The following is a 63665-nucleotide window of genomic DNA, read 5'->3' as shown; positions in this document are numbered from 1 at the left end:
ATATTCGGCACAACGTTTCCCGTAAATTGACAAATTATAAACACATTGTATGGGATCAAGAGCAATGATTCAGCTGGAAGGCAGATGTTGATGGTAATACATGAAGCCAGGCTAGCTGTTTCCAGTCTTTATGCTAAGCTAGGCTAACACTGTTGACTGTAGCCTTGACTCTCATCCGGGAAACAAATGTTTATTTCTCACACTGTCAAACTATTCTGATAAGATAATACCAAACAGTTCATGATAATTAAATCACAACCTTAAAACTAAACTGAAGCTACTGTTTGATATAAAGTCTTCCTGCTCCTTCACATGTTAATCATATGAGGTTTTGCACAGAACACACTGAACTCCAGCTGAGCGTCGATCAGAGCGCAATGTGCTTATGTATTTTTATGTAACAGAAGTAAAGGCAGGAAAGATCAGAATCTGCAATGGAAATGAAAGCCTCGCTTCACTCGCTGCTGGAGATGTTCACCCCTCCAGCCGTGTTTGATTCAAATATGGAACAAAAACAGCTAAATGTCTTAATTCCACATCCTGAATGCTAAGCAACACCTCTGCAGAGACACAAACACTGATCAGGATCTCAGTGATAATTAGGACATTAATGATCATTTATGATTATTAAATGTAATCCTGAACACACACACTCTCATCTAACTTCATACCTGAACGTGTTCCCGTATAGCCCCCAGGTGAGGACCGGGCATAAATTGACTGCTGTGGAAAAAAGGCCCGGAGCCAATATTTCCTATTATCTTTCAAAGGGGTTAGTGTGTATCAGGTTACAGTAAAACTCTCTATAATTCCACACACACACACACACACACACACACACACACACACACACAGTCCACGGACTCTGTGCACCTGGATCATTGCATCACTTACGGGCATTGGGTGTCATGGCAACTGTTTCTACAGCTACCAAGTAAAAGCTGGATTATCATGATGATGATGATGATGATGATGATGATGATGATGTGACAGCGGGAAAAGTTCAAGGCTAAACAGTAATCCACCTCTACTGACCCAACTGTGACCTTTGACCTCCTAACACCCAGATGATGTAATCAGCACCCGTGGTATAGCGTACAGTAACACCTGTATTGTGAATATGGAAGCATGGTGTCTGATCATTAGGTCTTCATCAGGTCCTTTCGACCCCTCAATGCGATGAACTTACTACGAGTCATTCACCCATTCAGACAGAGCAGTACCACTTGCTCTAGGGAAGCTAAGATTCAAGGGTTAAGTATCTTACCCAAGGATTCAACGACAGGTTGACGGCCCGGGCTGGGACCTAAACCCACAACCTGCTGGTTTAAAGACAGACGCACTCCCTCACAGCCACAGTTCCCCCTCTTCTGATTATTTTCTGAATAATTTCATAAACTTTTGGCATACGAAAAGTTCCTAAAATAGTAAAAACACAGCATGTTGCAAAAGTTCAAGTTGAGTGTTACAACAGTACTCAGTGTATTTAGCTCTTGTTATTACACAATACCAAGAACACCAGAAATAAGGATTAGTTAGTTATCAAAACAGCAGCAGATTAATTCTCTCACAATTGTTTCAGCGTCTATTACTATCACCATGCTTCATCTCTATCCATCCAAGAAAGCCCTGATGACCTCACCATGACATCATCTGGACTTTCAACAAGCTCCCATCAGAGGTACAATGTCCAAATCTTCAATATTTGACCGAGTTGTACTCTTCACGACGGGTGAACTGAATATAGTGGTGCAGGAATGAGTCCTACAACCTGAAAATAAGTTTGCGTTCTACATTTTTTGGTTCTGTCGTCTCTAAGTCAATGTTTTTTAATGTGTTTTGGTTTAATCCCTGAAATAAGGGTTGTGCTTAACACAGGCTAACACTGGTGAGTGTCTGAAGCTGTTGTGTCTTAAAAACTGTGTTTTTTGCCAACAAGTGACTAAATGAGACTAATAACCATCATCTCGCCTAACATAAGCCACCTTTAGCTTAGCAGTGATGAAGTCATGTGACTGTAATGTAGTTCCTTTAAAGCCAAACGTTAGATTTTTACTACAGACGGTTGCAGTTACGCTTCAAAAGTCATTTAAGTGGTGTTACTATGTGGAGATTATCCTGATGAACAACAGATGTAAGTATCATAAACATGTGTTCGCCACATGTCTTATTTTCTCCCATTTTCCATTGGCTTTTTGTTTAGGGAGCCCTTGCTATGCTTACTTCCTTGTCAGCCTAAAGTCAGCAAAATGAGTGGACTGGACCCCTTTAAGTTGCTGCTATCATGCACAATATTTGCAAGGTATTTACTGGAAAGTTCTGTTGTGTTATAGTGCACTTCCTATCCTTAAAATGTGTTTTAAAAGGAACTCAGCTTGCACAGTAATCCTGCATGATCTCACTGAGCTGAATGGCTTCACAGCGCAAAAGGGTATCACTTTAAAACTGCAACACGGGATGGAATCAGCGCTTTATATTTCCCGTAAGGAGGAGAGGTTAGAGCAGCAATTCTTCGAAAAATCACATGACCGCTTATCTGCCCGGATACTACGGTGTGGATCTGATCCTGGAGCAGAAACACCCGGCAGCAGGACGTAGATCTCTCCCTCCCACAGGCTCTGACTCACGCATGACTCACCAAACGTGACGGTAAAATCACCGCCGTTTCTCTGGAATAATAACAACAGAGAGGGGGGGGAACAGCAGGGTCATTTACTGCCTCATACCGGGAATACATGCGTTTCCTTTGTGCCTTAACCCTGGAGGGATTACACTTTACATGTGTTACAAAGGCAGGATTTATGGGCAAAAAATTACGAATAATTCTGCAGTATTTGCTGCAAACTCGGTCTGACATGTATGATCAGTGGACATATTTAACAGTTTATGCAACAGACTTATTAACATTCAACATTTGGCTGCAGTTACACCCACACAGTGAGCACGCCTGCAGGAAAACATCCAGGAACATAGTGGAAAGTTTCTGAGGTGTTCGGCTTTATGCTACTTTCCACTGCTACTCCAGTGCCTTCCTTTATATACTGATTTTAAATGCCATTTCATAATGTGTTTCCGTGCCACTGTTTCCGATTGCTCTTAATGGCTCTCATTTTTGGAAAGCACTTTCAGTTTCTTTGTGTCGAAAGGGGCCAGATAAATAAACTTGCCTCGCCATTTTTTACAGCTGAAGTTGTAGATAAAAAAATAACACATAAAAGCAGTTAACAAATAATAAATGTGGAGCCATAAAAAATAATAAATAAGTAAATGATATGACATAAATAAATATATTTATTTGAATAGTTCTTCATTTGCATTTATTCATTATAATTTATTAAAAATATATTGTATTATTATAATTATAGGCATTTTCCTTTATTTTGGGACATATGTTTCTTTATATAATTATTTATAAAATATTACAGATTTGATTGCATATACATTTCTAAATTTTTAACCCTTGTTTTATTGTTGTTTTGCCTTCAAATAGTATTGACATAAAAATAAAATGCTGCAATTTTACTTGTTAAAGTATGTATTCAGTGTGGTACTACTACCAATATTTAAGTAAAGGATTAAGAACTTATTTTACCATGGGAGGGGGGGGGGGGGGGGAGAAGAGAGGGAATATGAACGTGTTTTGCAGAAACTAAACCGCCTTTATCAGTTATGTGTTGTGTTGTGTTTATAATGCACGGTAGCAAAAAACACATTCTGGTTTTGGTTTCATCTCTAAAGTTTAACTGGCTGAAAGTTGAACTCAAAACTAAACCAAAACCAGAGGAACCAAAGAGAAACTAAAACACATCTGTCAGGAAACACAAAAATAACCATGGAAAGATTTTGTATATTTATTAGCATTCATCAATATTAAAATAAAGTATTTGGCGCTCCCGAGAGACTCATTGTATTTACAAAATAAAAAGACATTCTGCAGTTTCTTCCTCCTCGGAGAATCAACAGATGTAAAACAGCTGTAAGAGACGGTAACAATGATCAAAAGTAACCATATGAACATCACCGCTCATTATTAAGAAACTGTGTGCAAATATGTTTTCTTAAAAACACACATTTAATTACTAAAGGCAGCTTCTGTCAGATTCACCTTAACCTCACCAGGACTGTGAATACATTTAAAACAAAAGACCATGAGTTCTTATGAGCCAGATGAACACAAACACAAGTTTGAGAAAACTTCCTCATGTACTCCTCCTCCTCCTCCTTCATCTGGTAAGAGTTCAAACAGAGTTTAACACATGCATCTGGTAAACGCTGCACCTTGCTTTAAGAGTCGTTTTTGGGGGGGAAACCACAGAAGAAGAAGAGCTCCACGTTCATTAAAGAGGTGCTTATTGTTTTTATTTGAAAATCTAACTGCACAAAGTGTCTTAACGCAAGGGTCACCGCTGAGGACAGGTGGTGCGGGTGTGTCCTGGCATGTGGCAGATGCCGCAGGATCGGGGTTTCTTCGCAGCTGGAGGTTTTGTAGCATCTCCAGCTGGGGTCTTTCTCCCTTTCCGACCTCCGTCTCCCCCACCAACACCACCTCCACCTCTGTTAAATCCTCCTCCTCCTCCTCCTCCTCCTCCTCCTCCGAACGACACTGTCAAAGAGGTAAAAAACAACGTCAGTTCCTCTGCTGTGGACGCCTCAAGGTCTCAGTGTTTGTGAGTCGTGACAGCTTTTCTTATTGTTCAATAAAGAAAAATGTGAAGAAGATCTCTCTCTCTCTCTCAGGTGTTTGATCCGAGTAAACATCTTTTATTCGCTCGTGGTAAGATGCTTAAATAAACTTGGTGTGTTTTACAAAGCGTGCATATAGCATGAGCTGTCTCAAGATGTAAGTTATTTGACAGCCAGATCAATACAGTCTGACATTTAACTGAGAAATGAAACCAAATGCACTGAACCAACTGTCTGTAACTTTCATATATGGAACAAAGGGAAAGTAAAAGAGAAAGAGGAGGTAAGCAAAAGTAAAAGAGAAAGAGGAGGTTAAGTGAATTGATTTCAAGAAACTAAAACCAAAAGTAATCCGAAGATGGATTTACTAAAAGTCCTGCCTTCTTTCTACCCCTTTGTTTATTTTGCAGAAGTGTAATGATAAACCAAAAGATAAGAATTATTTTTGATATATTTGTCTCCAACACTAGCATGCTATACCTCTCTCATTTAATGGATAATCATTTCTGGTATTACAGGGGCCCTATAATGCTCATTTCCAGGTTCAGGCTTTGGGATTTTAGCCTTTGCAGACCGTTAACATGCACAAAACCTATATAACACACTTCAGGAAAGAGAAAACCCCAAAAAGCATAATAAAGGGACTCTTTAACTACAAGAAGACATTATCAAAAGCAGTGCTATAGCTTGGTGTGTGTGAGCCTCACCTGGTGGAGGTTCGTTCTCATCCGACCACTGGAAGAAGCCGCACGTCTGCTCTCTGGGTTTCCCGCAGGTGTGGAACATGCGTCCCTTGTTGGGTCCGTCTTTCTGCACCGTGCGCATCACCGCCGCCTCGTTACAGTTACACATCGTCTGTCCCGCCTGTCCTCCTCCTCCTCCTCCTCCTCCTCCTCCTCCTCCTCCTCCTCCTCCTCCTCCTCCTCCCCCGTCTTGCCCTCTGCCTCCCGTTTGGCCGTTCCTGAACCCCAGGGAGGGTCTGGGAGGTGCAGGCTGCAGCGGGGCCCCCTGCTGGCCCGGCTCGTCCGCCCACAGGAAGAAGTTGCAGGTCCCGGCGTTGCACTTGTAGAACTGGCGGCCTTGGTTGGGTCCGTCTTTGCGCACCGTCAGCTGAACTGCGTCCTGACCGCAGTTACACACGATGGCGTCGCTGCTGGTGCCTGATGGAGGTCGGGGCTGCGGGGTCCAGGAGGGGACGGGAGGAAGGGACGGGCGAGGGTTTGACACCAGGGCTCTGGGTGGATCTGGTCTGGGGGGTCTTGGAGCTGGAAGACGGGGATCATCTCTTCTCCCTCCGCCATTCCCTCGTCCTCCTCCTCCTCCTCCACCTCCACCGCCTCTGAGGTACTTCAGGTCCAGCACCTCCCTGAGTGTCTCGTCACACCCACCGATGCAGCCGACGAACTCTAACGGCATCATGGGAGGGAGGCTGCCCCTGCGGAACTTGAACTTCAACCTGCAAAATGTGACAAAACTTCAGAGTGATGGACCTGAGCTAAAAACATCAAAAAATAACAGCTGTTCTGCGCTGGATCCAAATCCAGCAGTTATGAATGTAACGGTTCGTTAATGACGAGACGAAAAACAGGCCTTCGCCAGATTAAATTAGACTACCTGAAACTACTCATACGTAACACTGAGTCTTTATATTACAGATACTTGTAACATGGATTAATATCACACATGAGAAAAAAAGCAACTCCGACCTAAAGTTGCCGTAGCAACAGCAGATGCACGACTTGGCTCAGCGGCTCCTCAAAGAAAAGAGATCACTGTTTTTCTGTAGCAGTTTCATAACTCTAAGTAATGAAAGTGTATAAAGTAAGACAAGATTAAATCACCACAGCATCCTAACTTTTATCACTTTCTGAAAGGCATGCCTCCACACCAGAGGTGGGAAGTAATTAAGTACATTTACTGAAGTACTGCACTTCAGCATTTCTGATACTTGTACTTTAGTATTTTAATTGTGTGCTAGTTTGTACTTTTACTTCACAACAATTCAGATGTTTTACTCCACTACATTTATTTAATCCCTTTAGTTGCTAGGCAGATTTGGATTAATGATGCTAAATATAATCAGCCCTTAAATCAGACTTTAGTTCACCTGCAGTAAATCCAGCAGCTACCCTGCAGTATACAAAGCCATTCAAACTAGCTGCACCTTTACCAGCTCTGAGAACACTTTAATGATCAATCATTATAAAACATATCAGAGATATTATTCTGAAATGGACCAATCAGACAATGACTACTTTTACTGTGACAGAGTATTCCTACACTCTGGTACTTCTACTTTACTCAAGTACAAGACCTGAGTACTTCTACTTTACTCAAGTACAAGACCTGAGTACTTCTACTTTACTCAAGTACAAGACCTGAGTACTTCTACTTTACTCAAGTACAAGACCTGAGTACTTCTACTTTACTCAAGTACAAGATCTGAGTACTTCTACTTTATTCAAGAACAAGATCTGAGTACTTCTACTTTACACAAGAACAAGATCTGAGTACTTCTACTTTTACTCAAGGACAAGATCTGAGTACTTCTACTTTACTCAAGAACAAGATCTGAGTACTTCTACTTTACTCAAGTACAAGACCTGAGTACTTCTACTTTACTTAAGTACAAGACCTGAGTACTTCTACTTTTACTCAAGAACAAGACCTGAGTACTTCTACTTTTACTCAAGTACAAGATCTGAGTACTTCTACTTAACTCAAGTACAAGACCTGAGTACTTCTACCACCTCTATCCCTATCACAAGAACAATATGTGATATGGGACTTGACAGCATTTAGATAAAAGGTGCAAACAACCCTAAAGAAACGTCTACAAACGAGGAGGAGTATTTTTTATTGATTTGTGGTTTGATCATAGTCTCTCCCCTTCAGGTTCAGGCTGATGAAGAGGTCGCCCTTGTTGGATATTAACACTGAGTTTTCACTGTGCCTCAACAAGTGTCTGAAAGCTGCTTCTCATAATGTGTGCAACTAAAGTTTGGATGATACACCGGGTTGCTGTGGCGACCGGCGAAGCAGTTATCTAACACGGATTAAAAAAACAAAAAAACGGCGATATTATTATTTATTTTTATTTAACAGTTAGAGCCGTGGTTCAACTTTGAGCTCTGTACCAGATCGGTTGCCATGGAAACAGATGCTGGTTGTGGAGCACTGCCCTATATTTGGACTGAGCCGAACACGTGCTCGGGGTTACCGCCCACTGGTGTAAACAAGAAACACAAGACATTTAGACAAGTTTCTCTTTTGCACTGCGGAGCCATGGGGGGAGAGTGTGTGTGTGCAGAGCAACAGCGCCCATGCCCACACACACACACACACACACACACACACACACACACACACACACACAAATCTAAGTGTCAAGTGTTGACAGGAAGTTAAACGGAGTGTTTATAACAGAGCAGCACGCATTCTGAATTGTGTCAGAAAATCAGGTTATTGTGACGACCACGGGAAAGAAAAATGCAGATTTGAACTCCTCATAAATAACTTAAAGAGGCCCTATCATAGGCTTTTCATATCGTGTGTTATATGGGATTTTGTGCATGTAAAGGGTCTGCAGAGGCTAAAATCCCAAAGTTCCCACCAGAGGGAGTTTCTCTCAGGAAATGGCACTCCAGTATTAACTCTGCGAAGCTGATTTAAAAAGAAAGGCTGTTTTAAATGGAGTACTTACATGTGAACCGGGTGGGGCTGACAGGTGGGACAGACGCTGTCATCCCTGCTGAGCTCCAGGACTGTGTCGGGGAACCACACCGCCGTCTTACAGTCCGGGTAACCTGTACAGGACAGGTACTTACTGCAGGGGGACAGGAAGAGTTAAAGTGGGGGGATAAAGAGCATCATTACTAAATGTAGTCTTATTATAGAGGGGTGCAGGAATGAGTCCTAAACCGGGAAAATGAGTCAGCATTTTAGCTTGAGGTTTCTTTGTTTCAAAGTCAGTGTTTTGAACATTTTTTCGTTAAATGTGTGAAATGTTTTGTTTAATGACATGAAATATGTCAGTGTCTGTCTTCACCTGTTCCCCTCCCTCTTCTTCTTCAGCACCATGTCCCGACTGCACTGAGGGCACTTCCTGACAGTCAGCGGGATCTCCATGTCCTGCTGCTGTTCTTCAGCGATCACCTGAGCGGCACCCAGATACGGCGCCAGGGCTTCATCTAACCTGAGGCAAAAAGCTTAGGGGTTACTAACCGGATATTATCAAAAGTGACAGGATTCTGCTCATCAGAAAGATCTAATTGTCACTAACTTCTTGGCCTTCCTGACCGACTCGATGAAGACGGTTTTGTATTTCTGGATGTGGTTCTGCAGGACGATCCGTTTGTCTTTCCGTCCCTCTGACACCAGCTTCAGGTCGGCCTCCAGCTCCGCGCGCAGGTTCGGTTTGGACATCTCATAGCCCATGGAGTTGTAACCTTTACACACAGAAAGTCAAAGTTCAGAAGTCAAAAATCTTCAATCCATATTGATCGACGTCACAAAATATAACGAGGACATCCATACATGAGTGTGTGTGTGTGTGTGTTATGTACCCTCCACCAGTCCCATGCCGAGCTCTCCAGGCAGAAACCTCTGGTCAGCAGTCAGACCGACATACATGCGGCTCTTTATCGTCTCGATGTGATCTGCATGAGTTGCATCAGTGCCTGAAATATACAGACGCAGTTACAGAGACCAGGAAGGTGCAGGGTTTGCAGTGAGTTGTGTGCAAAAATGAACACTTTATATTGGATTATTCAATACATCATGAGTGTTTGGATCCACACACATTACAGTCTCATGTCAGAGTGTATGTGTGTGTGTGTGTGTGTGTGTGTGTGTGTGTGTGTGTGTGTGTGTGTGTGTGTGTGTGTGTGTGTGTGTGTGTGTGTGTGTGTGCGCACTGTACCGATGCCGTGTTTCTCCATCAGGGATATGAGGTCTGCCTCAGTGAGCAGCTGTGGAGGACTCGTCTGTCCGTCCACCATCTCGATCGCAGAGGGCTGGAACTGAGAGCCCTGCTCATACACTGGGATCACCTGGCATACATCAAACAGGTTAACAGGATATCAAATCACACACACACTCACAGACACAGACACACACACACACACACACCTTGGCGCTCCACCTCTCGTAGGGGTAAACGTCCAGGTAGTTCCTGGCGATGATCATGAGTCCCGAGGCGGAGAAGATCTCCTGAGCGATGGAGATGTCCACCACAGTCTCATGCCCCAAAGCATCCTGGGATACACAAGCCAGGAAGTGCCGTACGATGAACTCATAGACACGTCCTTCATTGCCCTGGACGAAAGAGAGACAGGAGCAAAGTTTATTTCAGAATATTAAATAAAACAGCTACAGGGTAGAGTTGGACAGGGTGGGAGGAGTGGATGTGTTTGACCAAGAATGCTTATAACAGGAAACATTTTTGTAGTGGAATTATAATAACGTTAAATTGCCTTAAAAAAAAATCAGCTCCAAAGAGGACAACCAATCTGATTACAAAGGGAAAAAAGGTACATTTGCCAGGGATGTCCTGAGCTGTGTAATTCAGTGCCTGGTTTTCCTTGGTTATACATTTGCACGGTGTAAAACGCAAGTATTAAAAAGCATACAATTATTAAATGTAAGCATTAAAGTTATTAAAGTCACTTCAGTGTACACTCTTGCATATCTCTAAATTGCATTGAGAAATAGATTTCCAGAGTCTAAAGGGTTCCTTAATGTCCTTTTTTCTCTGGTGTATTTCGTTGTAATTTCCATCCTTCAGTGCAGCCTTGGCCTCAGTCATCTGGATTAACTGTATCACGTTGAGTTTTATGACCGTCGTTTGTACATATTTTTCAGGACATAAATGATTAAATGACTCTAATTGGATTCTTCGCTCGACCTGGTGAAGGACCATGCAACATAGATGACAAAGAAGTGCAAGGTACTCTCACACTGAGGGAAATAAACGAGGCAAGTAACAAACAGTCACACACTGTCTTTCTGGTGTGTGTTGCTCATGACTGGGGAGAGGGATGTGTAGGTCCAGATGTACCTGCAGTGAACTGGTGAACTTGGTGGGGTGGATGGGGGGATGGGCCTGGTCAGATTTCTTGCCCTGTCGTGGGTTGGGACCCCCGGGCTGCTCCATCACCCTCTGAGCGAACGCCCCCCAGGCCTGGCTTTGAGTCTGCTGCTCCACCAGGGGGCCGAGAGCCAAGTTCTCAGGGAAGATGTTCGTCTCTGTACGAGGGTAGCTGATGTACCTGAATAGAGATGACCACACGGTCATCTTCAGGCAGACTGAGAGGGAACTGCGAATCAGATCCCTCCCTTATCTTTTGCACCATGTATGTTGAGTTGTTGGAGGAGCACGCGACATAAGATTTTCATTGCCAACATATACGCTGTATCTGCTGTGCATATGACAAATAAAAACCTTGAACCTTGAACCTGGGAAACTCAATTAAAGGGAGGTTTTTTGTAATGGGGTTAAATCAGCTTCTTATCCAGTGTGTATAACCTACAGTAGATGGCAAATCCCAGTACAGGCAGCTGTGGACCAGTAAAAGTATTCTAGCCTTTGAAAGAATAACAACATAAATGAAAGTGTGCACCATATTTATAAAAACCTTCGCTTTACCGTGCAGCCCAACAGCCTGCTCTGACTGGGAACTTAAGCAGCTATTAAAGAATTAGAGGTCTGATGGTTTAACCACACAAAAAGGGGTTTCCTTCTTATGTTGATATAAATCTTTGTAATCTATTCTATTTCATTTGATCTGTTTTAGACATGTTCTAATGTTAACATAAATGTCTTCATTTCAGTTTTATATTTATTTTGCACATTTTCACTTAAATGTTTACATTAACATATATATTATTTTTTGGGCCTTTACCAATCATTATGCTTTTTGCAATTGCGAATTTAAAAGAGTCAAAATCCCGCTTTTAATAAATATTCAGTTCATTAGGCAGCTGTAGGAAATACACTGTCTATGGTTAAGTGCTTCATACAGCCCCACTCCAAAAATAGGCACTGTCTCTTTAATTTCCTGAAAGACACGACCTGCCAGATGGTGAGAACTTAAAATAGCTGCGACTTTGAGGAAGTTTACAAACTGGTAAACAAAAAATAAATTTCCACTGACAGAGCCTCTGAAACGGGGGCTGCACGCCGTCTGAAACGAGCTCAGATAAAGAAATCAAGCTGGTAGAATATGGGCGAACAAAGCCAAAAGTTTCAGTATGGATGTAGATTACCCAGCATGCACTCACCCCTGGGTATAAAGCTTTTCTGCAATTTTCATCGTCTCTTTGGCGCTTATTTTTAGCTTTCGAGATGCGAGTTTCTCCATTTCCTGTTGGGCAGATGAAAGAGGAGGGTTGTTGTGCACATGAACACAGAAGCTGATAATTATTACCACACACACACACACACACACACATGTTTTGAAATGCAGAATATATTTGTGTGTCATGTTTGTGACTTAATGTTCTTACCACAGTGTCCAGAGGCAGCGGTCTCCACTTGCTCTTGGGTTTGCTGGTTACTGAGGTGACTGTTGCTATGGGATCCTGAAAACGAGTAAAAAGATGTTCTCGTGTGTACCTTTCAAAACGTGGCATTTAGCCCGTTTCTATTCAGGCAGATTGACAACACATTTAAATTCATTTATGCCGTGTCCTCAAGCTCAGGTGGAGAAGAGGCTACACACACACACACACACACACACACACACACACACACACACACACACACACACACACACACACACACACACACACACACACACACACACACACACACACACACACACACACACACACACACACACACACACAGTGCCTTCTTCGCTGGGCAACAACAGCTCTCATTATATTTCTGCTTTTTGTGTTGAACAGGACATATTGTGTCTCCATGCTTTAATGTTCAGAAAGCTCTTCATGTTTCTCATACTGCCTGTGCTGCAGCACCTCTTTTCACCCTCTGTCTGAAACCAGAGCCCAGTCTGCTCTGTTGTGATTGGTCGACTGCTTATGTCCCGCCTTTTTGAACATTACAAAACTAGGAACATGAACGTGAAAATGTGCGTAATATGGCCCGTATAAGATTTCATTTTGATGCATCTAATATTTTGCCATTGAAAGTTGATATATCTTCTCTTCTTTGATGAGGTTAGTAAGTATGGGTGTTGTTGAATGGTAACTTGTTTCCATACTTTGCATAGGCAGAGATGTTGTAGTAAACCAGCATAAAAGTTACAAAAAAGTAAATGCCAGTGTTGCAGAAGACTAAGCTACATAGCAATTCAAGTCAGCTTATTAATGAGCATGTTACGAGAATAACACTCAGGAACAAAGAGGCAAATATGACCAATCCAAAGAGAAAAGTATCCTTTAGTCGTTCAACGTTACATTCACATCATACACTAGTAACAAAGTATCACTCAATCAATCAATCAGTAACATGGCATAGAATATACTTATAAACAGGCACGTACCTCCATGCAGATCTGGTAGAGCACCAGGCAGGCTGTGTGGTGGAAGAGACGGTTTCTTTTCCAACTGAACTCCACAGAGTCCTCCTCCACGTCGTGCAGCACTGAGACACAGAGAGATGAAGAGGAGTTCAGTTTCAAACATGAATACTGCTGATACTGTGTGTGTGTGTGTGTGTGTGTGTGTGTGTGTGTGTGTGTGTGTGTGTGTGTGTGTGTGTGTGTGTGTGTGTGTGTGTGTGTGTGTGTGAGCAGGCAGGAATTTGTACCTTTGATTTTGTAGAACGTCTCTGGTATGAACGCCTGGATGGCTTTGAAGCGCTCCACCACGAAGCCCAGAGTTGGAAACTGACAGCTGCCGTACGAGATCAGCTGATTGGCCAGAGACTGAGGGAAGATCTTCTGCAGGCGCATGGTCTGGAAGCGAGTGAAGGACGCACCTGCGGAGAGGATGGGATCAAATTAATATGTTGTACTTTTTCAAATAACCACTGGTGTTGAATCATGGCCATCACTTCTGTAGAAAGACTTCAGGTCAATGTGTTCGGGAAATACCGGCTAATTGTGACACTGATCATGGCTGAAGTGACCTTTGACTAAGTCTACCAATTTGGGATCAAGCTGTATGAACGAACATCTGTTTTCACGCGCAGTATGAAAGTCTTTACCTATTCGCAGGTCCAGCTCCTGCCGCAGATCGACAGCATCGCTCACGTTAGCATCCGGCTCGATTAGCGTGTCACAAGCCCTCCGGATGGAGTTGGGGGTGATCTCAGAAAACTTTGCCCGAAACACTTGCATATTGGGCTTCACTAAAAAAGCAAAGACACTATCATTAGGGGCAATTTGTGGAAAAAATGTAACTTGAGATATACAGAGCCAGGCTAAGCTAAGCTAAGCTAAGAATATTCTAGATCCAGATTCATATTTACAGTACAAACTTTAGCGGTATCAATCATTTCACTCTCAGCAATAAACTTATAATCCAAAATGCTAATTTATTCTCTATAAGGGAGATCAGATGCACAAAACAACAACAACAACAACAACCCACACATGCTGCCATACCTGCTTTGCAGACATCTATGACTTCAAAGCCAATGTTTTCTCCCTCTCTGTCACAATCGGTCCAGATGACTAAAGCCTGGCACTGCCTCGCCTCTTTCTCTAGTGTCCGCTAGAGAGAGAGAGAGGGAAGGAAGGAGAAAGACGATGAGGGAAGTCCTTCAGGTGCATTTCCATTATCGTTCATTTCCTCTAAATGAAAACGGTGGCCTCTTATTGCAGAAAGTACATTATCTTCTGCCAATGGTACAGAAGTTTATCCTGGTTTCATAATTACAGAGTAAAAACACTATCGGAATGATCATGATTAATCCTATATTACAGTAACACACCTACAGAAAGAGGGACAGAGTTTTAGATTTCTTTCTGTACATTTCTGTGACTCCTGTGAGGGCAGTATCCAAACATACCTTGATTTGTATCATGTTATCTGGACAGTGCTTCTCTACCTCAGCATCAAACAACAGCACAGGACTGCAACTGTACCTATTAGGAGGACAGGAACAAATACAACCAGTTGTTATGATACAGTGTGATGTAGGAAACACCAAGACAATAAAAGAAATAATCCAGTTTTCCTCACCACTTCTGAAACTGTGCTTTAAACTCCATACCCAGTAAATGTCCGGAGACTGAGGTCATGGTTACCGTCACATTCTGGAGTTGGATGGAGATATAAAGAACGGTTTAAAGCACAAAAGAACAGACGTATAGGTGCTTGTGCGTGAAGGTCTTATAACGTTCTTACAACACTCACCTGGCCAAAGAGATGATATTCATACTCATAGATTTTATTGAACTTTGACATCCCCTCTCTCTAGAATGGAAAAGACAATCAGTACTGAAGCAAACACACATATAAATATAGAAATCTTAGAAATAGAGGTTCCCATTTATCATGTCCATTTCTCTGCTCTTATTTCTGGGGGTATACAGTCAGGAAACACAGTCAGGATATAGAAGACGTTACCCCATAACGGCTGGTAACACGTAAGATCACTATTTCAATGGAATGATCAGATTGATCCTATTCCACTTTATTTAGTATTTGTATTTTAATGTCTGAACATACTGCTGGTTCTGTAACAAAACAATTTCACAAACATATATCTATCTATCATTCACTGCATTCAAATTAAAAACATTATATAGACTTGGCAACCGTTCCTTGATATGTTGAGGCTAGGCAACACATATCCCCATCACTCATTCCTACAATAGCTAATATGAGATGTCAATAATCACTATATGAAGCAGTTCTGTAAATGCATATAATCTTGTTTTTGTAAAATGTAAGAGCACAGTACTGAATCATACCCTATCTGCATATCATGTGTTTACATGTGTGCAAAGTAGCTGTGAGTGGTAAAGAATACATGTAGTGAAGGGAAACGTTTGATATTTGCCTCAGAAATGTAGTAGTAGAAGTAGCAATAAATGGAAATACTTAATATGTCAATATATCTACTTAGTAACTTTCCACCATTGCTTATAACATTATCTGTCAGTGTGTTTTGCGCAGGTTTAGAGAAGATAGGACTCCAGTGGTGGAAAGGTTTTACTTGTAATGAAGAACTCAGGCTGTTATATTTGTACATCAGTATAGACTTGTGCATGTGTATTCTACCTGTATTCTGTACAGTATAACTGTGTGTGTATTAAAAGTAATATAAAGTAAATTAGAGTATAGAGTGATAACTGAATTTCCTCCCAGGGGGATAAATAAAGGTTCTTCATTTTCTTCTTCTGAAAAGATCTGAGTACTTCTTACAAAACTGCTTTTAGGGAGATTCTGTACAGTCTTATTACAGTTTGTTGCAGATTCCTTTTTTAAATCCATGTTCAATCACTGACCTATAGCACTACCTGTTTCTGTAGTACCAAAGTAAGAAAAGACAGGACTCACCCTCCTCGCGTTGCCGCCGGACATGATCGCTGCGATGCCTTTCGCTGCATCGTTCTTCTCGGCCACGCAGAGGACCCTCCGATCTGACCCCGACCCCGGTTCATGTCTGCCTGCTGCTGCGGTGGTGGAGGAGTGTCAGCCAGACACCGATCACTCTGCGCCACGCGAAAACACCTCCGTATGACCCGGAGCCGCTGCTGTAATCCTGATCGAAGAAGAGAGCTACCGAGCAGCGCTAGCATCCCTCCCCGTTCTGAGGTGCAGCAGCGCCGGCGACATGCAGGTTGACCTCCCAATGAGCTGGATCCCCTCTGTTAGCATGTTAGCTCACCAGCTAAAGACATTTCATCCACTCACTAAACGTACCACTAAGTCATAAAGTTATGACAGCTGTTGACAAACTTCACACACAACGACTTATATGGAGATAAATATAATTCAGGCCGATTGTAAGTCCGTTTTTAAAACTTTAAGAGGAGCGGCATAGAGGATCGACCTGATGGACTGTAGCTCTGTTTACAAATTCCGCGCTCGACTGTCAAATAGTGCCGTAAAACTGTCGTAAAACTGTCGTAACGACCAACAGCCTAGATAAATCACATTTATAAAAATGGATTGTATAGTCAATTAATTATTTAAAATGGACTGCTGTATACATGCTGTGTGCGTTTTTCATAATAAATATTATAGTGTAAATATTCATGTTTTACCAACGTGTCAATTGGAAAATCCACCCTAAATCCAGATTTGCCACATCAAAATGTAAAGACCAAGACAGTTACTACAAAGAAGGGCTCTAACATTATCTATGAATAATGTGAAATATCCCAAGACTAAAAACGTTAAGATTAAATTGAAATTAACTATTTTTTTATACTAATATAATGTAGTCATGATAAACAAAATATGTTAGATTTCAGTTTAAGGGTGGAATTTCTCCAGATGGGGAGTTGGATTTGGTCACCTGACAAGACTACAACCAGCTGGGTAAACATGGCGTCTGTCTCTGGATGTGAAAATTACATGTAGCGCATCAGGCTGTTAGCGGTGTGTGTGTTTGTGTGTGTGTTTGTCGAACAGACGTATCGCCTTTTAGCCCAAAACACAGAAACGTGCTGGAGACTACGCATGAAGAAATTCAGTGGAAAGAAGAGAGGTGCTTCAATGATGCTGCTGTTAAATTCTCTCTGATCATGATGAATGGTCTGACGCCAGCACGGAGCCTCTGATTGGCGCAGGATAATTGCTTTTCTTAACAGAAATTTGTATTTAATGTGGAGGACGCTACGTTTAATCGATTTGACAAAATAACGAGGATCTTGGACTCCTTTTAGCAGGGGCTCAGTTGGATTTTTTGGGCCCACTATGCTCTGGGACCCCCTTTTTTAAAATGGTATAATCCACTTGCTTTTTCCTTTTCTTAGTCTGGGAATCTCCAGGTTCTTTTAACCTCGCTGGTGTATGACTTTTTAACTGTGCTGATCTGTTAAGTGCTTCTGATTCCAATGATAGATTCAAGCCTTCAGCTGTGACTCCAAGGGACTTTTATTTTTTTACATCATTGACTATTTTGCATTGTGCCTATGCTGTCATCTTTGCTGGATGCCTGTTTCTCTTTTTAGTAAATCATATCCGCAGCTGCAATCTGTGAACAGCAAATACAAATAATAGAGTGATTGTTGTAGGTCAAAATAGATTCGAAAAACACATTAAATCCTTTCCTATCTTTGGGAATCTCTAGGGTTGCTTTAACCTCCCTGACAGGCAGAATGGTCCATCTGAAAGCTGGTTTATGACTTTGTAACTGTGCTGCTCTGTGTCTTCTCATGCCTTGCTCGTCAACACCACTATGATAAGCTCACCTGACGTGGTGGCTTTCACTAAAGAGGATGAGTTCGGGCAGGCAGATCCCGACCCCTGGGCCGTCCCTGAGGAGTTTTCTGTTCCTCTATCTCCAATCTCTGACTCAAACCCCTGGGCTAAAACCTCCTACGCCAAATTCACCAAAGACTTCATCCTCATCTCTGAGTTCTCGGAGCAGGTTGGCCCCCAGCCTCTCCTCACCATCCCAGAAGACCCCAAAGTCTGCGGCACCTTCGACCTCAACTACTTCTCCCTGCGCATCATGTCGGTGGACTACCAGGCCTCCTTTGTGGGGCATCCACCCGGCAGTGGGTACCCGAGGCTCAGCTTTGTGGAGGACTCCAGAGTGGTGCTTGGAGACTCAAAGGAAGGGGCGTTCGCATACGTCCATCACCTCACGCTTTACGACCTGGAGGCGAGGGGCTTCGTGCGACCGTTCTGCATGGCGTACGTCTCGGCTGATGAGAGGAAAATCATGCTGCAGTTCCAGGAGCTGTCACTCCGCTTCTCTCAGGCGTCCGAGTGTCTGAAGGCTGGGAACAGGAGAGCGTTTGCCAAGGAGCTCCAGAGGAAGCTGCGGGATCTGGAGTAAGAAATTCCATACAACCTTGTACCTGCTAATGTCTTTTCAAGTCTGTGTTTCAGTCATTTAGGTAAAGAGTGAAAAAAAAAGGTCTTGCATGCCTCTGTGGTGAACATTGAATTACAAAATACAGGGTATAGTATTGAAGAATTGAAGTAAATGGAGTTTAAGAATAGCAAAACCATATCAAAACATTAGCTAACGAACTCTCAAACGACTCATGCAGGATAATTCAAGTCACATTTATGAAGTTGTATGCTCACACGCAACCACCTAAACGGATGCATTTTCACCTAAATCTTACTATTTAATCAGATCAGAAATACTTAAATCAGAAATAATTCATTTATCCCAAATTGGGATTTTTAAAATGTTTTCAATCCAAACATTTTTGAGATATTTTAGTCTGGACCTAAGTAATGCACCACCAGAAGAACATTACCTCCTTAGAGTTGCTTGCATGGTTTGAAACACAACTAGTTTAGGAACCCTAACCCTAATCTCACTGTTCTTGAGGTCCCATGTTACTGGTTTATAATAATTCTTCCTCTCATTAAGGCTGAGGCTCCTCTTTAGGACAAAGCTAACTATATTCTGTTTCCTAATGGTGTTTTCCCTCCCCTCAGGTACACTCACTCAGTGCTGCAGAGGGAGGAGGGTCTGCAGAGAGAGGCCGGGACTCAGCGCATGTACTCCGCTCACGCTGTGGAGAAAGCCAACGAGCTCGCAAACGTGGAAAAAAGTATCTACGAACACCGAGACCTGCTGAGGCAGATCAGCTCCTACAACAAACGTCCGCGCCGAGACCCTCAAGCCGTCAGCTGTGAGAAGTGCATCAACGAGTGCTTGAGCGAATGCGAACAGCTGATAGAGAAATACGCAAAGCTGGCCAGGCCTTTTAGCTACACTGGCAAAGATGAAACAGGGCAGGAAGGGCAGAAGGACGGTGAAGAAGTTGCAGAAGAAGGCGAAGATGTTAAGCGAAGGCCGTCGTACACGCCGCAGCTGATCAAAGCTAAGTCCGCAAAGTGTTTCGACAAACGCCTGAAGACCCTGCAGGAGCTGTGCGACGTTACTTTCTACGATGCCACCGTGACGCTCCTGAAGGAGACAGAGAAGGGTTTCCGGGGGGATCTTTGCTACCTGCACACAAGACGCCTCGACAAGGCACTACGCAGGAAACAGAGAGTTACAAACTTCCTGTTTGAGGAGGACCTCGGGGATGACGATGAAGAGGATGAAAGGGGAATCCTGAGACCATTCTGTGCTGTGAACCATGCTGTAGATAACTATACTCTCTTAAATCCACCTCATATTGTGCTGGGAACAGAACCTCTAGTGCTGGATGCTCTGGAGCCTTCGGATCCTTGTCACCCAGAAACCAGCAATAATCAAGACACTGAACCTGGGCTTGTGGAGAGCCATCTGGACTCCTCCCCTTCAGATCAGACTCTGGAGACTCAAGGGAGCTCAGAAGGGAACAAAGGAAGCTTCAGCAGCGATAAGAGCGGACTGGATCTCGCAGAAAAGCAACTGGATCTGGCTAAATCAGAAGCTCCCTATCCTGATTCTGAACTGACCCATGAACCCGACATGGAGAGGGAAAGCAGCAGCGAAGATATGGAGACAACGGCTGGGGATGAGGATGGAGACGGGACCCCTGTGTCGCTTCTGGAGGTTGTTTCCGAGCTGGAGGCCAGCAGAGAAGACCAGTGTGAAGTAATAACCGATGGCGCTTCGGATATATTGATTCCGTTGGACTCTGCTTGCTGCATGGCCCAGGAGGGTTTCCTTTACGAAGCTTCTCCAGCAGAGATAACCCCTTGTGTTGGCAAAAGCTCCAACTTGCAAACCCCAGTTGTCAACCAGGAGCCCCAGGCCCTACTTCCCATCCAAGATGACTACACGGTGGGTTCCCCGGGCTCAGAAAGCCCCGCAACTGGACTGGAGCTTCCCGTCGGGCTCTTTGGAGATGCAGTTTCTCGAACCTCAGTGGAGGAAGGGTCGGACTGTACCATGAGCGCTTCTACAGGGTCCGATCGGGGTGCTTCACCTCTTGGCTACGGGGGAGTTGTGACCCTGCGTCAGAGGAAGAAGGCCGGACAAGGAGCGTTGAAGTTTGTGCGACAGTATCCGTTTGCCATGCAGGCGCTGTGGTGTTTGCTGAGCGGCAGGACGCTGGTGGTGCTGGGGGTCGACGAGGGGAGGGTCCGCCGGCTGGTTTCTGCTCTGGCTCTCTTTGTGCCAGCGCCAGGGAGGTGTGGAGAGAGGGTTCAAGCCTGGCTGTCCTGTCCCTTCACCCTCACCGACCTGCAGAGGTGGAAACTCATTGGTTTACAAAGGTATGTCTAATTTATAGTTTAATTTTGAGCATTAAAGCAACATTATTATACAAAAGATAACAAATGATGTTACCAACATACATTTACTCATTTATTCTCATACTGCCTGTGCTGCAGCTCCTCTTTTCACCCTCTGTCTGAAACCAGAGCCCAGTCTCTGATTGGTTAGCTTGCCGGCTCTGTTGTGATTGGTCAACCGATTAGAGATGTCCCGCCCCTTAGCCTATCACGTACAATGTGCTGGAGCGCTAGCCAATAGAAGTGTTACATGGTGATGTCACTATTAAGGCCCTTTTATTTTAAATAAATGTACAGGTTTATTGTTAAATCATCATTTGAATTTAGCAGCTGCTAAAGGTTGAGTATCATTATACATAAAAGACGGTCTTAATTGATAAGTTGATTACTTGCGTGGAAGTATTATTAAGTAATCTAAAAATGGAAGTCAGATCTCTGGTCAGATCTGTAGTTCAAAATGTACTAAAAATCTTACTTTTGCTTAAAATGATTGAAAAATTGGAGTAAAGCGTGTTTGATAGCGTTTTCTCACCACCAGATTTACTTTTACTTTCTTCTGTATTTTGTTTATCATATAGGCAAGAAATCAAACTTTTCTTTGTGATTGAATAACTCACACTCTGTGACCTTGAATTCTCAGAGGATCATTTATTGGTGAAGTTCTTTTTGAAGAGAGTCTCAATCAATGCGACATTTAGAAATGATGGCATTTTCCTCTTTGTACTTCACATCAAACTCTATACAGTTACTCAACCTGTGACTCATTCTTGATGACTCACTCAAAGAACTGTTCAACTCCTAACCCTCCGGCCTCAAATCCGTCCTTCAGATTCTTTTCCATTTCGCTCATCTTCGTAATGATTGTGGGCTTCGGAGTAATCCAATATTTCACGTTTAGAAAAGAGACCGTGTCTTAATGAACACATTTCTTTGGTGAGAGAGTTGGAGGCGCTGAGTGAGTCAGAAGGGGTTGTGGGGAGGAGGGATTATGACGTAGATTATAAATCTGATCAGAAACCTCTGGGTGTATTTATCAAATCTTAAAACGTAACAAATCGTGACACCACTGTGATATGTTGCACTGGATTTTCTTCATCTTTACGCCCTATGGTTTTAATTTTGGCCATCTGTGCACACAAACCAGTAGCCATTTAGTTGTAGTTGAATCACAATGAGTACAAAAAGGAGCAAAGCAATGTGGACGTTTATATCAGTGGCTTTAAATAAGTAAACCCTTTAATAGTTATAATTTCAGTCTATTTTTTATGTTTTGCGGTTTATATACAGGAACCATACTTAGTTAAAAAGGTCATAGGTAAAGATAGAGTGTTCAGTGTTGCAGGCAAAGCAAGCCATTAATCATATCACCCAATAAAAAGCTATTTAAAGGCAATAAAAGATAGTTAAAAATAGTTATTCATAATAAAAAAAAGATGAATTAAATAGAAATATAAATTATAATAACAACAATAATAATAATAATATTTTTTTATGACACATTTGAAACAATTAATGGAGTTTAAATAGTTTCTGGTTTAAAATTTGAGTCCAAAAGAACACAGCAAATGAAAAGGCAGGAGTTACAGGTTGTTGGAAAACAATGATCCATATTTCAACACAAACCTGTAGACTGACTGACTTATTGAAAGTTATATATATTTGTAAGCTGTCTTTATAAAGTCTACTAACCCCACTGTGCGTCTGTTCCCCCCCCCCCCTCCCCCCACAGAGTGGCGTCCCCTGTTGGCTCCAGCATGCTTTACTCTCTGTCCCGCTACAGCCGCTACATCTCCATCCTGGACGCCGACCACAAGACGCTGCGCTGCCCGCCGTACCGAGGCAAACTGCTCGCCAACATCGCCGACCATCGCACCTACATCCGCCGCGGCTCCACCTACTTCCTCCACCTGCAGAGCACGCTGTGTGAGATGGCAGCCAAGGCCTTCCTGTTCACCTTCACCCACCACCTGCACCTGCCCGTCAGCTCCACGGAGGGGCCCGAGGTGGTGGAGGGCCGCCGCCGCTGCTTCCTGCAGGAGCAGCTGGGTCTGGGGGAGGAGGACAGCCAGATACTGCTCTACCTCAGCCAGCTCATCACACAGCACTACCTGCAACCCTCCACCGGGGGCAGCGCAGCAGCAACAAGTTTTAGCTTCAACTACACCACCAGCGTTTTATACAAAATCTGATGTTAACCCGAGGGTTCCCACATAGTTTTAGCAAAAATCATCGTCCAGTCTTTGGTTTTAAATGGACCAAAGGAGCATTTTAATGAGGTCTACGCTCAGTTTTTATTTTCAGGAAAGTCTACTCTGCTCTACTTTAGTTCTCGTTTTATTAAGTGTGTAATCTCTAGTCACTCGGCCTTGCTGTGTTTTTCTCTAGCCGTTCCTATTTCCTGTACAGGAAGGAAAAAGGAGGCAGTTGTGAATGTCAGTGAGCGTTTGTCTGTATTTGGTCAAGAACACAATCACAAACCAAACATAGCACACGAAGGACAGTCCTACTTATTGTCCTTGAATCACTGTGTGTTTTAATGGAAATGTTACTCGCGCTGGCTTGTTTGCAGTCAGTTCCCCCCTTTCTTCTCACCATACACACTCTGTGTTAATTAACCATAGCTCAGTGTTGACCCACTAATTCCAGTTTTCAACTACGATATAATTTTAGCAAGGTTTTTTTAGGATTACTGCAACAGTCTCACGTATGCTGACATTGTCTGCATGTGAAATCTTATCAGCAGGCTTATCACAGCTGGTTTTGTGACATGCCTTTCTTCCAAATTAACTTCCTGAAGCCGATTCCTTTTTTATATTTCTTTTATGAATCAATTTTAAACGCACATTCCTGCAGTAATCTTCCTTTAATTTCCAAATAGAGACACAATGTTGGATTTAACCTGAGTGGATTTGTGGGCAAGGATGAAACATTCCTTACCTTTAAAGTTGGTGATGCATGAGAAGGTAATATTTTCTGCGTGAATTACACACAGAGAGCCCCATGTGATATTTGCATGTCCGGAAATCATACTCACCCATGTTGGGCCGGTGTCACTACTAAGGGCTGGCGGAGCATTTTCATGGATATTACTCACACCGTGCAGGAAAAATGTACTCAAACCTAAATGTATTGAATTTCACTGTTGTCTTAAAAGTTGTCTGAGAGTGTTGTGGTGTCAGCATGAGACTGTCTTGTGCCCGGGTGAATCACAGTGTTGATAATATTTCTGTTTCGTTGTATTCGGATGAAGATGCTGAAAGAGTTTGAGGTGTTGGGACAGTGTTGATGATTTCATTACGGGGGAAAGAATGGTCTCCTGTGCCATCAAAAAGTTGAATTAGGACGGCTGCCTATTATTTATTTTTCTTCTGAACAACCATTTGCTGGATGTGTGGTGTGAACAAAACTTGTGAGTGTTTATTGCTTTAGGACAAATTTGGATTATGACCATCATGATTAGTACGCTTTGATTTCCTCTTTGCAGAATTCCAGAGAAAAGTAGGAAATCTTTTAAAGAGGCCCTATTATGCTTTTTACGGGGTCCCCTTTCCTGTAGTGTTATATAGGCTTTGCCTGAAACTCCTCCATTGGACTCCTTTTGTTTACTTCTGTAACATCCCTATGTAACGTTTGCTCTCCTATTACAGCTCCAACATATTGAACGTGATAGGCTAATGGGCGGTACATCTATAAGCCGTTGACCAATCACAACAGAGCCGGCCAGCTAACCTGTCGAAGCAGACTGGGCTCTGGTTTCAGACAGAGGGTGAACACACATGAAGAGCTTTTTGATAAAAACCTGAAAGGAGCATAACAGGGCCCCTTTAAGTTGTTGCCACATCGGCCAATTAAACGGCACTTAAGAAGCGTATCGATGTTTTTCCAGATTTGACTAATTCTGTGGCATCAGTAATGGAGATGTAATTCCGTATCTTAGAATGGTAAGTGTACTTGTGACTGCATGGTCAGACTTCTATTGTGAAAGGTCAGAAAAACGTGGCATCATGGCTGCTGCCCTTCCTGCTTCGAAAAGACACTTTTTGGTTTTAACTCACAGCAACCTTACATTTTTAATTCCCTTTGAGTATTATTTCAGTTTAATGCTTAATATTATTTTGCCATGTGATGTATTTTTAATACTTCTTTAACGCTTGAATAACACATTTTATTTTTTAAAGTTTCATCCCTGTGATGCAAAAAGGTGAATGTAATCCGATGAGCCATACCACAGTGTGCTTAACATGTCGTCACTCAGTGTCCTTATGTTGCCATATCACGCCCACCTTTTGTATCTCATCACGACGGGGGGTGTCGTGCTCCCTTGAGGCGGCGTTGATGCCAGTGATTTTGCTAAAGCACGTTGTAAATGTCTTTGCCGCTTTGATGTAAATGTTGTTGATATTCATTTATCCCATTAAATTATTTGAATCCATTTCCTTTGTGTTGCTTCAATCATGGTGGGTGACTCTCTCCCTTTCTCTGTCTGTGAGATACTGAAGGAAAGCTTCCCTCAGATTATAATCACTTCAACAGTCATGTGTGACTTGCTTCAGCGATGACGGATGTGGGAGAGTTGAGGTGTCATGAATAATAAATGCTGTGAAAGCAAATTGCCCTGCTGGAACTCAAGTAGAGATACTCTGTCAGAATGTGAAGTCCTGCATTAAAAATGTATTTGAATTATGTGTAAGCATCATATTCACATCCAGATGTAAATGTATTCATTATGCAGAATAGCTCCTGTCAGAATATGTATAACATTGGATTCATTTTATTGACACATTCGTGTGTTCATCAATTTAATATTGCAGCTAGGAAATGTGGAGCAAATGTTAATCACCCGTTCTGCTGGGAAGTTAAACCTACAGCTCTGGAAACGGGTTTCTCTTAAATCTCAATCTCTACATGTATGGCAGCCGTTCCAGTGTCTGTTGAGTTCCAACACAGAGACATTTTGTCAGTAGTTTATAAGATCAAATTAAGAAATACCTATAAATAGTAAAACCAGAGAACTGATATGAAATTATTTTTTCCAGAGCTGTTTACTTTATATTAGTTGATAGTATATGTTTTTAACCTAAAACTGCAAATGAACAACTGAAGTTATCCACAAGGAAAAATTTGACTGAAAATTGTAAAGGAGTAGAAGTTTAAGGTAGTAAAAAAATGGAAATACTCTAAGAAGTACTTAATTGTAGGTACAGTGCTTAAGTAAATATATATAGTCATATTACTCTATTGCAAAAGTACACAAAATATTAGTGAGCGCTAAATCAGCACGGTCTCTTTTTGATCAACATGGAAACATATATTCAAGAAGTACAAGATAAGAAAAGCACGTTTCAGGTGGCCATATCCCATTACAGATTTAAAATTTGCAGAGGGCCATTTAAAAATGGACAGCGGGCCGCAGTTGGCCCCCAGGCCATAGTTTGACTCCCCTGTACTAGAAGTATATCTTCATCGTAATTCATTTCCAGCGTGAGTCTAGAAACGTTAGCTGCATCATGAAATACAAAAGCAGGTAAATCAGAATGGTTTTATTTAAAATTACATCACAAAAATTATGATGAAGAAAAAGAGTTTAAAACATCGACATTTCCAAACTAAATCCCCCCCAAGCACTCTTTAAATGAAATGAAACATTAGATTTTGAAAATGACCTACACAGTGAGCCATTAGCTGGAATGACGGCCTGATCCAGAAACAGCTAACCTCAACGAGTCCAAGGCTTTAGTTAGATACAAAAAACACAGAAAAACAAATGTAAGCAGTTCGGTTTGGCCACTCTCAGTGACTCTTCTTTGCTATCCTTGTTATTGAGTGCCAAATTCTGACCCTGTAAGGGTGACTGAGCGTGATGCTGAAGGTCTCAGTGATTTGTTTCTGATGCAGGCGACTGAAATAATGACAAGGTTGCTTTGAGGTTTTGAGAGTGCGCAGATGGAGGCTGTGGGAGCCCCGATCCCCAGCAAGAAAAAAAAAAAATCTGTCCAAAAACTTTACTTAGCCAGAACATCCTCTGCATCCACAGTGAGTGCATTCAATGATCCGTCCCTGCAGAGGAGAAGAAAAACAAAAACAGATTACAGACATGGACAGGAGCCTCACAGGGATCCTTTTGGGATAAATCCCTTCACACTTACGACTTCCAGCTTGCTCTTGGGGACTCTGCAGATGCAGTTGGTTCCGAAGTTGGTGTCTCGGGTTTGGATGCATCGCAGGCAGCACAGGTTCTCGTAGCCCTGCTTCTTCCACTTGGCAATCAGGTTCTTGTCTGCATAGCCTTCCTTTATACAGTACTCATACAGCTCTGTCAGGGGACACACAGAGACAACACTGGTTGGGCGACTAGTGCAAAGAGTAGAACTGTAATTTGGGTGCAAATACTAAAACTGCTTTCCAGGTGGGGAAGAGCGCTGGACAGATATCTTAAATGTAAAAATAAGAGTTCTGGGAATGTTGAATTCTCATCAATTATTACTTACATATGAGGAAATAAACAATTAGGACCATTTTTTGCAAAGAATCTTGGCAAGTCATTACAAACTAATGGTAAAATGTTTTTCAAACATGACAAAACTGATATGCTAAATTCTAAAGGATTGTGTAAAATGTGAAAGAATAGCAAGAAATAGAAGAAAAATAAAGGAGAAATGAACTAGTACAGATGAACCTCTGAGTACCTCTGCTGATGGCTTTCCTTTTGTAGAACAGGTCGAAGATGTATCGACTCCGCTGATGATGCAGTCTGAATATTGGCCAAAGGGACTCTACCTTTCGCTTCCCCTCGTGAGGCTCTGTCTCAGCTGAGAAACACACACACACAAAAAAAAGTTAGCTTTGGTAAGCAGAAATATAAAATACACCTTTTCTCTAAAACTCCTCTTTTGGCTCCGGTAGAATTGTACATTTAATCACTCCATACATTAAAATAAAGATTCCTCTTAGTTTGAGCCATGTTGCCTTCAAGTTTCAATTAGCTGTTATTTTTTTCATTATCCAGCTTGCAGGAACTCAGCGAAAGCCAGTCCTTAACTCAGGCATTTCTGCTGTTGACCATCGTCCATCATGCGACCTATCTCTAAGGGAAATTTGTGAATTTTAGCTATTTAAATATAATTTTATTGACACAACCTGGTTCAAGGAATAGGATGCAACACCTGTAAGGTGGCGTGGTGACAGAATTAGACGAACAAAATCCCTTTTAATAACAGAAATACTGAACATCTGATTTACCAACAACCACTTCCATAGCAGCTAGTCGGTCGATTACCGTTAAATAAACAACACAAGTTTCCTGCAATCGTGTTAAACAGCTTGTGTATCTATTAAAAATGTCACCAGCATCGACCCAGGATGGATTCATTATAACATGAAACCAAATAGTGATCTGTTAAAGACAATGAGAAGTAAATGCTGATATTAAGCTGCGTGTTTTAGCGGTAGCTCGACGGCTACATGTTGTTCGGATCGTCGGTACTTTTATCTTCTAACGGCTCACCTTCTCTCATTTTCTGATCCAGCTCGTCCAAAGTGGGCTCAATTAGCTCCCATCCGTCCGGAGGAGGCTTCCGACTTCTCTTCACTTTGGGCATTTTGCTGTGTTTTGTACAAATATAAAGAACAAAAGCTCTCCGTGTTTTCGTTTATAATTTTGCGATCTCGTCTCAGGCGCCAGTAATTGACGCCACGCGGGGTCCATTTCACCGTCTCGTCTCGGTAATGACGTCAACACTCCAAATGTAGATCATTTATTATCTTCTTAAGAGTTCAACAATACATTTTGATCTTATAATATAGTAATTCACCATCTACATTTATTTTAACACTTATAATTGTCCGTTGACACATATTTGCTGATATTTAACCAACATAGGTTTCTTTCTGTCGTTACTGGCGTATTGCATCACGTTAAACCACTAACACATTGCCTGAACAAAAACAATATAATTTTGGTTCTAGTATTTTATTACTTGGATAATTAAGTCAATACGCTAAAGAGTATACGGAGATATTTACATTGTTTGGTCTAAAGCAGCAATTACGTTACTTAATGGTTGATAATATCCCTTTAATGGGGATTTGTTACAAGGCAAATACTTGGACAACTCAGAGTATTTCTATACTCATCCCTGCTGTGGAGCAGCTGTCAGTTTGTTCTGCTGTTTTGACACTTATGTTTTTCTGCGAGTATTAAGTTGTTAAGGAGTTCTTAACGAAGGATTTGTTCTCCAAAATGCCCAAAGGAGGTAAGAATTAACCTAAAACCCGCTTACATTGTGTTGACATCAGTTGTGTACATCTCCTAACCTGCTGTCAAGCCTCCCAAATAACAGACATTTATCAAGGTATCTCATTTTAACATCTGTGCTTCGGTTGTTGTTTTTATTTTAAGAAAGCTCTGATAGCATTTTTATTTTGACCTTTACTGACACCTGCCTGGTCACAGTTTCACCCTTGTTTACACTGTATATGCAAATCAGTTTTTGGTGTCATTTTCTATCTTGCTTTATTGATGCAGGTAGGAAAGGTGGCCACAAGGGTCGCATGCGGACCTACACTAGCCCGGATGAGATAGACGCGCAGATGAAAGCAGAGAAGGAGAGGAAAAAGGTAGGTGTTCATCCAAAGACTGTCTATAATAAAGTATTAGTGAAGGATCCTGCACTTTACAAAATGCAATTTGATATTACGATTCGCTTCAACAAAATAACGATTAACAGTTAACTTCACCTTAATCAGAATGCTGCAACCAGACTGTTAATTAAACCAAACGTTTGAACACATCACCCCTCTTTTAAATGTATCTTAACTTGCTCCCAGTTTAAAAAATATATTGCTTTATACAGAATACAGCTATATTAATGTGACATGATATGTACAATTAAAAGACAAGTCAAGAAAAACAGAAAAAACCAAAAACAAACAATAAAAAATAACAATAATTTGTAGTGAACAGTTAAAATGTATATTTTAATTTCAGTGTCATTATTATTATTATTTCCTTTTTTAATAATAATTATAATCATAAATGTATATCTTATGACCTTTTATGGTTATTCTTTTTAATGTTCTTATCTTAGGGCTATATCTTTTTGTCACATATGATATCTGCACTCGTACTTACTTTCTTTTGAGCCCATTGAGTATACACCTTTATGTATATACTGTACAGTCTATGGTATACACATGTCCCTTTAGTGTTTAAATGGAGTAAAAACCTGCATGCATTGATCTGTTGTGCTTGACCTGATGCCTTGGTTTGATAACTCCTGTTTGTGGTGTCTTCATTTCTATTCTACAGCAAGAGCAGGAAGCAGAAGCGGCGGGGGGTGCAGCTCTGAATGACCTAGCAGAGGAGAAGCTATCAGGATCAGAAGACAGCGATGACGAAAACTCAGATGTACTGACACACTGTTTCTGTCATTCCCTTGCAAACACACGTTTATAGTAAATTACGTACTCCTGTGAAAACACCATGTTACTTTTGTTCTCTGCATGGCATCACGACATATCCTTGTAGTAATTCCATCGTTTGCTATATTTAAACAATCTCTCCTTACTAGTAGTCTCCTTACAATAGTGTGTGCTGTTGTGTTGTGTTTGCAGAGGAGGAGAGCGGGTGTGGAAGGCCTGATAGAAATTGAGAACCCCAACAGAGTGGCTCAGAAATCCAAGAAGGTGACGCAGATCGAGCTGGATGAGCCCAAGCAGTTATCTAGGAGAGAGAGGTGTGTGTTTGGTGCTGTATGGCAACTTCATTTTAAAGATATAGTAAAGAAAGATGGACCTTTATTAATCCCCCGAAGGGGAAATTCAGTTTTCCACTCTGTTTTTATACATGCAATTGCAAAGTTACACAGTACAATTACATACAATACACACATGTATGCATTTTGGATCCAGAGCAGAGAGGCAGCCAGTCTAGCCAGCAGTTGGGGTTTGGGTGCCTTGCTCAAGGGCATCTCGGCAGTGGCCCAGGAGGTGCACTGGCTCCTCTCCAGTACCAGTCCACACTCCGTATTTCTTGGTCTGATCGGGTCATGAACCTGCGTCCCTTCGGTCCAAAGTCCAGGGCCCTGCATCAGAGTAGATTGGTTTAGTTTGAGCCCGCCAGTGTTGGAGAATTGACCGTGAAGATAACTGGCTTCTCTCCAATGAAGTACAACTAGTTAGCACTCTGTTTGTGGTGCTAAGGAGCCCTGGTTGTTTTTTAATAACAGAAGTTGCATGCCACAACACTTGTCCCTGCATGTAACAGTGAATATACACTGACAGGTTGATGTTTTTTTATGTCTGTAAATTCCTCGTTGCCCATGTTTTATAATGACCCTCCTTATGTCTCTGTCACAGAGAGGAGATAGAGAAGCAGAAAGCGAAGGAGCGCTACATGAAGATGCACTTGGCCGGGAAGACAGACCAGGCCAAAGCCGACCTCGCTCGCCTCGCCATCATCAAGAAACAGAGGGAAGACGCAGCAAAAAAGAAAGAAGCAGAGAAGAAAGGTGAGCAAAACATTGAATATGGTAATTATATAATTATAATTTGTGTGCCTGCAAGTAGTTTGACTTGCTCATGTAAAGGTCTCACCTCATATGTTTTACTTATCATACTCATGACACATGCTTTACCATCTAAAAATAAAGGTATTTATTGACAGTTCTAAAATTAAATGGATACAAACAATAGGAAACAAAATGAGGAGGGTCTCGTTTGTGCTGTTTAAATGAGGACTCTTAAACTAAAAGCTATATTTATATTTTATACAAGGAGCAACAAACAGCAAACTAAATCCTCACAGAATCTATTGTCTGTAAATAATTGAAATACTAAATAGCACAAAAAATACAAGACTAATTACGTTTTTTTCCCCAATTATTCTAAATAGGCCAAATGATGCTATTGCAGGTTCGTTATTGCATCATGCAGAGCTGATTGTGTCTCTGTTATTTTCTGCTTGCAGCAAAAGAGGCAGTGGCAGCAGCGACGAAAGGAATAAACTCCCTCTCAATGACGAAATAATGCAGCTGTTTATCAGAGGCACTTTACAGGTTCACGGACTGGTGCAAAAATATATTTGACTATTTTTAAAGGACGAGCCACAGAATGATGTTACTGGTTCATGTGACCATTTGGAAGATGGTTGCAGAGACTCCATTGGAGTGGGGTTGTGTATATCTTGGCCTTGTTGAGCTCTCCAGGAAGTCACCAATGAGTAAATCTGTCTTCACGTGCACTTTGGAGCGAGCCCTCCTAACCTATGATCTTGTACATGATATTATTAACGATATATTTGTCGTTGTACACGTCTGACTTTGCTAACTCAGCTTTGCCACTGTGTTTTTCGGGGAGCTCACATTGTATATAACTGATTCATGGAAATATTTCAGATTAATATGATGAAAACAGTAAAATGTGTACAGTACATTTCTAGTTTACTTTATTTCCCTGTGGGTCACGACCAGCCTCGGGTGCAACAGTCCATGTTGGGTCAACTGTTGTGAAAAGGGGACAAATCAAAAAGCAGATGTGGAGTCCAGATTTTAATGGTAGGAAAAGAGTCTGACAGTGAGGAGAGGACCTCGCACAGCGGTAAAAAATCTGTTAAATAGAATTTTTTTTAAACAGTGATGACCCCCTTGTGGGTTGATCTGGCCCTGACATCAGTAGTATGTAGATATAGTGTAGAAAAAACATTTCAGAACTTCTGGACAACTTATCAAGTGCTGCATGATTCAGAACTGCATGTGTTTACAGCAATATAGGGTGAGATTTAATCAACATGGCATTTAGCTTTTTTATGAAAGATCAAACTGTGTGCCAACCACAATCCCTATCAACATAAAAAAATATTTGACTGATTCAACATTAACACAGTTAAATGTTTACGGTATACAGACTATATGTCAATTATGAAATGTGCAAACATGACATCCACTAGGCTGTGAAATACCAGAATTCAGGCGAGTTAAAACGACAATAAACACAAATCCATTTCATCAAAAGACTTGAATACTAATATATTATAAGCATTACTGTAAGAGAAATATAGGATTTGTGCTTGCAGGTTACAACATATTCAGGGATTGGATGCTTCTAAAAGTCTTAGATCTTTTTACTTAAGGTGATTTTTATTCTGTAACCCATTACTTTCTAGGACCTGATCATGGGGCTCAGCATGTTACCACTCCTGCACATGTTTTTGCCATCAGTTAGGTGTGTTTCAGTGTACAGAAATAAAGTACAGGATCATAAAAAGCAGAAAGTGTCCACACAGTGAGCAGAGGGTGGCAGTAATGCAGCCAACATGACGGATAATACTGAGAAAGAAGAAGAACCAGAGAGCGGATTGGTCCAAACTTTGGCGGACTTTGTCCTCCGCAGAGAGCCGCGTTTTGCATAAGAGTCCTGAAGTGACAGCAGCTGAACTCAACAGGTGGTGAGTGAAATAATAACTACTTAATGTACAACATGCATGTTAAAACTATGAAACGGTTTGCAGGTAGAAAATAACTTTGTCATTTAAGCAAAGTGATCGGTATCACTCCGCGTGCTCAGATCCGCACTGCTGTTATATTTAGCAGTTTTTCAGCTAGCGTTTGTTACTCCTGCTCACTACGGGTCTCCAGCTTTCTCCATGCCTATCTCTATGCTGCTGATGCTGAATGTTATCCAGCTCAGAACAACATCATGACATCATGCTAATGATATCTGTTTATTATTGTAAATACTGCACATTTCTGCTCCAGTTTTTAAGCCTGCAGCGCTCTCCACTTTAATATAATACTGTCATATTTAATCATATTTTACTGTACTCAGTTTCTCACCTTATTATTTTGTCTTTATTGTTTAGAAAAGTCTTTAAAAATAGAATAGAATCGGAGAATGAAACCCAGATAGAATCGGAGGATGAAACCCTCTTTATTGGTCACATACATGCACACAGCAGAGCACACACAGTGAAATTGGTCCTCTGCATTTAACCCATCCTAGTACTAGGAGCAGTGGGCAGCTATCATGCAGTGGGGAGCAATGGGGAGTGGGATTGGAGGTGTCCGGTGCCTTGCTCAAGGGCACCACAGCAGGGCCTAGGAGAGACCTCTCCAAGTAGCAGTCCACTTTCCATATTTCAAGTCTGTTTGGGGACTTGAACCGGTGACCCTACGATTCCCAGTCCAAGCCCCTACTGACTGAGCCACTGCTGGACTAAATAGTGACTTTAACTGTTTCTGTGGGGATAATCTACCACTAAAAGCACAATTTAAGAGCTCACATTACTCTATAAAGTTTCCACATTACAAAGTTGTTACTGTCATTGCTGTTATCTTTGTGCATCGGTTAGATCCTATAATAAAATGAATAGATGAACTCAAGTACTGTACTTAAGTACAATTTTGAGATGACTTGTACTTAACTGCAATATACAAAGTCATTAAAACTAGCTGCACCTTTACCAGTTTCGATAACACTTGAATGATCAATATAAATCAAAACCTTTCATATCTTATTCTGCAATGGACCATTTTGCATAATAAGTACTTTTACTTGACTGTAAGATCTGAGTGCGTGCTCCACCTCTGGTAACAGTCTAGCATCATAGGGGAGACTAGAGACAGTTGCAACACGTTTTGCATTTCTCTTTCTATTTCTCTAGACCAGCTAATTTTCTATATTAAACTTGCATATGTGTGCTAATAACCCATACAATGTAAAGATTCATATATATGACAGATTGTTCACAATATACATTTCAATGTAAGACAGTCAGATGTTGCAACTGACTCTGACAACACAGGAGGAGATCAGAGCAGATAACTAAGGTAACAGGAGTCATGTGCTAGCTGTGATTGACCCGCAGTGACCTTTAAATGTCGTCAGGACGAACAGCCTCAGATAAACATTTGGCAACTGTACACAAAACTTCACAGTGTGGTGGACGTGTTATTTGAGTTGCCTAACAGCCTTTGTTTTGGCACTTTCTGCAGTTCATTTGCTTTTCTGTCTCTGTAATGGTTCAAAGTTTAACTAGTCTTGCCATATCACTGCTGCTTGAATCCTCCTTTGTCTGAGAATAATGGATCTGTTTGTGTGTCAGCAGCACTTACTGTATACTCTTTCATTAGATTTCCACAGTATTTCAGCATTTCTGAGAACGATTTAGCCTTACATGGACAGTGTTTTTATGACTTATGAACTCTGAACATTCCTCTGTATATTCAACGCTCTTCACTCTAAATTCCAATACTACACATATTTGGGGTGTTTTTTGAGTAATTTTTCACATTTCTACTTCTTTTTTTGTCTATATTTAGTTGTATATATATTTATTGTAAACATTTTTCTTCACTTCACTTGGTTTATGTGTGCACCATAGATAGAGGATATAATCGGAGGATGAAACCCTCTTTATAGTCACATACATGCACACAGCAGAGCACACACAGTGAAATTGATCCTCTGCCCATCCTAGTACTAGGAGCAGTGGGCAGCTATTGTGCAGCGCCCGGGGAGCAATGGGGAGGGGGGATTGGAGATGTCCAGTGCCTTGCTCAAGGGCACCACAGCAGGGCCTAGGAGGTGAACTGGGACCTCTCCATGTAGCAGTCCACTTTCCATATTTCAAGTCTGTTCGGGGACTTGAACCGGTGACCCTACGATTCCCAGTCCAAGCCCCTACTGACTTGGCCACTGCTGGACATTGTACCTTGAAACCTTGTACACCAAAGCAGATTCATTGTAGTTGTAAACCTACTTGACAGTAAACCTACTTCTGATTGTATGATTCATATTTGATCTCTAAACCAAGCATTATCTTCCTCTTCAGATTCCCATTCTGCGTGACCAGTGAAACAGAGCAACCATGTCTTTGACTGATGGCCACAGTGTGAGCAAAGAAACATGGGATTCACACAACAAGATGATGATGGATCCTCTGTCCGTCAGCGACTCTGAGGTTTGTGTTCAATGGGTTTTAAGAAAACATTTCATGGAGAGGTTAGCAGTTAAGCTTTTTACACTTAAAGGTTGTTGTCGTTTCATAAACAATGCAGTATTTTCACATTTGCGTTTTAGGTGTTCTCCATCATAAAAAAAGAGAAGCACAGGCAGACGTACGGGCTGGAGCTGATAGCGTCCGAGAACTTTGCCAGCAGAGCCGTTTTAGAGGCTCTGGGTTCCTGCATGAACAACAAATACTCTGAGGGGTATCCCGGTCAGAGGTACAACAATTAATGAAATTATGAAATAAATCCTAACCTGATTCAATCCTTTTGAGTTTTGATTCTGCTTTCTTCTTCTTCCTAATTAATACCAAACTAGCAGAGCAATAATAATCGTTATGATGTGTTCAGGTACTACGGTGGAACAGAGCATGTCGATGAGCTGGAGAGACTCTGTCAGAAGAGGTCGCTGGAGACGTATGGTCTGGACTCTGACAAATGGGGCGTCAACGTGCAGCCTTACTCAGGTACCAAATAGTGACTACACATTAAACCCAACCAAACGTAGACTTCCAAACTCTTCCTCTGTTCTCCTTGCTTTTACTATTAGTCATTAATTTAAATGCTTCCCTGTCAGGTTCCCCCGCTAATTTTGCCGTCTACACGGCCGTTGTGGAGCCCCACGGCAGGATCATGGGGCTGGACCTTCCTGATGGGGGTCACCTGACTCACGGCTTCATGACTGAGAAGAAGAAAATCTCGGCAACGTCCATCTTCTTTGAGTCCATGCCGTACAAGGTACAATCACATGTTTGTAAACACACAAACGCACAGGAAGTCCTACAGAGAGGTGAACGATATAGGTACAGAATCTATTAGAGCGTAGACTATAAGAATCATTTAATAGATAAGGATTGAAGCACAATGTTGCAGGAAGAAATGGTTGCTTAGATGGACAACAAGTACAGTTTAAACTGGAGTGTTGATAGAGTAGTAAAGTATTGAAAATGCCTCAGCACACAGTTGTTTTGGAGGTTTGTTTTAAAGTGTTTTAGTCTGTCCTTAAAAAGTTTCTTTCTGACACAATTTAAAGTTGGAGTTCCATGAAGGAGTCCTGAACCGAGTTAAACAAGATTATTCCTCATTAGTGGAAGTATGTGCACATGGCATTGAACTGCGGCTCCTCGTGAGAGCAGGCAATGATGACAATTTAATGGAATCTGGAGGAGAAAACAGAGGAAGCCAAAAACAAACTTGAAACCAAATTCTCTGCACTTTTCAATCAACATCTCATCGTGACATCTTTACTTTATTTTACCGGCATAATGCATTCATAATACATTCAGCTTTCTTGGCAATTCTTGGAACACACATAAAAAAACAAAAACCCAAACAATGAAAAGTAAAAGTTAGTAGATTAAACGCAATTCACTATTTAGAAACAACAGTGAATTGTGTTTATTGTAGTGCAGAAAATAGGAGGTATGTGAGGAAACGATATTCAAATGTGTGCAAGTCTTTGTTTTGCAATTTTGAACATGACTATGAGTGGGGAATACAATATTATGACATCAAGTTTTTATCAACTATCATTTGATTTGATCTTCTGTTTCAGGTGAATCCAGAGACTGGCTACATTGATTACGACAGACTGCAAGAAAACGCCCGGCTCTTCCACCCCAGACTCATCATCGCCGGTACGTCTGCTATTACTATTTTACTTTCACACATTAGAACAAAATAAGTGTGATTTCCAAAGTATCCTCACCTCTGAGTCTTCTGCTCCAGGAACCAGCTGCTATTCCCGCAACCTGGACTACAGACGCCTGAAGCTGATCGCTGATGAGAACGGTGCGTTCCTGATGGGAGACATGGCTCACATCAGTGGACTGGTGGCTGCAGGAGTGGTGCCCTCACCCTTCGAGTACTGTGACATCGTTACCACAACGACACACAAGACGCTGCGAGGCTGCCGCGCCGGACTCATCTTCTACAGGAAAGGTAGACATTAAATAAGAGGACAAAACAAACCTCTTTCTCTATTTGAAGAATGATTTCTCGAGCTGTTTCTTTGCCTTATCCCTGATTTTCTGTTTTCCCTCCTCCAGGTGTGCGCAGTGTGGATGCTAAGGGGAAGGAGACTCTGTACCAGTTGGAGTCTTTGATAAATCAGGCTGTGTTTCCCGGGCTGCAGGGAGGACCGCACAACCACGCTATCGCAGGTACACCTCTTAATTTTCCTCTCTTTGGACTTTATCCTCTCAGTTTCACCTCAACTGTCATTCAAGTAAGTTTGAATCTCATTAAGGTTTTGTTTTTCCCTGTCAGGTGTTGCTGTGGCTCTCAAACAAGCCATGACTCCAGAGTTTAAGGCCTACCAGACGCAGGTTCTTGCTAACTGCAAATCTCTATCCAGCGCCCTTGTTGACCACGGCTACAAGATCGTCACTGGTAAGTTCCTCTACAATCTTCACCGTCTTCTGTATCAGTTGTTATTATTTTGGGGTCATGTCACTAAGACCTACAGCTAATAGTCTCTTTTCCTCTTCCTGTGTAGGCGGCTCCGACAACCATCTGATCCTGCTCGACCTGCGCAGTAAGGGAACTGATGGAGGAAGAGCGGAGAAGGTTCTGGAAGCCTGTGCCATCGCCTGTAATAAGAACACCTGTCCAGGTAAAGTGTGTGTTTTAGCACTGTGTGTAGCATTAGATGTAACCAGTATCAAATACTTGTGTAAATGTTCTGTTAATGCATCTCTTCATGTGTCTGTACAGGGGATAAGAGTGCTCTGCGCCCGAGTGGTTTGAGGTTCGGCTCTCCAGCTCTGACTTCCAGAGGCTTGATGCAGGAAGACTTCAAGAAGGTGGCCGAGTTCATTCACAGAGGTAATCTTCTTTTCTATTGCATGATTTTTACTATCCATAGGCCATCTTTGTGAGACAATACCAGGTATCACAAGCACTGTGTTTAGCATAGCAGCTAACTCTGGCTTATTTACAGAAATTTGTCTGTTAATCAATGAGCACTGTCCCTACCAACTAAATAAATAAACTGTCAGGGGAAAAAATATATAGAACTGTACTGCTGCTTCCCATTAATGTCTTCCTTATTAGGGATTCTGTGCAACACTTTTAAGAATCAGAATCAGAAATACTTTATTCATCCCAAACTGTTTTTTTTCTTTAAGTAATTCCCTCAGCTAAAGAGAAAGTTAGTCATAATGAATAAGAAAACGTGAGGTGCTTTGTGCAAGGGGCCCACACTCCTGCTTCTGATTAGATTTTTCTCTGTAGCTCAGGAAAACTGAGGCTTCTGTAAGTCAAAGTATTTCAAAATACTGATTTCACATACATGAAGTTGGCATCTGAAAGTCTTCCCTCCTTCCTCCTGCAGCCATCAAGTTGACCCTGGAGGTGCAGGGGAGTCTGGATCCTAAAGCCACTCTGAAGGAGTTCATCGCAGCGCTGCGTCAGGGAGAGAAGTTCCAGCTGCGGGTTTCAGAAATCAAAGCCGAGGTGGAGGCCTTCGCTGGTCAGTTCCCCATGCCTGGCCTCCCTGAGCTGTAGAGCACGCTGGACTAATGGTTATAACAAACATTATGACGCCAAATGTTTGTGTTGTTTTGTGTGTATATTTGTTCTGTTAAAATCAGGACCCAGCAGTTCAGCTTTGAACAGATTTGTCTTAATGGTTAAAAAAAAGATTTGCAGACTTTATTTTCCTCCAAATATCCAGTGTTGCTACCGTGCCTTTGCTGTTTTCGAAATGGTTTGCTTTGGTCTTGGTTGTTACATCACATCAAAGCTTTAATCATAGCTGAAATCAACATTTATTTTGAAATCTAATTACATTTCCAAAGTTTTCCTACACACTGTACTGCAGATTAAAGCCCAAAATGTGACTTTCATACATGACCATTGTTTGTTATATGCTGTAAACTTATGTTACCTCCAAAATAAACCATTTTCCACACTGGTGCACTGATGATCAATGAAGAGATCTCCTGGGTCTGTTTTCAATTTAAATCATATGCTGATATTACAAATAGTGCAAATGAAATGACAATACATAAAAGAATCAGTATGTGTAACTGTGAGAAAACAACTTGGTGTTTGCCAAAGGGAAAAATCTTGTTCCAATAAGAAGAAAAAGATGGAAAAACGTTGCATAACTATTTGTTGAGCTTAAATTATCACTTCAATTATCAAACATTATTTGCTATTTTTTTCATTAAACTGTATTTTGCATACAATAGCGTTGAATGCAAAGAATATACACAAATCTCATACCAAGGTCAAAATAAAAATGTAAGAATTAAGAGTCTTGTGAGAAGTAACAACAAGATTATGGAATAATATCAAGTTTTTTGTTGGTTTCATAAACATCACAAGTCACTAAATTGTGTGCACTTGCACTGTATTTGGAGAACACATTTCCCCCTTTCATGATACCTCCAAGTGGCTCCATACATCTAATCTTTTTTGAAACAATATTTATAATAAATGTATTCCTTGCAGGATGCTTGCAGAACCTTTGAAAAAACAAAGCATCAAACATGTTATAATGCATATTTTTAAATAGGATAAAGAATGTTAATTGGCTTGGTTTGATCTGAGAAGTAAAGGGTGTTTAGGGAACTTCCCACACATTTAACTCCTTATCAATAGTTTTTTCCCCAAAAAATATAATTGAGAAATTATTATAAATCAGTAAAAAAGGCACCACCGAATCCGATTGGTGTCACTCGATGATCGTTTAGTGATGCCTTGAATCTGTCAGGTCAGAGGTCAGGCCGCGCGCCTTCCATCCAAATGTTGTTGAGAACGAGCAGTTTGTAACTAGAAGTAACAGAGCGACTCAATGTGCAAGTTTTCGAAAACAGACAAATCAAGCTCCAAAAAACAGCAGCTTTTCTAGTTGCTCATCAGGGAGCTCGCTTATTGTTTCTTTATCGGTTAGCCTAGCTAGCCCGGTTAGCCACATTAGCTGGCTGTAGAAGAAGCTACTTAGCTAGCTCAACCGCTAGGCTAGCTAGCTAGCTTACCGAAAGCGGACATTTCTTTCTTTCTTTGAGGAGCACGACAAACAACCGCAGACATGCAGGACCTCCTGGCCACCGTGGATCACCTGAAGTTTGACCTGGAGCTGGCCGTGCAGCAGCAGCTCGGGGCTCAGCCTCTGCCTTTCCCGGGCATGGACAGTAAGTGCTGGGAAGTTAGCCGCTGTGGGTGAACTGTAGTCGGTTAAACATCTGTAAGCTAACGGCAGGTGGACAACTGTTGACGTTAGCTTTGGGTTCTATGTCTTTACAAAGGTTGTAATAATACTGTGTGTGTGTTTCTGCAGAATCCGGGTCTGCTGTGTGTGAGTTCTTCATGAGAGCAGCTTGTGTGAAAGGTAAAAACACACCATGACAACAATCACACACTTCACTTCCATAAAGTTTGGGTATTCACAACAGATGGGTTAAAAACATTATGGTAAAAAAAACTGGACGCTACATCAAGTACTCAATCAAGGGGTTCACAAATACAATACATAAACTCTACAGTACACTACGTGCTTTAGCTTCTTCCAGTTTATTTTGTATACTGCAATTATAATGGTTGGTTATTATTTTGAAAATGGAAATGAATACACTCAGTAAAATGATTGATAACAAATGAATTACCGGCTGAATATGTCCTTTTGTTTTGTAAGGAAATGTAAAATGAACAATGGCTTACATACATATGGCAATCCTTTACCTTCATCACAATGACATCCACTATGTGATTCATTCATTCATTCGCAAATATCTAGACTGGCTGCCCTGTGGGTTTTCCTTAGGAAATTTGTGCCATCATCTGTGTAATCATTTCAATCTGTTTATTCTTCCAGGTGGGATGTGTCCGTTCCGTCACATCAGCGGAGAGAAGACGGTCGTGTGTAAGCACTGGCTCAGAGGACTGTGTAAGAAAGGAGACCAGTGCGAGTTCCTCCACGAATACGACATGACCAAGATGCCCGAATGCTACTTCTACTCCAAATTTGGTCAGTTGACTTGATTTCATATAAAATACATTAGATTGTAACTGTTGATAAAATCACTGCATGTATTTGTCCCTGTTTTTAATGTTGTGATGACCCTCTCAGGTGAGTGTAGCAACAAAGAGTGTCCCTTCCTGCACATCGATCCACAGTCCAAGATCAAAGACTGTCCCTGGTACGACAGAGGCTTCTGCAAACACGGTATGTCCTGCTCACAAACACGTCCCTGCAGTACTGATAGTAATACCCCCAAGTACACAGTTTGTATGGAAGCCCATTTATGCAATCAAAAGGAAGTTTTTCTCCAAATAATACAAAGTCTTTCATTATTTTAAAACGCTAATTCACTCTTTTGAGATACTAAGTCATCATCCCCAGATACTTTTTTTAATAAAAATGAATTAAAGGTTTTGTTTTTTTTCTGGCCTCAGGTCCTGACTGCAGACACAGACACACGAGAAGAGTGATCTGTATGAATTACCTGGTGGGCTTCTGTCCGGAAGGGAAATCCTGTACATTTATGCAGTACGTGACCCTTCTTTTTTCCCCTACATATTAAAAAAGTCAAACGTGAGACGCCACTTATGACCTGTTGTAGCATTTGGTTTTGTAATGTAGATCTAACAGTGAGATGTTTTTCTACAGCCCTCGTTTTGAGTTGCCGATGGGAGCTAATGAACAGCCTCCTCTGACACAGCAAATTCAGAACCAGTCAAAGGTAAGATACCACCACAAATACCTGAAAACACCTGCGGAGGCGCTTTCATCTGTATACTGCTCCTTCATTTACCTGCAGAGTAAAAAACATTTCTCTCTCCGTGTTTGCTGCTGCAGCCGGTTCCCACCATCGGTCGATCGTCGCTCTCTCTAATCCAGCTGACCAACTCCAGTCCCAGCATGCGACCACAGAACCACATGCCCATGGCTCCTCCTTCTCATCAGAACCACATGGGGGGCAACAGAGGGCCCCGGCCCCTGGACCAGGTCACCTGCTACAAGGTGAGTTATGTGAATTTAGCTGTAAAGTATAATATCTTAAAGCTATAGTTTGGGGAAATATGTTCTATGCTTTCTTATTTATTGTAATCTTTTAATGATAATATGAAAGATGCAGAAATGATGATCATTCTGTTTGAACATCGAACAGAACGTTGATCTTGATTTGAGGTGTTGGTATTTGCAGTTGTTGTGCTAAGCTGAACTAACTGGCTCTGACTGTACAGGAATGAGAGGCATTGATTTTTTATTTATACAACTCTATAAAAGCAAATGGGAGCTTTTTCCTATATCTGCTCCTAATTAAGACCCATTGGTGTTTTTTTTTTACTTGTCCTGTGTGTCTGTAGTGCGGAGAGAAGGGCCACTATGCCAACAAATGCACTAAAGGACATCTGGCTTTCCTGAGTGGACAGTAACCTCCGGATCACCACCCCCCACAATGTGAGCAGCAGAAGAGAGGAAGCCACCCCCCCCCCATATTCCACACGAGGAACTTAAAGACTTTTACTGCCGCTGTAGTGTGTGTCACTTCAGGATGAGTTATACGGACATTGGCAGATAAACATGGCTACCGTTTCTAATCTTTGTGGATACATGAATCAGAAGGTCACAATCTGTGTGGCTGTGGTTTTGAATGACTTGTGTGTCAGTCTTCAGAGTTTTCTACGTTTGTACTGTAAAATATTTAAATAGAAGTGACACCCAGGATCCAACAGCGCTGTAACGAGCTGCTGTTTCTCCAGTGGATTTACGCGTCTCCCCTGGGTCATGTGACCACAACTGTCTTTCTATTCTGATACTTGTAGTAAATCTGTCCGACAGTGTAAATGCAATAAAAAAAAAAAAAAAGCCAGTTTATACCGTTAGCTACAAACTACTGCACTTAGCATAAAGATATCCTGGAAATATCTACCAGTTGTGTGTGTGGAGGCCTAGTGTCATGTCTTGATACAAAACCTTCAAATGTAACCCAGGGTTTTTCACAGAGGGTTTCATGACCAGCTTCATTGTTCAGTTGACAGTGGAAACTAAATCTGTAAAAGATGTACCGATTATATTTGCCTCCACTTGGCTACGTTGTCTGATGGTTGAGAATGAGATACTGGAAACTAAACTCACAACCACACAAGATATCCAACAGTACATTTTAGTATAGATTTATTGGTCACAACAGTCACATATTCAACACAGAGAGCCGGGGAACAACAGTTCCTTGAAGTCTGGGAGGAGCTTAATGGTACTTTCTCATGCGGTCGTGTTCTGGAAGAAAAGATGGAGGAGAGAACTTTAGTTTTAAACGAGTTTTTGGGGATCATTGGAGAAGTGACATTTACTCCAAGTAAAAAAGGTAGAACATCTTAAAAGCAAGGAAAGATTTCTTACTGATGTGATCGAAACTCCACACGTAGCTGAGCACCACGTAGCTAGCCAGCACCATGGAAAGACCACCGATGCCTCCCTTCTTCACATGGATGTACTTGTTGAGGTATCTTTGATAACCTGGAAGTGAAAAACAAACCGCATGAGGACAGAACAACATTCACAATTTCATGCTCAAACTATAAAGATCTTTATGACCTGAATATAAAAACAACATGCACAGAGTTTAACGTTAATAATCATGGGTGAAAGAGGAAAAGCCAGAGGTGATTTTCACTTGTATCATCCTGAATGAGCTGAGACTGAAAGGCATGTTAGTCTTCTACAGGGGCCAGTGTTGTAAAGTAGCCAAACAGAGTAGAAGCCCTTCTAAATAAGACTAAAAATAACATTTGAAGTTCCACGTCCAGAGGTTCCTGAATAGCTTTCCACAAAGCTGCTGGGAGAAACTTTGACCAACACGATTCATGACTGATGCCAGAAAGACAGATCTTATCCAAGATATTTCAGAGATCAGAAGGTCTAAGGCCGTTTTCTACATTACTTATTATTCAAACGGAGTTGGAAATGTGGATGCTGCTAAGAAAGAAAGGTATCGTTTCTGCTCGCTGAATTTGAAACATTATTTTAGATCAAATTTGACGAATAACACTTTGATGTGATTTCTTGTAAAATGTGCTACAACCTTTTCAACACTTCTCTCATCTTTGGTCATGTTTGCTATCGCAAGTCATCTATATGGGATCCGCAGCCTTTTTGTAATTGACCTTTTGTGACAACTCCTTTAAAAAATGTTTTAGGGACAACAGCAACATTAAGTCAGAGCAGGTTTCCTCACCTTTGCGGACGGAGGAGATCATTCCATTGGGGGTGAAGTCACGACCTCCAACCCACGTTCCCAGCTCTCCCAGCTTCACCTCCATCAGACGCTTCTCAACAACGGGAACTGGTCACAAGTGGAGAGAGAGAGCAAAGACAGGGAGTTATTTAAGTGTTAATACAGAGGTCATATATACAAATAAATCAGCCATGAAAATATAAATAAATGGAAGTAAAGATACTGATTTATTTAAACACTATGTGTGTCCTTCAGTAAAAAAGAAAGCATGCAAACATCTAGCTTAACTAGAAGATTAAGCACCCTATGTGTGTTACTCTGATGGATTGTATGCAACTCTATTCTTCTTTGTCCTGAAGAGTTTTTTTACTGATGAACTTCTGTATGTTCTCACTACGAAAAATACCAATTAATAGAAGAATATTTGCAGCTTAAAAGGTCAATCTGCAACAGATGACATATGCTAACGTTACTATGACTTATTATTAATCGCAGACAGTTCAAATCCCACAGTAGAGCAAATAGGTAATAAGTGTGTGTTTCAGGGTTAAAATAAACCAAATGTAATATCATAGTTGGGGGTAACAGGCACTGAGTTTGCAGGCTACAGTGCAAGCTAGCAGAAAGAGACGGTTACATAACGTAAATATGCAAAGACAGCTTAACTATGGCAGCTTTATACAAACTCAAAGTCATGTTTAAAGCTTGGCATGACAGTCAAATGACAAAAATAAACTCCAAACTTTAATTTTACTGCAGAAAACGAGCAATGACAAGCAAAGTCCTTGACCTGACTTAAAGGATTCAGCGGCCTAGAGTCAAACAAAACCCCTAAAATGTATCCGTTAACGGTCCGACAGACAATAAAACACACACAGTTTAATAAAATATAAAAAAGTACTAAGACAGAATCACACTATGGAGATATTCAATACATTTTAAAGCAGAGGACACGATGTTTTACCTGCTCTGTCCGCCATGTTCTCTGGTGCGAAGGGTTTGCAGGCAGCCGCGGGGAATTGTGGGTAAAAGAAAAGGTGAAGTGCATTATGGGAGAATATGTAGTTTTTTAGTCAAACCGCTGGAGGGCAGCAGAATAAATAAAACCAAACAAAGTCAAAATCTGAAGCCTACAAACTTCGGTCAAATAAATACCAATATTTCAAATAAAAAGATACATATGCAAATATAGATTAATGAAGGGATAAAAAGAGCAATAAATAATTAAATAAAATATATAATAATGAAATAGTTTGACATAAGTAAATACATTTTAAACTAAAAACATTACAAAATTTGGCCTCAAATGTTAATAGCCTCTCTTTTTTGCCCACCTTAATGCGATTATATATAGTTCCACTTCATTTTATTTTAGCAGAACTACATTATGAATGTTTTCAAAATGCTGAAGCTGGAATTAAAATGACATTAATTAGAAAATATTACTTCCCATATTTTGTGTTGAACTTTTGCAGTCGTGCAATAAATCCTATGAAGTTTATAATGTGCAGTGTTTGTTAATAAGTCGTTTAACAAGTTGGTAATTAAACTTTGGAGAATAAAGGTTGTGGTGGTGATGAATTGTATCGAAAGGTGTTTTTGTCATTTAGCCGTACCCTCGTTTATACAAATTAAAGCTTTATTGGCCAAGTTGGTGTACGCAGACACATACAGTAATTAAACTCTGTATTTTACTGCTCTCGTCATATTTTAAGACACAAAATAATTCAAAGTTAGTTTTGGATTTGAAATATGTGAAATGGCACAAAAGGATTTGAAAACATTGACATAGCTTATGGGAAAACATATCTTGTTTGGATTCCTCAGTTTTCTCTTTTGAAGAAGTGTTACAGGATCCCTTGCATTTTTTAATCCTGACCTGAAGGGTTTACCACTCTGGTGTCTCCTGACACTCTATCGGAAGAAAAGCAGGCGATCAATGAGCAGCACAACAGCCAGCAGCACTGCTTCACATAATTATGTACCTGATAGTGAAGACGGTGTGTGTGTGTGTGTGTGTGTGTGTGTGTGTGTGTGTGTGTGTGTGTGTGTGTGTGTGTGTGTGTGTGTGTGTGTGTGTGTGTGAGCGGTGGTGGAGGTGGAGGTTGAGCTGTGGTAGTACAGATCCCCTCTCCATACGCCCACCGATCAATACACCCCTCTCTATCTCACACACACACACACACACACACACACACACACACACACACACACACACACACACACACACACACACACACACACACACACACACACACACACACACACACACACACACACAGAGTTATTAAGGGTGTGCAGTAGTGGTGGTTTTTGGCCTTCATCCAAGACTGAGCAGCGTCCTCTCTCCATATTTGACTGATTCTCCTGCTTCACTCTAGCGACTTTCATTAGACGGAGGACTAATATAGATGTCCGACATCCACCCTGTTTTTTCTGTCTTTTCCCTGCTTCTCTCTCTCTCTCTCTCTCTCTCTCTCTCTCTCTCTCTCTCTCTCTCTCTCTCTCTCTCTCTCACACACACACACACACACACACACACACACACACACACACACACACACACACACACACACACACACACACACAGTCACTAACATACTGTACACATGTTTATACTGTCTGTCTGTATTTTCACATATTGTCATTACAACCAATAAAAACGAATGTATTCATGTAGCCACCTACCTGTAACGTGGGTGGATTCATAATTACATTGTCTGTGTGTGTGTGTGTGTGTGTGTGTGTGTGTGTGTGTGTGTGTGTGTGTGTGTGTGTGTGTGTGTGTGTGTGTGTGTGTGTGTGTGTGTGTGTGTGTTTGTGGTGAAAAAAGGTTGAATTTTTACCAGTTTTTGGTCTTTGATGTTGATGATTCAGCTCTCTTTACAGCATGTTGACCCAAATGTTCCTCCTCTCCTCTCCTCTCCTCTCCTCTCCTCTCCTCTCCTCTCCTCTCCTCTCCTCTCCTCTCCCCTTGTCCTCTCCTCTCCTCTCCTCTCCTCTCCTCTCCTCTCCTCTCCTCTCCTCTCCTCTCTCCTCTCCTCTCCTCTCCTCTCCTCTCCTATCCCCTTGTCCTGTCCTCTCCTCTCCTCTCCTCTCCCCTTGTCCTCTCCTCTCTCCTCTCCTCTTCTCTCCTCTCCTCTCCTCTCCGGCTCTTAGGTAATGTTAATTTGAACAGCCGTCCAATATTCACTTTTACCATTTTCTCAGTTTTTAATTGGAAATATATCCGTCTCTCTTTAGCGGCTAAACGCTCTTTTACGCTCTCCAGCTAATTGCTCACTTTGTTTGCTGTTTGTCGTTGAGCAGGTTGTGTACGACTTTTCAAGACCTTTTTTGCTCGGCCAAAAACTACAGTAGGGGAGTGGTGTTTCAAAATCAAAACAGTAAATTCCCAGACTGGTCAGCCGGTTCAAAGCTCTGGGGAGCTGCCAGCTCGAGTGATAATTCTCTGTGGGTACATCGTTACGACCCCATTGTAGGCATAAATGCATGGATGAAAGCGAGGCTTATAAGGCACCATTCCTAAACACTGATTGTGTCATTACTCTGCAGTGACTACATTGTGCAAGCAATGGGTTATTCCTTTCCTGTAGTGTGTTATACATAGGTGTTAGCCCTTGCAGACCTTTCACATGCATACACACCTATATAACACACTACAGGAAAGGGAAAACCCCAAAAGGGTAATAGGGCCTCTATAAGTAACACTCCCAACACACAATGAGAGACTGACACACTCGGGGGGGGAAAAGCCGTGCAGAGATAATTAGATTTGTGTTGTAAAGGTTAAACCAACATCACTGTAAGATAATCTTATAGAGAGCAAACCCTGACGGAGAGCTGACCCTGTGGCCCACTTCCACCTGTTCATTGGGTTAGTTTGTTTGTTATAGCACGGCCTAGGGGTCTCACTGCACTTCAGAGGAGCTACACAGTACACACACACACACACACACACACACACACACACACACACACACACACACACACACACACACACACACACACACACACACACACACACACACAGAAGCATAGGGGACGGGTGATTTTGTTCCAGCTCAAGAGGCAGGTGCCCCCGAGGTCTGCCACAGAGACAGCTCTTTGAAGCTGATGGACGGAGAAGGAGGGAGGGAGATTGTGGGAGGGTGAACAATACACAGACAGAGAGAGAGAGAGGATGAAAGAGGGAGAGTGATGGAGGGAGATGAAGGATAAAGGAGAGGAAAGAGGACTGTCTCTGCACACTCTACTACACATGACCTTTAAATGTCCCTGTTCATCCATCCTTCATGCTCTACATCCCGCTTTCTGCTCATTTTTGCAGACTTCTTGTGTTTTCTTTAGAATCACCACTCTTCTGGCCCGGCTGGAGATCAGACTGGGTGGAGTAACAGATAGGGCGGTGAGGGAATGACTCCTAAAACCTGGAAATGAGTAAGCATTTTATCACTTATGGGTTATGAGTCAATGTTATTGTGAACATGTTAAATAAGTCTAATGTAAGATCTGTGGTAACAAAAGCATGTTCTGTTCTACGACATCAAATACATCCTTAGAGGTGTCTCTGTGTCATAAAGACAAGTGTCTAAATGACACGACTAAACATCTGTAGCTGTAGTTCCTGATTTGTGTTAATTGCATGACTCTCACGCTCAATACGTTGCATTTTGAGTAATGTTTACTGAAGACATTTTTTAAAATAACCCTCCCTAACCTGTGGGCGATTTCTCTTGTCCCCATCTGTTACTGTCTCTCACTTCCTGTTTCCTCTCTCACATCGATTTCTCTCCTCTGCTCTTTTGCCCTCTCATCTCTTTATCTTCCCTAGCTCCTTATCGTGAATGTCATCTCCTCCTCTTCCTCTCAGTGACCTGTATTTTTTTCTTCCTTTCCTCTGTGCTGGGGGAGAGCTCACAGGTAGAAAGGCAAACATCCGAGAGACAGGTAGGCGGGAAAGGAGGGGTGGATTGTGGGTAATAGGTTTATCAACTCTCCAATTATTACAATTATCTCATTAGAGGGATGGATATCACCAGGGAAGCTGCTAAAAGGAGCTCGGAGGCCTGATGAGGGTCCCTAAGGAGACCTAGTGTGTGTGTGTGTGTGTGTGTGTGTGTGTGTGTGTGTGTGTGTGTGTGTGTGTGTGTGTGTGTGTGTGTGTGTGTGTGTGTGTGTGTGTGTGTGCATGTGTGAGACAGACATAGAGAGACAGACATAGAGAGAGAGAGAGAGAGAGAGAGAGAGAGAGAGAGAGAGAGAGAGGATACCACATGTGCAGAAAGGCTCCACAGGGACTGTTTCATAGCTCACGGCGATAATGGTTTTAGCCACTAAATCAAAATTTCTCATTCCCATTCACTCACACACTTAAATGTAATGGGCTCTAATGGCACGTTGAGTAATCAAAGCTTATCATCTACTGAAAACGACAAAGCAAAGTGCAATGCAGGACGCCTCAAATTTAGCTTGAATCTTCGAGTGGAGAATTAAGTGTCAGAATTATTGTAGCGCATTTGTGGAAAGGACAGAGGTGGTGCTTATCCTCGCTTAACCTTGAAGAACTGTACGTTGTTTGAAGACACAAAGCTGTGTAAACCATTTTACCTTATTTCCAAATGTTTGATGCTTGACATTTACATTTGATCTACTTTAATACTGCTTAATATTTTACTCCAATGCTTAAATGAGAGAAGCAATAGCATACAGACTACAGAAACAAGGGGAAACACCTAGCTCTGTCCAGCAAGCTACACACTTACTTTTTGAATGATAGGACCATTTTTATAGCAAACACTTACACATCTATATCCAGCAGACATGGAGCAATGTTAGGATTCATTTAGAATTGTGTTTCTGGACACCTTGTAAATGTAAGTGCAATTTCAACAACCCTCCACCGACTGCTAGCCGCTCAATGCTCTGATATGTTCACTGGCTGTTCGTTAGCTTTTGCTAAACGAACAGACATCATAATTTACACTACATTGAACACTTTGAAAGAAGATACACTCTATTTTATACAACAACCGGGCTTTAATTGTGTTTTAAAAGATATAACAGTAGCAAGCTGCAAAATGTAGTATATATCTGACAGACTAAGAGATGTGTTGGTCAGGTTTATTTTTTAGAAGGGAGATTTTTTAACAACGCTATTTCTTAATCTTGAAAAAGATTGAAACACCTTGATTTAACTCCTTCCGCTTTTCTTCTGATAGATGCCATATTCCAGCGGCGATGAATCCTAATGTCTTGTTGATTACAGACCGTTCACATTTGTGGCTTTGAGTGAAATACTTTAACAGCTGTTGAATTAATTGGCATGAAATTCTGTGCATCTATGCCCCTTAGGATCAATCTCTTAATCCTTCTTCCAGTATTTTTTCCCCTGATTTTAATTAAAGACCAAATAATTCATCAGTTGTTACTTTTGGTGCGAATTAGCCAAATTAGCCTTCTAAAATGCTAAGCTAATACGTTGAACATGGTAAACTTCGGCATTGTTAGCACTGTCGAAGGCCTTTTAGCAGTTAGCTCAAGCACAGCCTTACAGCGCCACTAGGAATTGTGATGGGAACTTCTGGAGCAATGGAAACGCAACTCAGAGAGACTCGGGGAGAGTTGGAACTTTGATGGCAAACACTGAAGGTTTATTCTGAAGTTAACGGCCGGAGAATTGACAAGACATTTGCTGCAGCCACGAGTTGACAGAGCCGTTGCCTGACCAATTCTTAAGATCCCTAGCTGTAGGAAGAGGTTTTAACTAGTTCCAAATGGGTAATCAACATTCTTCAAGCGCCAGACTAAATAAGAGCGGACACCACGTCTAACTAAAACTGCCATCTAGGTCAATAGAATATGCGTACAAGAGCAACTGGTGCCAGATAAACTGAAGCCCAGCTGACCCAAAACAATGAAACCTATCTTAGGTCATGAGCTCGTACAGTATGGTTAACAACAAACCCCAGGATGCCCCTCCTTAATGAAGATTACGGCACCTCCAAGGCCAAAGAACTATGCCATGGGAATATAGAGGAAGGAGAAAATGATGAACGAGGTCAAAGGTTAAACACCTAAGCAAAATATTCCCTAACAGGAATATCTGTATACTTGTTTTGTTTACTTGTCATTCCTATAAAATTCTGTAGCAGTGTTTGTTTCCTAACTGACCACCACAGGACAAAATAAACTGGTTGACGGGGTTATCTGTGTGTCAGAGGAAGAGGAACAGGACAAGGCCTCAAGCCCTGCTGCAGATTAGAAACAGATTGGTCCGATCGCTTTACTGTGAAATACTGCAGCTGAGGACAGATTTGTTTTTTTACAGCAAACACACACTCAATCACACACACACACGAGAACACACAAACAAATGCTTGTCTGTGTGATTGAAATGGGCTGGTTGTTTCTTAGCAACCTTTAATGACAACAGCTATAAGATGGAGACGATGATAATGAGAGACATGGAGCGAGGGAGAGGAGTAATTGAACTCCGAGGGTCTCTGAGCTTTGGTTACATAGCGCTGAGTTGATGATTTTTCTAAGGATGTGTGCGTGAGAGATTGTGCGAGTGTACAGAGTGCTGCAGTACAGGCAGTATGAGAAAAATAAAGAGCCTTCTGAACATTAAAGCATGGAGACATTTCACCGCAGAAAAGGATCCCTTCAAGAGGTTTTTATGATCAACGTCAGTTAAGGTTTGAGTTTAGAATATGTTTAGGCCTCAATGAAATAAAAAAGGCCTCAAAAAAATATGTTGTAGTCAAAAGCGCGAGTATGAACTGGATGGGTTTAAATGCACATGGTTGTATGTTTAAATAAATGTATGTGTGTGTGTGTGTGTGTGTGTGTGTTTGTGCGTCACACAGACAGAGGAGAACACAGCGAGAGAGGCTGAGCTACTCCTGTGTCGTCAAGTAATTCCAGGCCAGAACGGATCACAGCCAACATAACAATAGCGTGGTTTTACAGCGAGAGCTTTCCAAGTCCTCAAGGCGCTTTACAGTTTTCACGGCTACTTAGAGCGCAAGCGTGCAAGTGTGTGTGCAAGTGTGTGAACATAACTGTTTATTTTATGCACATCCTGGGAGAGAAACGGAAACAGAGCTATGCAGCCGAGCAGAGAATAAAAACAACGTGTGTGTGTGTGTGTGTGTGTGTGTGTGTGTGTGTGTGTGTGTGTGTGTGTGTGTGTGTGTGTGTGTGTGTGTGTGTGTCTGAATGCTCACTAATTAACATGATATATCTAGTGCTTTTTTGTAAACATCAACATGCTATGCTAATTAGTGAGCTTTTGATGTGTGCTGGAAGGTGGATATTTGTACTATTAGACAGAGCTAGACTAGGGGCGGATTATGAGACAATGTCCCCTCTGGGTACAGACATGCTAAAGCCCCATCGTCTCTCCTACATATGGAAACAAAACATGTGTGATTACTACAGATTGACTCAGAATAACAACAAGGACACACTTAACAATTTCAAAGAGAGACAAAATGGCTATAGAGGCGTATTCTAACTTCAAAGAGACTCCGAATGACTACCAATTGACAAAAAATGATTGCAAAGAAAAACAAAATGACTACCAAGAGATGCAAAGCCAATGCTAAAAGGGGTAAAACCACCGAGAGGAAACACAATAACTACAAATAGAACAAACCAACCACAGAGACTACACGTGTTGTGGTTTTAGTAGTCCTATGGAGGCAAGTTGTTATCATTGTGTCTCTCTTTGTAGTAATTGTGTGTCTCTTTGTAGTCTTTTGTGTCTCATAGTCATTTTATGTCCTCGAGTCATAATGGATTACTTTGTAGTCATTCTGAGGCAACTGCTGGTCATTTGGGGTTTTTAACGTCTTTTTTTGGTCATTTTAAGTCAATTTGTAGTTATTCTGAGTCCCTTTTCAGTTATTATGTATCTTTGTAGTCACTTTGATTCTTTTGAGTCCCCTTGTATTTGCTTTTTGGTTGTTTTGCATCTGTTTGTAGTTGTTTCAGGTCTCTTTGTGCTCTTTTTCCTCATCTTGAGTCTTTTCCTGCTTGATTAGTGTCTCTTTGACTGACATTTTGTAGGTGAATCCATCTATGAGCCAATGCTCGCTGTTTCCCCTTCAGTATTCTTCAGTAGTAATGTTAATCCAAGCTAAGCTAACCCAATTTGCTGCAACATTATATTTTATAATCTCACTCTCGGTAAGAAACCAATAGCAGGTTTTCCTTTTAGATTATGGCTAAATTCCTAATCGGGTCACAGATGTTTTCTGGTTACATATTCGGCGTAATATAGACAAGCAGTGACTAATTTCTGACCTCTCTCTAGTGCTTCACTCCACAGCAGCATGTATTTTTCCACAGCAGGTGAAATGCATGTATTTTTCTTTCCTTTCTAGCTTGCCTTTGTCACATCTCAGCAGTCTTGATTCTCTCTCGTCTCATGTACCTGTTCCCACCTCCTCTACACGCCTCTGCTTTTATTTCTCCCTGAATCCTCTCGGCTACATCTCACAGCGACAGAGCACACTCTGCTCTCTCACTACAGAAAAACTCTGCAGTCTGTTACAGCTTTTCTTCTGCTTGCCTTTGTGTGAACTCAATTTTTCCTCCCCTGGAATGTGTTTTTTCTTCCCTTGGTCTCTCTGTCTCTTAGGAAATCTCTGCTTCTATTTCCTGAGACACGGCAGCTCACTCTCTATCTTTGTCTTCATCTCTGCCTGTTTGAACTGTTCACCTCTTCCTTCTCCTTCACCACCGTCCCTCTTCCTCCATCTGTCCTCATCCCTCGATCCCTCTTCCTCTGTGTTTGCATCTGTGTCTTCCCTTTCATCCCCCCTCTTCCTCACCTGCCTGCCTCACACATCATTACCTTCTACTTTTCTTTCCTCCAGGTTCATATTCCTGTCTTCCTGTAACTGTGTGATAGGATTAAGGCTCCATCTGTCTCCCAGTCTTTGCATGTTTGTCTTTTTTCGGTGGCTTTGCTCTCATTTTCTTCTCTTATTTTGCCCATTTTCTTTTCTCTCGCACCAGAGGTGAACGGAGGTGGGCGACAGGCAGTAGTACTATCAGTATCAGTATGCAGAGTCATGGCGCTGTGGCTCTGCCGTCATTGATTGAACTAGCAGCTAAATATAGAAACTCTCAGGGCTCAGCATCTTTAACAGACTGGAAGGAGGGACTGATGAGCACAGTAGACACACACACACACACACACACACACACACACACACACACACACACACACACACACACACACACACACACACACACACACACACACACACACACACACACACAACAAGCTGTCACTCTAAAATATGTTGATTTATGTTATGTGGACTTGTAAATAGAATTCCTTACCCAGACTCTAGTTTCCTAAAGCTTACCTTACATAAAACCATTGTTTTAATTTACTTTATGGGGTTTGGGTTTTTGTTCGGTGCTCAGGGAATTAGTACGCTGCTTTGCAAATCAGGGGTTCAATCCATTTCCGAGTGTCCTTGGGCAAGTCATTCTACCCTATATTGCTTTCGTAGGCATGTCTAAGGTATTGAGGTTATGTGAGTCCCTTTGGATAAAAGCCAGTTAACTAATAATATGTAATGTGACACACACACTAAAGTCAGAACAACATGATACACACACACACACACACACACACACACACACACACACACACACACACACACACACACACACACACACACACACACACACACACACACACACACACACACACACGTGAGCTGTGTGTGTTGGTTGTACAGAAAAATAAATCCATTTAAGTGAAGGAGGTGTAAGATGGTCTGACCTTTTTACACATTCATGACAAAGAGCTTAAGAGCCAAATATTCACAACACACCCAAACCCAAACGCACACACACACACACACACACACACACACACACACACACACACACACACACACACACACACACACACACACACACACACACACACACACAAAACACCTTACCATTGATGCTACTTGCCTAAACCTAACCTAACCTAAGACCAAGTTGTTGGACCATGACAGTGTGTAAAATAGATCTATGTCCTCACAACATGACACACACACACCCACACCCACACACACACACACACACACACACACACACACACACACACACACACACACACACACACACACACACACACACACACACACACACACACACACACACACACACACACACACACACACACACAAAGTTTAAATGTGCAGTCCACCTGGTGTTGATTTCAAAGGAAAAATAATTCCATGTGTACCACGGTCTGACCTTTTTACACATTCATGACAGAAAGCTGTGGAGAAAAATATTTATTGGACCCACACACACACACACACACACACACACACACACACACACACACACACACACACACACACACACACACACACACACACACACACACACACACACACACACATAATAACTTGACAGTAACTCATTCTTTCTGGACAGATTGCTGTGGGCTAAAATAACAAACAGTTACTATTCAACACGCTGCATAAATCCAGAGCTGCAAGCCTTCCCTCGAGCTGAGCTAAAAAAAACACACACAGACAGCGATAGAGAAAGACAGGCAAGCAGCCAGAAAGAGACTGAAAAGAAAGAAAGACACAAACGTGGCAACTTGACAGACAGACAGGTAAAAGTGAGAGACAGGTAGGTAAACACACAGCCAGTTCAACAGATAAGAAGACAGAAAACAACGCCTCGTGATCGAGAGGATTTGACGCAGATTAAATTCAACCACAGAACGCGTTTCTGGACCAGCATCAAAACGCCTGCTGGGCCACAAGAGATGTTTGTGTGTAGCATGAAGAACAGTTGGATAAATCGCAGATTAGTGTTTCCTTATGTCCGAAGAGCGCCGTTTCAAATGGGTTTCTTTCATTGTTCTGTATCTTTTCATCCCTTTTGCTGGAAAATGTGTTTTTAAATTCTTGGATAGCAAATGGAAAGATTTAGGAGGGAAAAGGTGGACCTGAATATTTACTTATCGTGGATATTAGAGGCCCTGTTATGCTGTTTGGTTTTCCCTTTCCTGTTGTGTGTTTATATAGATGTTTGTGCATGTAAATGTTCTGCAAAGGCTAAAATATGAACCTGAAATGAACATAATATGTCTTGTTGGGGCCTGATTTTGATGTGCAGCATACTCCTATATGGCCTATAGTGAGTTACTTTCTGTACCAAACAGTATCCTATTTACACAGTGTCAATATTTAGTTTTGGTCTTACCCAGTTTGTGTTCTGAGTGTGTTTTCTCAACATGTTAGACCTCATTGGTTGTGTTATTCCTCGTACAAAATGTACCCGTACACAGGATGATGACGATGAAGATATCAGAATGAAAACATGGCAGAGTATCAAAGGAAATGCTCTCTGTAAATTATCTTCAAAAGATCAGCGTGATATTACTTGTAAAAGATAATCTACTGGAGAACAGATTAATGATTCTGATACGATAAACCTGTTACACGATGCATGATTTGTGATGATGAGCTAAACGTGAAGGAGAACGGATGTTGCATCAGGAGAAAGAAAACTGTGTCTCTAACACTGCATGCAAAGACAGAGGCTCTAAAGTGGGATTCAAACCCACAGCCTCACACTTCCTGCAGTTAGCAGCTTCAGCAGATCCTGGGTCTGTTGAGATGCTGCACACCTACAAAGACAGCTACACCATTTAGCAAATTCCCATCAGGCTTTGCTCCTCTGTGGTAGTGGGGGTGTGCAATATCACGGAGCCCCTGCCAATAATACAGCATTAGCATATTGAACTGAGCTGATAAAACTGTCAATCACACATGCCAGAGCTGTGTGTGTGTGTGTGTGTGTGTGTGTGTGTGTGTGTGTGTGTGTGTGTGTGTGTGTGTGTGTGTGTGTGTGTGTGTGTGTGTGTGTGTGTGTGTGTGTTTTCTCTTATATCCATTGTTTCTTATCTTTTCGCTCGTGCAACACACATTCTTTTCACACCATTCCAATAAAAGAAGAAGAAGAAGAAATAAAGATAAATATTCGATAGATAAGAGGAAATGTTGAGTGACCCGTTCTAATATTCCCTGCAGGACCTCCTGGTATTCATGTGCTCAAATAAGAATTCATTTAAGTTAAAGCCATCTTATCCTGTTTGTTATTTTTATTAAGATCTCGTCTGTCATCATTATGCAAAGTGTCGTCAAACAGAGGTTCATACATCTCTTATGAAATCGTTTTGTTCTTGCTTTCTCTTCCAAAGTCAAGCAAAAATGATCATTGTGTTTGCAGGGATTAATCTGTTTAGGCAACAAAGTAGGACTTACATATTAAGGTTTAAGTTTGTGGTTTTGTTTAAAAATAGTACATTTCTTACAATACTTACGTACCTGGCTTTGGCTTAATATGAAACTTACAATACAAAAGCAAGTCAGCGATAGACTTAGTGAGATGAAAACACAGGTGCTTTCTCTTTGGGCTCAATGGATTTGGAAGATCTGCAAAAATTGGGGGTGATTTATTCTCTGAAGGCAAACATATTTGTAATAAAGCGCCACAGAGAAACGTTCTTTAAAAAATGCTGATCCAGTATAATCCTAATGTGTCTGCAAATGATTATTTAGGTATAAGTTCTAACAGAGTCATGTACTACAATATTCATACTTGCCCTATTGCTGTGAGAATCCCTTTATAGTCCACCCATTATTATATATTATTACAATATAGCCTGCAGTCTGTTTCACTGATGCAGCACTTCATTTTGCATTCTGTTTCATCTCATTTCCTTTCACATGCATGTCGTTTTCTTATTCTTGTACCGTTTTATTTCTTTTAATGTCTTACGTTTATTGTATGTTGCATTGTTGGAGGACGTTGTGACAATAAAGCCTTTACATCTTCAATTATTAAATAAAGGAAGATTTGGTTTGCTGTAAATGGTGATTTAAACTCCTGATCATAAGTTAGACACATTTTAAAAACATTTAGTCTGTTTCCTCCCTTTTAATCCCAGTGTAATAGCATCCCACTTCCTCTGAGGACTACAGAAACACTGTTAATAATTCACAAGCATGATATGCAAAGTCTTTTCTGAGGGGAGAAAAAGTTATTAAACATTTCGCTGGTTTCATCCTTCTCACTAATAGTGCGTTTGAAGAGACCAGAGCCAGAGGCAACAACCCCCTCCTCTTCCTCCCCCTCTCTCCTCCCCCTCTCGCTGTCCTCATCCATCCGTCCACGCTTCCTCCTCTCTGGATGGTGCGTTTGGAGCGCTTTTGCAGGACGGTCGGTATCCGGGTTTCTGTCTGATGGATCCGGACTAAAGAGAGACAAGCTTCGGTCGGAAGAGACCCTCGAAGATCCCGCAGCACCGACCCCGACCTGCGGCTGTGAAAAGCCGGGAGGAGCGGGCAGGAAACAGGGGAGCCACTGGAGGTAAGAGGGGCCATCAGTAACCTGTTGTTTGTGTGTTTTTATTCTCCCTTTGAGTCGCGATTTCGGCTAAATACACACGGATGGATTTAAAAAGCGACATTTAAACCTTGTTGGACTTGATTTTGATCTTTTTTTATGATGATTTAGTAAAAAGAAGAAGCGGAATAAACTGAGAGGGGATCTGTGTGTGTGTGTCATGCACTGCTCAGACGTCGTGGTTTACCTTTAATCAATTGCAATTCATGTTGCTGTTTAGTAACGAGGAAAACCCCCAAGCTTAATTAATTTGGAGTTAAGATTTACCACACATATCTATTTCCAATGCATAATTAATCTGCTTATTTTTGAGAAAATCAAATGTGTTTTTGCTCACTCTTTATGCTAATTTGTATCATGATTTGAGTAAAACAATAGAAACTGCAGCGTGACATTACACTGCAATTTAATTATGGTCGCAGGCTGGAGATATTTAATTTAATGCAGGAAGGCAGAGAGCGCCTCCTCTAGTCTGGAACCGGAAATTGCAAGTGGCTCAGTATGTGAGACGTGAATTGTCATCATTATTAGATTTAAAAACAATACAAGCTTTTTCTCAATATGCTTCCAGGGTTTATATCCAGGAGAGGCACACTGTCTCTCTGCATGGAGGCCAGGATGTGAAAACAAATTACAGAGACGAACACCTTGTTACATCCTGCTGCAGCTGGGGTTTAAAATAGGATCTCACTAAGCAGCTCCCATGACTGTGCTGCTTTTATTTTGTAGGGCAATCTGACTGCAGGGCATCAGAGGTGAGGCTGGATGTTGGTGACAGAAATGGATTGTGTGAAAGTGTTTGTGTAACCGTACAGGTGTGAGCGTAGAGGAGCCTTTTAGTCCTCGTGTTTGCAGATGGAGCAAAGTCAATATCCATTTCTATTGATCCGCCCTGTAACAATAACAGTTCCCTGTTGATTCGAGTGAATGAAGGCCGGTTATTGGGCCATGTTTCAGCTGCTGTAATGACAGAAAAGAGGCCTTATGAGGAGCCTTCTTTGTTTTTGTGGTTTAATAGTGGGTGAATGTGTTGGATTATATCGCTGAAAGTTACGTCGATGAATCTAAAGTTAATGCTCGTAAAAATTCTCAGGAGTTAATTGGATAATTGATTTTCCAATGAGGTGGTTTTGTTGAAATAACTGCAATATCGTTGAGATTTCTACGGTAGCTGACAGGTGCAAACACCCCAAACACTTGCTTGAAACATGCTGTGGTTTCATAAACGATGAAAATAGAAAAACACAAATGTGCCGAAACACATGCAAGAAGAGGAAACATCTTCACCAACCTGACAACACATTTGAAGCGTTTAGAAAACATTCTCCAACTTCAAGAAACATGCACAGAGTTTACTGAAAGGGCTGCAGAAATGAAACGCTGCAAATGCAAAAAGCAAGAAGCTGCAAGACGCTCCAAACACAACAGAAACAGGGACAGTAAAAAGGGATGCACACAGCTGGGATCGGAGTCCTTGTTGATGTTTGGGTTTGGGATTATAAAGTTGGTAGCATTTTGTACTTGCAGTGTTTTCTTTATTCAGCGCTTTCAGTAAATTCTGTGCATGTTTCTTCAAGTTGGTGAAGATGTTTATTCATTTGCATGTGTTTTTATATTCTATCTGAAACTGCAGCACGTTTCTCCAAATGGAAACGTTTTGAGCTGTCGTAGTGAGTTTGTACATGCTGGCCACCGTAATTTGGACAAAACAATAAAAGCAATGTAAAGATGTGGGCTTTTTAAAGACATTTTGCAGTATTTTTTAAGGTTTTATAGACCAAAACATTACCCTGTTAATCAGGAAAATAGTGTCAGATTAAGTGGCTGTATTGCACGATGATATATGTAGTAATAAACCACAGCAGCTCTTTACACTTGTAGGTAGTATTTTGGTTTTTATTGGTTACTTTACTCTGAATTCCCCAGAATTTGTTAGCTAATTAAGTGGCTGTCAGCTCATTTATTTTAAACTGCTTTATGTTTCTTGTTCTGGATTAATATCCTGTTAAACTACAACTTTTATCAGACAAATCAAAGCATATGTTGCCTATAAAACGTCAGAAAATAGTGTTTGGTTACATTTTACAGAGGCCCAAACTGTTTCTTAGTGTTGTTACAGTAAAAACAAACCAAAATATTCATTAGACAGCAAGTCCTCGCAATTAGGAAGCTTGAACCGGTAAAGGTTTTTGTATTTTCGTTTATTGATCATGAAAAATTGCAGTTCTTGTGGTCACTCCTTCTCCTCTCTTCTATACTTAGTACAGTGATGTCTATTGCAGATCCTGTTGGTTGAATTCAGAGCTGCCTTTTGGCTCACCTTGTCTGCCACCTAGTTATACATTCTTCGTCACTCTGTTTCTCTCATTTAATATGCCTCTCACACATCCACACACACAAACACACGCGCAGCAAACTGCGTTTCTTTGGAGTGTCTAACCTTGAGTCTTGTCACTTTCAGCAGGGCACTGACAGATTGTTTTTTTTATCCTATCTCTGCCTCTTCTGTCACATTTTAATTTGGTTTCTGCTTCTGTCTCCTGTTGTTTCCCCCTGAAGATCCTCCATCATCTGAAGGCTTCTGTTCCTGGGCCTCTCTTGGGGATTGTTTTTTTAAACATGCACGCTCCCATGAGTGTGTAGAGTCAAGAAGAAGGTTTTTTTTCAGTGTTATTGAATAGTAGAGATGGGCTCTGTGGGAGCTGAGCGTCGCAGGCCAACCCCGGCTCAGACGCCTGAGGAGAGGGATGTGTGGAGGGATGGAGGCAGAGCTGGATGGAGGGAGGGAAGCAGGGAGGGGTGGAGGGAGGGGAGGGAGGGAGGGGAGGGAGGCGAGGGAGGCGAGGGAGAGCGGCGTGGTGCAGAGCTTCAGCTTCGACTCATACCAGCTGGAGGAGGAGGAGATCAGTAAAGACGCCCCGGAGCGAGGAGTGCTGGCGCTGTCCGAGCCCGGTGAGGGAGACTCTCTGCTGTCTATAGCTGTGTGTGTGTGTGTGTGTGTGTGTGTGTGTGTGTGTGTGTGTGTGTGTGTGTGTGTGTGTGTGTGTGTGTGTGTGTGTGTGTGTGTGTGTGTGTGTGTGTGTGTGTGTGTACTGGTTTTATAAAAAGATAGACTAAGAACAGAAGGGAAAAGATCAATATCACAAACAATGTCAAAGTTAACCCCCAAAACATCCCCCTTCTGCTCCACAACACCATACAGATCAATATGCATCAAACTCAATGATGCATTCAGTTTAAAGAAAATAGTTTATGTTTTAGATAGAAAGAAAGATAGATAGATGGATGGACGGACCAAGGTCCAATAGTGTTATGTCTAGACAGGTATTGTGCTCTGGACACACACTGAGAAAGGAACCTGTTTCTATTTAAATCTGCTCACATTTGACGTTACCCTCTCAAGATCTTTTACGAAACTACTACTGTTGCTCACCTCTTTCTGCCTTTTTGTTTGTTTAGACTGTTATACAGCATACAATAGCAATGAAGTACAATGCTGAGTAACTGTGCTTAGAGTTACATTGCATATCTACAGCTGTTGAGTAAATAAAAACATGACTTTGAGCGTTTAATAGTGGGATCACAGGATTAGGATTAGACACAGTTCTACAATAAACCTGCTCATCTCACTTTAACCATGAAACAGACTCAAGTGCAGAAGTCTAACATAATCTGATCCCTCTCTGATGAGTTTCTCAGCAGCACTGCAGGAACACAGTCCTCTGAATTAGCAACTCTCTGCTACGGCTCCATTCATCCTGATTAGGCTTAATGAAGATGGAGGGTGTTTGCTTTAGACCCTAATTCAGACGTTTTGATCACGGCTATCCCCGCTGTTCGAGTGTGATTTCAGCCTCGGTTTAATTCTCTAACCCTTGACTCCTCTGCTTCCCCGCTCAGACTTTGAGGAGCCGATCCCTGACGACCGTTACCATGGTATCTACTTTGCAATGCTATTGGCTGGCGTGGGTTTCCTGCTCCCGTACAACAGCTTCATCACCGATGTGGACTACCTGCACCACAAGTTCCAAGGTGCGAATGTGCATGAGCCAAG

At 41.6% G+C, this 63665-nt stretch overlaps 8 protein-coding genes across 9 annotated transcripts in view; 5 read left to right on the top strand and 3 right to left on the bottom strand.

Moving 5' to 3' along the window:
• Positions 1-3837: 3837 nt before the first annotated feature.
• top3a (DNA topoisomerase III alpha) lies at positions 3838-16680 on the bottom strand. The gene is given in 20 exon segments (XM_063903264.1): positions 3838-4585; positions 5391-6139; positions 8387-8509; positions 8732-8878; positions 8966-9131; positions 9249-9362; positions 9605-9734; positions 9814-9999; positions 10742-10952; positions 11965-12047; positions 12190-12264; positions 13191-13291; positions 13457-13627; positions 13856-13999; positions 14256-14364; positions 14663-14738; positions 14836-14909; positions 15010-15069; positions 16159-16238; positions 16241-16680. Coding segments are annotated over 20 exon segments (3144 nt in total). The 5' UTR covers positions 16401-16680; the 3' UTR covers positions 3838-4400.
• Positions 16681-17159: 479 nt separating this feature from the next.
• smcr8a (Smith-Magenis syndrome chromosome region, candidate 8a) lies at positions 17160-25396 on the top strand. 2 transcript variants are annotated; one of them, XM_063903213.1, is made up of 4 exons: positions 17160-17551; positions 18016-18609; positions 19231-20946; positions 22694-25396. In XM_063903213.1, exons 2-4 carry the CDS (start codon positions 18284-18286, stop codon positions 23151-23153), a joined length of 2502 nt encoding a protein of 833 aa, XP_063759283.1. In that variant the 5' UTR covers positions 17160-17551; positions 18016-18283; the 3' UTR covers positions 23154-25396. The 2 variants fall into 2 exon arrangements, with proteins under 2 accessions (XP_063759283.1, XP_063759282.1); XM_063903212.1 differs by having other exon boundaries at positions 17160-18609.
• Positions 25397-26489: 1093 nt separating this feature from the next.
• bud31 (BUD31 homolog) lies at positions 26490-28717 on the bottom strand. The gene is made up of 4 exons (XM_063903259.1): positions 28469-28717; positions 27651-27773; positions 27111-27277; positions 26490-27021 (listed from the first exon to the last, which is right to left on the bottom strand). The coding sequence occupies exons 1-4, from the start codon at positions 28560-28562 to the stop codon at positions 26971-26973; spliced, it is 435 nt and encodes a 144-aa protein (XP_063759329.1). The 5' UTR covers positions 28563-28717; the 3' UTR covers positions 26490-26970.
• Positions 28718-29080: 363 nt separating this feature from the next.
• Positions 29081-32394, top strand: pdap1b (pdgfa associated protein 1b). The gene is made up of 6 exons (XM_063903257.1): positions 29081-29216; positions 29489-29580; positions 30272-30370; positions 30577-30698; positions 31321-31472; positions 31931-32394. Exons 1-6 carry the CDS (start codon positions 29204-29206, stop codon positions 31987-31989), a joined length of 537 nt encoding a protein of 178 aa, XP_063759327.1. The 5' UTR covers positions 29081-29203; the 3' UTR covers positions 31990-32394.
• A 249-nt stretch (positions 32395-32643) lies between these two features.
• shmt1 (serine hydroxymethyltransferase 1 (soluble)) lies at positions 32644-39902 on the top strand. Its single transcript, XM_063903232.1, has 12 exons — positions 32644-33406; positions 35792-35920; positions 36040-36185; positions 36318-36433; positions 36544-36704; positions 37522-37603; positions 37695-37907; positions 38015-38128; positions 38235-38357; positions 38464-38580; positions 38682-38792; positions 39301-39902. The coding sequence occupies exons 2-12, from the start codon at positions 35828-35830 to the stop codon at positions 39471-39473; spliced, it is 1449 nt and encodes a 482-aa protein (XP_063759302.1). The 5' UTR covers positions 32644-33406; positions 35792-35827; the 3' UTR covers positions 39474-39902.
• A 771-nt stretch (positions 39903-40673) lies between these two features.
• Positions 40674-44614, top strand: cpsf4 (cleavage and polyadenylation specific factor 4). Its single transcript, XM_063903251.1, has 8 exons — positions 40674-41107; positions 41254-41304; positions 41788-41940; positions 42043-42138; positions 42369-42462; positions 42583-42655; positions 42772-42936; positions 43284-44614. Exons 1-8 carry the CDS (start codon positions 41005-41007, stop codon positions 43350-43352), a joined length of 804 nt encoding a protein of 267 aa, XP_063759321.1. The 5' UTR covers positions 40674-41004; the 3' UTR covers positions 43353-44614.
• atp5mf (ATP synthase membrane subunit f) lies at positions 44078-46206 on the bottom strand. The gene is made up of 4 exons (XM_063903262.1): positions 46119-46206; positions 45155-45262; positions 44320-44436; positions 44078-44196 (listed from the first exon to the last, which is right to left on the bottom strand). The coding sequence occupies exons 1-4, from the start codon at positions 46132-46134 to the stop codon at positions 44168-44170; spliced, it is 270 nt and encodes an 89-aa protein (XP_063759332.1). The 5' UTR covers positions 46135-46206; the 3' UTR covers positions 44078-44167.
• Positions 46207-59350: 13144 nt separating this feature from the next.
• The window catches only part of slc29a4a (solute carrier family 29 member 4a), a 15720-nt gene continuing 11405 nt past the window's right edge, over positions 59351-63665 (top strand). Inside the window, 4 exon segments of the mRNA XM_063903226.1 lie at positions 59351-59575; positions 62171-62453; positions 62455-62563; positions 63512-63643. Of these exon segments, the coding sequence (XP_063759296.1) occupies positions 62298-62453; positions 62455-62563; positions 63512-63643 (397 nt within the window). The 5' untranslated portion in view covers positions 59351-59575; positions 62171-62297.

Source organism: Eleginops maclovinus, chromosome 16 (genome assembly GCF_036324505.1).
Source record: "Eleginops maclovinus isolate JMC-PN-2008 ecotype Puerto Natales chromosome 16, JC_Emac_rtc_rv5, whole genome shotgun sequence".
NCBI lineage: Eukaryota > Metazoa > Chordata > Actinopteri > Perciformes > Eleginopidae > Eleginops > Eleginops maclovinus.
The sequence above is the reverse complement of the archived record's forward strand: the minus strand, read 5'-3'. Positions and strand labels throughout refer to the sequence as shown.

Excerpts from the sequence above, each read along its gene's own strand:
- cpsf4 (XM_063903251.1), top strand. The coding sequence starts at position 41,005 with ATGCAGGACCTCCTGGCCACCGTGGATCACCTGAAGTTTGACCTGGAG. Across the intron at positions 41,941-42,042 it reads CTACTTCTACTCCAAATTTG|GTGAGTGTAGCAACAAAGAG; the intron begins GTCAGTTGACTT and ends TGACCCTCTCAG. Across the intron at positions 42,139-42,368 it reads CAGAGGCTTCTGCAAACACG|GTCCTGACTGCAGACACAGA; the intron begins GTATGTCCTGCT and ends TTCTGGCCTCAG.
- smcr8a (XM_063903212.1), top strand. The coding sequence starts at position 18,008 with ATGATAAGCTCACCTGACGTGGTGGCTTTCACTAAAGAGGATGAGTTC. Across the intron at positions 18,610-19,230 it reads AGGAAGCTGCGGGATCTGGA|GTACACTCACTCAGTGCTGC; the intron begins GTAAGAAATTCC and ends CCCTCCCCTCAG. Across the intron at positions 20,947-22,693 it reads AAACTCATTGGTTTACAAAG|AGTGGCGTCCCCTGTTGGCT; the intron begins GTATGTCTAATT and ends CTCCCCCCACAG.
- atp5mf (XM_063903262.1), bottom strand. Across the intron at positions 44,437-45,154 it reads GATCTCCTCCGTCCGCAAAG|GTTATCAAAGATACCTCAAC; the intron begins GTGAGGAAACCT and ends TTTCACTTCCAG. Across the intron at positions 44,197-44,319 it reads GTGGAGTTTCGATCACATCA|AACACGACCGCATGAGAAAG; the intron begins GTAAGAAATCTT and ends CTTTTCTTCCAG.
- shmt1 (XM_063903232.1), top strand. The coding sequence starts at position 35,828 with ATGTCTTTGACTGATGGCCACAGTGTGAGCAAAGAAACATGGGATTCA. Across the intron at positions 35,921-36,039 it reads TGTCCGTCAGCGACTCTGAG|GTGTTCTCCATCATAAAAAA; the intron begins GTTTGTGTTCAA and ends TTTGCGTTTTAG. Across the intron at positions 37,908-38,014 it reads ACTCATCTTCTACAGGAAAG|GTGTGCGCAGTGTGGATGCT; the intron begins GTAGACATTAAA and ends TCCCTCCTCCAG.
- bud31 (XM_063903259.1), bottom strand. The coding sequence starts at position 28,562 with ATGCCCAAAGTGAAGAGAAGTCGGAAGCCTCCTCCGGACGGATGGGAG. Across the intron at positions 27,774-28,468 it reads GGATCAGAAAATGAGAGAAG|CTGAGACAGAGCCTCACGAG; the intron begins GTGAGCCGTTAG and ends TGTGTTTCTCAG. Across the intron at positions 27,278-27,650 it reads AAGGAAAGCCATCAGCAGAG|AGCTGTATGAGTACTGTATA; the intron begins GTACTCAGAGGT and ends GTCCCCTGACAG.
- pdap1b (XM_063903257.1), top strand. Across the intron at positions 30,371-30,576 it reads GCGATGACGAAAACTCAGAT|AGGAGGAGAGCGGGTGTGGA; the intron begins GTACTGACACAC and ends TTGTGTTTGCAG. Across the intron at positions 31,473-31,930 it reads GAAAGAAGCAGAGAAGAAAG|CAAAAGAGGCAGTGGCAGCA; the intron begins GTGAGCAAAACA and ends TTCTGCTTGCAG.